The sequence below is a fragment of the Manis pentadactyla genome, chromosome 15 (assembly GCF_030020395.1).
Source record: "Manis pentadactyla isolate mManPen7 chromosome 15, mManPen7.hap1, whole genome shotgun sequence".
Lineage (NCBI taxonomy): Eukaryota > Metazoa > Chordata > Mammalia > Pholidota > Manidae > Manis > Manis pentadactyla.
This window is the reverse complement of record NC_080033.1, coordinates 75,888,855-75,960,943: the sequence shown is the minus strand read 5'-3', so window position 1 is coordinate 75,960,943 and position 72,089 is coordinate 75,888,855.

Below are 72,089 nucleotides of genomic sequence, written 5' to 3'. Positions count from 1 at the left end.
CTCTCTCTCTGAGTCTCTCAACGGAGCCTTGCATGTATCCCTTTATCTCTCTCATTCAAAGGAGCCGAGCATGTCTCTCTCTCTCGAAGGAGCCTAGCATATCTCTGTTACTGTATATCTCTCTTTCTCTCAAAGTAGCCTAGAATATCTCTCCCTCTCTCTCTCAAAGAAGCCAATCATCTCTCTCTCTGTCTCTCCCAAAGGAGCCTAGCAACTCCCTGTCTTTCTATCTCTCCTTCTCACAAAGGGGCCTATCATCTCTCAGTGTCTCTCTGTCTATCTCTCTCTCTAAGTTGTCTAGCATGTATCTCCCTCTATCTCTCTCAAATGAGTCTAGTATCTCTCTCTCTTTCTCAAATGATCCTAGCATCTATCTCTTTCTCACAAAGGTGTCTAGCATCTCTCTCTCTTTCTCACAGTAGTCTAGAATCTCTCTCTAAGAGTTGCATAGCATCTCTGTCTGTCTCTCTCTCTAAAATAAGCCAAGCTTTTCTCTCTCTCTCTCAAATTAGTCTAGATACTCTCTCTTCACTGCCCGCTGTCTCTCTCTGTAATGAGCCTAGCATCTCTCTCAAAGGAGCCTAGCATCTCTCTGTCTCTGTATATCTCTCTTACTCTCTAAGGAACCTAGAATCTCTCAACCCCCCTCTCTCTCTCTCAGAGTGGCCTATTATCCCTCTCTCTCTCTCACAATAGAGCCTATCATCTCTCTCTGTGCATCTCTCTCTGTTTCTCTCTCTGTGAAAGGAGACTAGCATGTAACTCCCTCTCTCTTTCAAAAGAGACTAGCATCCCTCTCTCTCTCGAAGCATAGCATCTCTCTGTCTCTGTATATCTCTCTTTTCTCAAAGGAGCCTAGATTCTCTCTCTCTCTCACTCTCTCTCTCTCAAAGGAACCAACCATTACCCCCTCTCTCTCTCAAAGTAGACCAGCATCTCTCTACCCCATCTCTCTCTAAAAGAAGCCTAGCATATCTCTCTCTCTCCAAGGATTCTAGCATCTCACCCTTTATCTCTCTCCCTACGAAGCCTAGACTCACACTCTCCCTCTTTCAAAGGAGCCTAACATCTCTCTCTCTCTCTTTCTCTCAAAGGAGACTATAATCTCCCTGTATTTCTATCTCTCTCACTTTACCTATTATCCCAGGTTCCTGGGAATATGTCCCCATGGGACCGTCTATGGGATGTCCAGATAGAAGGAATATTGGAAAAGCTTCCCACATACACCCAGAGAAATCTACCACTTCTCCCCAGAGTGGAGCTAAATCCCCTGTGAGGAAGGAGCTATGGGGGAACACAAGGAGGGTAAAAATATCCAATCCACACTTTGGTTGGACGCCCAGGTTCTAAGACTGTTCAAACTCACATTCGAATGTGGGGCTTGGTGTCATCCTTGATAACATAGCTGCCAGAAGAGTCATCCAGTTGATCTAGAAAACGCACAACAGAAAGCATCAAGAACACTGACTGGAAGTGATGCAGGATCCCCTTTTAACTGCTTTTGTAGAGCAGCTGAAAGCAGGGTTTCCTAGCTTGCAAGGACGGGAGCTCCCTCAGAACACTAACAGCAGAACTACCGTATGATCCAGCAACCACACTTGTGGGTATTGACCCAAAAGGACTAAAATCGGGCTCTCAACGAGACACCTGCACTCCATTGTTCACTGCAACGTGATTCTGAATAGATAAGAGGTGGTAACAACCAAGATGCCCATCGACATATGAATGGGGAAAGAATATGTGGTTTATACATACAATGGAATCCAATTTATCCTTGAGAAAAGGAAATTTTGCAATATTCAACAACATGGATGAACCCCTTGAGAACATTAAATGAAACAAGCCAGTCACAGAAAGAGAAATACTGCATGAATACACTTAACATGTAGTATCTAAAGTAGTCAAATTCATATAACCAAATGGTGGAATGGTGTTGGCCAGGGTTAGGGTCATGGGAAATGCCGAGTTACTAAACAAGGAGTGTAAAGTCTCAGTTAAGGAAGATGAATAATCTCTGGAGATCTGCTGTACGGCACTGCCAACAATACTACATTAAACACTAAAAAAAACATCTGGTAGACGGTAGGTCTTATGTTAACTCTTCTAGCCACAACAAATATTGTTTTAAAATCATGTGGAAGAGGACTGGGACTTCTAGAAAGACAAATTGTAAATCAACAAAGTAACATTTAAAAATTATTTTTAAAGCAGTTAAAGTCTCTAGAAATTATCCTAAAGGTATACAGCATTTTAAGAAATATTCATTCAGGACAACTGAGTATTTGTCGGTAAGAATAGTGAGTTTGTGGCATCTGAGGCATGACTTGCAACCTTACCTACCAAACCCATGCACTGTGTATCAGAAGCTCTACTTGGAGTGCTCTACTCCTGGGAGGTGCAGGCAGGGACAAAGTGGGTACCTTTCCTCACAGCTCTCATACGTAAAGAGCTAAAGGAAGGTACAGTGAAAAAAGCTCATCAAAGAGAGAATACTATTGAGAGGTAGAAATTGTATTTTTTTAGAACCAAATGGAAATCTTGGAGTTAAGAACCATAACCAAAATGTTGATTTGAGCTGGCAGAAGTAACCAGCAGCCAACTTAAAGCGAGATCCATGGAGACTATGGAATTTGCAGAACAGAGAGAAAAATTAATGAGTGAAGCAAAACGAAGAGCCACAGAGAAATGTGGGGCATCAATAAGTGCAGCCACACGTGCAATGCGAATACAAGCAGGATTGGAGGAAGGAACAGAAAAATATTTAAAGTATTTAATAGCAGAAAATTCCCAAAATGTGACCAAAAAGCAATACATACATCCAAGAAACTCTATAAATTCCAAGTAGCATACACACAAAGAGCACTCCATCTGGGCACATCATAGGCAAAATACCGAAAGCCAAAGATAAAGATCTTATAGGCAAAAAGAGAAAAATAACGTGATATACATGTACACTCCAGTAAGCTTAACAGCTGACTTCTCATCAGACATGATAGCAGTTGGAAGGCAGTGGGGACAACATGTTCTCATTGCTGGAAGTAAAAACTCAAACAAGAATCTTATATCCAGCAAATTACCTTTCACAGATGAAGGTGAAAAAAGACATCCTTAGGTAAACAAAAACTGAGGAAACTTGTTGCTAGCTGACATGTCTTACAAGGAACATTAAAGGGAGAGAATTATTCAGCCATGAGAAATATGAAGTTCTGATACACACAACAAGGGTGAAACCCTAAGTTTTCATGCTAACTGGAGGAAAACACAAAGATTCACACATTGTATGATTCTCACTTATAGGAAATGTCCAGAAGAGCCGAGCCTACAGGACAGAAAGTAGATTCGTGATTACCTACGGCTAGGGACAGTTCTCCCTTGTGTCATAATAAAAATATCTGAAAATTGATGGTAGCAATGGTGGCACAGCTCTGCGAATATACCAGCCACCACTCTATTGTGTATTTTAAGTGGATGAACTGTATGACATGTGAATTACACCTACACAAGGAATATAAATGCTACAGGAATTTCTTCAGACTGAATAATTAAATTAAATGAGACAGCTATCTGAATCCAAACAAACAGAAAACACTGGTAAATGTACTTCTATAGGTAATTATAAAAGTCAGTATAATTGCATACTTTTTCTCTTTACTTAATTCTCTCAAAGAATCCTAGCATCTCTCTCTCAAAGGAGCCTATATCCTCTCTGTCTCTCTCTGTTTATCTCTCTCTCAAAGAGCCAGCATGTATTGCTCTCTCTCTCTCAAAGGAACCCAGAATCTCTATCTCTCTGCCTCACTCTGTCTCTCTCTCAGAGAAGCCTAGCATCTCTCTCTCTCTCTCTCTCTAAGATTCTAGCATCTCTCAAATTCTCTCTCTCCCTAAGAAGCCTAGCACCACACTCTCCCTCTTTCAAAGGAGCATAACATCTCTCTATCTCTCCCTCTTTCTCTCAAATAGACTAGAATCTCAGTCTTTCTATCTCTCTCTATTTCTCTCAAAGGTGCCTAGCATCCCTCAACCTCTCTCTCTCTCTAAGGAGCCTATCTTCTCTCTCCCTCTCTCTCTGTCTCTCTGTTTATCTCTCTCTCAAGGAGCCAGAGTGTATTGCTCTCACTCTCTCAAAGGAACTTAGAATCTCTATCTCTCTGTCTCACTCTGACTCTCTCTCTCAAAGAAGCCTAGCATCTCTCTCTCTCTCTCAAAGGATTCTAGCATCGCTCTCTTTCTCTCTCTCCCTAAGAAGCCTAGCATCACACTGTCTGTCTTTCAAAGGAGCCTAATATCTATCCGTCTACATTTCTCTCTACCTCCCAAAGCAGACTAGACACTCTCTCTCTCACTCTCTCTCTCAAAGAAGCCTACCATCTCTCTCTCTCTATCTCAAAGGAGCCTACCAGCCCTCTCTCTCTCTCTCTCTTAAAGTAGAATAGCATCTCTCTCCCTCTCTCTCTCTCTCTCAAAGAAGTATAGTATATATACATATATATACATATATATATATATATCAAAGGATATTAGCATCTCACTTTCTCTGTCTCCGTAAGAGACCTTGCATCACACTCTTTCTCTTTCAAATCTGCCCAGCATCTCTCTTTCTACCTTTTTCTCTTTCTCTCAAAGGAGACTAGAATCACTCTCCCTCACTCTGCCTCTCTCAAAGAATCCTTGCATATATAACTCTCTCTCTCTGAAAGGAGTCTAGCATCCCTATGTCTCTCACTCTCAAAGTAGAGTAGCATCTCTCTCTCTCTGTCTCTCAAAGGAGCTCAGCATCTCTCTCTCTCAATGGAGCCAAGCATCTCTCTCTCTTCCTCTCTCTCAAGAAGATTTGCATCTCTCTCTCTCTCTCTCTCTCTCTCAAAGGAGCCTACAATCTCCCTGTCTTTCTATCTCCCTCTTTCTATCAAAAGAGCCGAGCATCCCTCACTCTCTCTCCCTCTCTCTAACGAGTCTTTCATCTCTCTGTCTGTCTCTCTCTCTCGCAACGGAACCTAGCATGTATCTCTCTCTGTCTCTCTTTCAAAGGAGTCTAGCATCACTCTCTCTATCAAAGTAGCCTGGAGTCTCTCTGTCTCTCTATATCTTTCTTTCTCTAAAAGGAGCCTAGCATCTCTCTCTCTGTCTCTCCCGGGCTCTCTCTCTCTCTCTCAAAGAAGCCTAGCAAATCTATCCCGCTTTCTCTCTCTAAGGAGCCTAGCATATCTCTCCCTCCCTCTCTCTCAAAGTAGCCTAGCATATCTCTATCTCTCCCTCTCTCTTTGTCTCGAAGCAGCTTAGCATTTCTCTCCCTCTCTCTCTCTCGCTCTCAACAGTGTCAACCTTCTCACTCTTTCTCTCTCCAAGGAGTAAATCGTCTCTCCCTCTCCCTCCCTCCCCGTCAAAGTGTACTAGCATCCCTTTCTCTCTAACTCTAAAGGGATTCTAGGATCTCTATCTTTCTCCATCTCGATAAGATACCTACCATCACACTCGCTCTCTTTCAAAGGAGACTAGCATCTCTCTCTCTCTCTCAAAGGATTCTAGCATCTCTCTCTTTCTCACTCTCACTAAGAAGACTAGCATCACACTCTCTCTTTCAAAAGAGCTTACCATCTCTCTGTCTAACTATCTCTCTTTTTCTCAAAGGAGACTAGAATCTCCGTCTTTTTTCTCTCTTTCTCTCAAAGGAGCCTAGCATCCCTCACTCTCTCTCTGAGTCTCTCAACGGAGCCTTGCATGTATCCCTTTATCTCTCTCATTCAAAGGAGACGAGCATGTCTCTCTCTCTCGAAGGAGCCTAGCATATCTCTGTTACTGTATATCTCTCTTTCTCTCAAAGTAGCCTAGAATATCTCTCCCTCTCTCTCTCAAAGAAGCCAATCATCTCTCTCTCTGTCTCTCCCAAAGGAGCCTAGCAACTCCCTGTCTTTCTATCTCTCCTTCTCACAAATTGGCCTATCATCTCTCAGTGTCTCTCTGTCTATCTCTCTCTCTAAGTTGTCTAGCATGTATCTCCCTCTATCTCTCTCAAATGAGTCTAGTATCTCTCTCTCTTTCTCAAATGATCCTAGCATCTATCTCTTTCTCTCAAAGGTGTCTAGCATCTCTCTCTCTTTCTCACAGTAGTCTAGAATCTCTCTCTAAGAGTTGCATAGCATCTCTGTCTGTCTCTCTCTCTATAATAAGCCAAGCTTTTCTCTCTCTCTCTCAAATTAGTCTAGATACTCTCTCTTCACTGTCCCGCTGTCTCTCTCTGTAATGAGCCTAGCATCTCTCTCAAAGGAGCCTAGCATCTCTCTGTCTCTGTATATCTCTCTTACTCTCTAAGGAACCTAGAATCTCTCAACCCCCCTCTCTCTCTCTCAGAGTGGCCTATTATCCCTCTCTCTCTCACAGAAAAGAGCCTATCATCTCTCTCTGTGCATCTCTCTCTGTTTCTCTCTCTGTGAAAGGAGACTAGCATGTAACTCTCTCTCTCTTTCAAAAGAGACTAGCATCCCTCTCTCTCTCGAAGCATAGCATCTCTCTGTCTCTGTATATCTCTCTTTTCTCAAAGGAGCCTAGATTCTCTCTCTCTCTCACTCTCTCTCTCTCAAAGGAGCCAACCATTACCCCCTCTCTCTCTCAAAGTAGACCAGCATCTCTCTTCCCCATCTCTCTCTAAAAGAAGCCTAGCATATCTCTCTCTCTCCAAGGATTCTAGCATCTCACCCTTTATCTCTCTCCCTACGAAGCCTAGACTCACACTCTCCCTCTTTCAAAGGAGCCTAACATCTCTCTCTCTCTTTCTCTCAAAGGAGACTATAATCTCCCTGTATTTCTATCTCTCTCACTTTACCTATTATCCCAGGTTCCTGGGAATATGTCCCCATGGGACCGTCTATGGGATGTCCAGATAGAAGGAATATTGGAAAAGCTTCCCACATACACCCAGAGAAATCTACCACTTCTCCCCAGAGTGGAGCTAAAGCCCCTGTGAGGAAGGAGCTATGGGGGAACACAAGGAGGGTAAAAATATCCACACTTTGGTTGGACGCCCAGGTTCTAAGTCTGTTCAAACTCACATTCGAATGTGGGGCTTGGTGTCATCCTTGATAACATAGCTGCCAGAAGAGTCATCCAGTTGATCTAGAAAACGCACAACAGAAAGCATCAAGAACACTGACTGGAAGTGATGCAGGATCCCCCTTTACCTGCTTTTGTAGAGCAGCTGAAAGCAGGGTTTCCAAGCTTGCAAGGACGGGAGCTCCCTCAGAACACTAACAGCAGAACTACCGTATGATCCAGCAACCACACTTGTGGGTATTGAACCAAAAGGACTAAAATCGGGCTCTCAACGAGACACCTGCACTCCATTGTTCACTGCAACGTGATTCTGAATAGCTAAGAGGTGGTAACAACCAAGATGCCCATCGACATATGAATGGGGAAAGAATATGTGGTTTATACATACAATGGAATCCAATTTATCCTTGAGAAAAGGAAATTTTGCAATATTCAACAACATGGATGAACCCCTTGAGAACATTAAATGAAACAAGCCAGTCACAGAAAGAGAAATACTGCATGAATACACTTAACATGTTGTATCTAAAGTAGTCAAATTCATATAACCAAATGGTGGAATGGTGTTGGCCAGGGTTAGGGTCATGGGAAATGCGGAGTTACTAAACAAGGAGTGTAAAGTCTCAGTTAAGGAAGATGAATAAACTCTGGAGATCTGCTGTACGGCACTGCCAACAATACTACATTAAACACTAAAAAAAACATCTGGTAGACGGTAGGTCTTATGTTAACTCTTCTAGCCACAACAAATATTGTTTAAAAATCATGTGGAAGAGGACTGGGACTTCTAGAAAGACAAATTGTAAATCAACAAAGTAATAGGTAAAAATTATTTTTAAAGCAGTTAAAGTCTCTAGAAGTTATCCTAAAGGTATACAGCATTTTAAGAAATATTCATTCAGGACAACTGAGTATTTGTCGGTAAGAATAGTGAGTTTGTGGCATCTGAGGCATGACTTGTAACCTTACCTACCAAACCCATGCACTGTGTATCAGAAGCTCTACTTGGAGTGCTCTACTCCTGGGAGGTGCAGGCAGGGACAAAGTGGGTACCTTTCCTCACAGCTCTCATACGTAAAGAGCTAAAGGAAGGTACAGTGAAAAAAGCTCATCAAAGAGAGAATACTATTGAGATATAGAAATTGTATTTTTTTAGAACCAAATGGAAATCTTGGAGTTAAGAACCATAACCAAATTGTAGATTTGAGCTGGCAGAAGTAACCAGCAGCCAACTTAAAGCGAGATCCATGGAGACTATGGATTTTGCAGAACAGAGAGAAAAATTAATGAGTGAAGCAAAACGAAGAGCCACAGAGAAATGTGGGGCATCAATAAGTGCAGCCACAAGTGCAATGCGAATACAAGCAGGATTGGAGGAAGGAACAGAAAAATATTTAAAGTATTTAAAGGCAGAAAATTCCCAAAATGTGACCAAAAAGCAATACATACATCCAAGAAACTCTATAAATTCCAAGTAGCATACACACAAAGAGCACTCCATCTGGGCACATAATAGGCAAAATACCGAAAGCCAAAGATAAAGATCTTATAGGCAAAAAGAGAAAAATAACGTGATATACATGAACACTCCAGTAAGCTTAACAGCTGACTTCTCATCAGACATGATAGCAGTTGGAAGGCAGTGGGGACAACATGTTCTCATTGCTGGAAGTAAAAACTCAAACAAGAATCTTATATCCAGCAAATTACCTTTCACAGATGAAGGTGAAAAAAGACATCCTTAGGTAAACAAAAACTGAGGAAACTTGTTGCTAGCTGACATGTCTTACAAGGAACATTAAAGGGAGAGAATTATTCAGCCATGAGAAATATGAAGTTCTGATACACACAACATGGGTGAAACCCTAAGTTTTCATGCTAACTGGAGGAAAACACAAAGATTCACACATTGTATGATTCTCACTTATAGGAAATGTCCAGAAGAGCCGAGCCTACAGGACAGAAAGTAGATTCGTGATTACCTACGGCTAGGGACAGTTCTCCCTTGTGTCATAATGAAAATATCTGAAAATTGATGGTAGCAATGGTGGCACAGCTCTGCGAATATACCAGCCACCACTCTATTGTGTATTTTAAGTGGATGAACTGTATGACATGTGAATTACACCTACACAAGGAATATAAATGCTACAGGAATTTCTTCAGACTGAATAATTAAATTAAATGAGACAGCTATCTGAATCCAAACAAACAGAAAACACTGGTAAATGTACTTCTATAGGTAATTATAAAAGTCAGTATAATTGCAAACTTTTTCTCTTTACTTAATTCTCTCAAAGAATCCTAGCATCTCTCTCTCAAAGGAGCGTATATCCTCTCTGTCTCTCTCTGTTTATCTCTCTCTCAAAGAGCCAGCATGTATTGCTCTCTCTCTCTCAAAGGAACCCAGAATCTCTATCTCTCTGTCTCACTCTGTCTCTCTCTCAGAGAAGCCTAGCATCTCTCTCTCTCTCTCTCTCTCTCTCTCTCTCTAAGATTCTAGCATCTCTCAAATTCTCTCTCTCCCTAAGAAGCCTAGCACCACACTCTCCCTCTTTCAAAGGAGCATAACATCTCTCTATCTCTCCCTCTTTCCTCAGACTAGAATCTCAGTCTTTCTATCTCTCTCTATTTCTCTCAAAGGTGCCTAGCATCCCTCAACCTCTCTCTCTCTCTAAGGAGCCTATCTTCTCTCTCCCTCTCTCTCTGTCTCTCTGTTTATCTCTCTCTCAAGGAGCCAGCGTGTATTGCTCTCACTCTCTCAAAGGAACTTAGAATCTCTATCTCTCTGTCTCACTCTGACTCTCTCTCTCTCAAAGAAGCCTAGCATCTCTCTCTCTCTCTCAAAGGATTCTAGCATCGCTCTCTTTCTCTCTCTCCCTAAGAAGCCTAGCATCACACTGTCTGTCTTTCAAAGGAGCCTAATATCTATCCGTCTACATTTCTCTCTACCTCCCAAAGCAGACTAGACACTCTCTCTCTCACTCTCTCTCTCAAAGAAGCCTACCATCTCTCTCTCTCTATCTCAAAGGAGCCTACCAGCCCTCTCTCTCTCTCTCTCTTAAAGTAGAATAGCATCTCTCTCCCTCTCTCTCTCTCTCTCTCAAAGAAGTATAGTATATATACATATATATACATATATATATATATCAAAGGATATTAGCATCTCACTTTCTCTGTCTCCGTAAGAGACCTTGCATCACACTCTTTCTCTTTCAAATCTGCCCAGCATCTCTCTTTCTACCTTTCTCTCTTTCTCTCAAAGGAGACTAGAATCACTCTCCCTCACTCTGCCTTTCTCAAAAAATCCTTGCATATATAACTCTCTCTCTCTGAAAGGAGTCTAGCATCCCTATGTCTCTCACTCTCAAAGTAGAGTAGCATCTCTCTCTCTGTCTCTCAAAGGAGCTCAGCATCTCTCTCTCTCAATGGAGCCAAGCATCTCTCTCTCTTCCTCTCTCTCAAGAAGATTTGCATCTCTCTCTCTCTCTCTCTCTCTCTCAAAGGAGCCTACAATCTCCCTGTCTTTCTATCTCCCTCTTTCTATCAAAAGAGCCGAGCATCCCTCACTCTCTCTCCCTCTCTCTAACGAGTCTTTCATCTCTCTGTCTGTCTCTCTCTCTCGCAACGGAACCTAGCATGTATCTCTCTCTGTCTCTCTTTCAAAGGAGTCTAGCATCACTCTCTCTATCAAAGTAGCCTGGAGTCTCTCTGTCTCTCTATATCTTTCTTTCTCTAAAAGGAGCCTAGCATCTCTCTCTCTGTCTCTCCCGGGCTCTCTCTCTCTCTCTCAAAGAAGCCTAGCAAATCTATCCCGCTTTCTCTCTCTAAGGAGCCTAGCATATCTCTCCCTCCCTCTCTCTCAAAGTAGCCTAGCATATCTCTATCTCTCCCTCTCTCTTTGTCTCGAAGCAGCTTAGCATTTCTCTCCCTCTCTCTCTCTCGCTCTCAACAGTGTCAACCTTCTCACTCTTTCTCTCTCCAAGGAGTAAATCGTCTCTCCCTCTCCCTCCCTCCCCGTCAAAGTGTACTAGCATCCCTTTCTCTCTAACTCTAAAGGGATTCTAGGATCTCTATCTTTCTCCATCTCGATAAGATACCTACCATCACACTCGCTCTCTTTCAAAGGAGACTAGCATCTCTCTCTCTCTCTCAAAGGATTCTAGCATCTCTCTCTTTCTCACTCTCACTAAGAAGACTAGCATCACACTCTCTCTTTCAAAAGAGCTTACCATCTCTCTGTCTAACTATCTCTCTTTTTCTCAAAGGAGACTAGAATCTCCGTCTTTTTTCTCTCTTTCTCTCAAAGCAGCCTAGCATCCCTCACTCTCTCTCTGAGTCTCTCAACGGAGCCTTGCATGTATCCCTTTATCTCTCTCATTCAAAGGAGCCGAGCATGTCTCTCTCTCTCGAAGGAGCCTAGCATATCTCTGTTACTGTATATCTCTCTTTCTCTCAAAGTAGCCTAGAATATCTCTCCCTCTCTCTCTCAAAGAAGCCAATCATCTCTCTCTCTGTCTCTCCCAAAGGAGCCTAGCAACTCCCTGTCTTTCTATCTCTCCTTCTCACAAAGGGGCCTATCATCTCTCAGTGTCTCTCTGTCTATCTCTCTCTCTAAGTTGTCTAGCATGTATCTCCCTCTATCTCTCTCAAATGAGTCTAGTATCTCTCTCTCTTTCTCAAATGATCCTAGCATCTATCTCTTTCTCACAAAGGTGTCTAGCATCTCTCTCTCTTTCTCACAGTAGTCTAGAATCTCTCTCTAAGAGTTGCATAGCATCTCTGTCTGTCTCTCTCTCTAAAATAAGCCAAGCTTTTCTCTCTCTCTCTCAAATTAGTCTAGATACTCTCTCTTCACTGCCCGCTGTCTCTCTCTGTAATGAGCCTAGCATCTCTCTGTCTCTGTATATCTCTCTTACTCTCTAAGGAACCTAGAATCTCTCAACCCCCCTCTCTCTCTCTCAGAGTGGCCTATTATCCCTCTCTCTCTCTCACAATAGAGCCTATCATCTCTCTCTGTGCATCTCTCTCTGTTTCTCTCTCTGTGAAAGGAGACTAGCATGTAACTCCCTCTCTCTTTCAAAAGAGACTAGCATCCCTCTCTCTCTCGAAGCATAGCATCTCTCTGTCTCTGTATATCTCTCTTTTCTCAAAGGAGCCTAGATTCTCTCTCTCTCTCACTCTCTCTCTCTCAAAGGAGCCAACCATTACCCCCTCTCTCTCTCAAAGTAGACCAGCATCTCTCTACCCCATCTCTCTCTAAAAGAAGCCTAGCATATCTCTCTCTCTCCAAGGATTCTAGCATCTCACCCTTTATCTCTCTCCCTACGAAGCCTAGACTCACACTCTCCCTCTTTCAAAGGAGCCTAACATCTCTCTCTCTCTCTTTCTCTCAAAGGAGACTATAATCTCCCTGTATTTCTATCTCTCTCACTTTACCTATTATCCCAGGTTCCTGGGAATATGTCCCCATGGGACCGTCTATGGGATGTCCAGATAGAAGGAATATTGGAAAAGCTTCCCACATACACCCAGAGAAATCTACCACTTCTCCCCAGAGTGGAGCTAAAGCCCCTGTGAGGAAGGAGCTATGGGGGAACACAAGGAGGGTAAAAATATCCACACTTTGGTTGGACGCCCAGGTTCTAAGTCTGTTCAAACTCACATTCGAATGTGGGGCTTGGTGTCATCCTTGATAACATAGCTGCCAGAAGAGTCATCCAGTTGATCTAGAAAACGCACAACAGAAAGCATCAAGAACACTGACTGGAAGTGATGCAGGATCCCCTTTTAACTGCTTTTGTAGAGCAGCTGAAAGCAGGGTTTCCTAGCTTGCAAGGACGGGAGCTCCCTCAGAACACTAACAGCAGAACTACCGTATGATCCAGCAACCACACTTGTGGGTATTGACCCAAAAGGACTAAAATCGGGCTCTCAACGAGACACCTGCACTCCATTGTTCACTGCAACGTGATTCTGAATAGATAAGAGGTGGTAACAACCAAGATGCCCATCGACATATGAATGGGGAAAGAATATGTGGTTTATACATACAATGGAATCCAATTTATCCTTGAAAAAAGGAAATTTTGCAATATTCAACAACGTGGATGAACCCATTGAGAACATTAAATGAAACAAGCCAGTCACAGAAAGAGAAATACTGCATGAATACACTTAACATGTTGTATCTAAAGTAGTCAAATTCATATAACCAAATGGTGGAATGGTGTTGGCCAGGGTTAGGGTCATGGGAAATGCGGAGTTACTAAACAAGGAGTGTAAAGTCTCAGTTAAGGAAGATGAATAAACTCTGGAGATCTGCTGTACGGCACTGCCAACAATACTACATTAAACACTAAAAAAAACATCTGGTAGACGGTAGGTCTTATGTTAACTCTTCTAGCCACAACAAATATTGTTTAAAAATCATGTGGAAGAGGACTGGGACTTCTAGAAAGACAAATTGTAAATCAACAAAGTAACAATTAAAAATTATTTTTAAAGCAGTTAAAGTCTCTAGAAGTTATCCTAAAGGTATACAGCATTTTAAGAAATATTCATTCAGGACAACTGAGTATTTGTCGGTAAGAATAGTGAATTTGTGGCATCTGAGGCATGACTTGTAACCTTACCTACCAAACCCATGCACTGTGTATCAGAAGCTCTACTTGGAGTGCTCTACTCCTGGGAGGTGCAGGCAGGGACAAAGTGGGTACCTTTCCTCACAGCTCTCATACGTAAAGAGCTAAAGGAAGGTACAGTGAAAAAATCTCATCAAAGAGAGAATACTATTGAGAGGTAGAAATTGTATTTTTTTAGAAGCAAATGGAAATCTTGGAGTTAAGAACCATAACCAAAATGTAGATTTGAGCTGGCAGAAGTAACCAGCAGCCAACTTAAAGCGAGATCCATGGACACTATGGATTTTGCAGAACAGAGAGAAAAATTAATGAGTGAAGCAAAACGAAGAGCCACAGAGAAATGTGGGGCATCAATAAGTGCAGCCACACGTGCAATGCGAATACAAGCAGGATTGGAGAAAGGAACAGAAAAATATTTAAAGTATTTCATGGCAGAAAATTCCCAAAATGTGACCAAAAAGCAATACATACATCCAAGAAACTCTATAAATTCCAAGTAGCATACACACAAAGAGCACTCCATCTGGGCACATCATAGGCAAAATACCGAAAGCCAAAGATAAAGATCTTATAGGCAAAAAGAGAAAAATAACGTGATATACATGTACACTCTAGTAAGCTTAACAGCTGACTTCTCATCAGACATGATAGCAGTTGGAAGGCAGTGGGGACAACATGTTCTCATTGCTGGAAGTAAAAACTCAAACAAGAATCTTATATCCAGCAAATTACCTTTCACAGATGAAGGTGAGAAAAGACATCCTTAGGTAAATAAAAACTGAGGAAACTTGTTGCTAGCTGACATGTCTTACAAGGAACATTAAAGGGAGAGAATTATTCAGCCATGAGAAATATGAAGTTCTGATACACACAACATGGGTGAAACCCTAAGTTTTCATGCTAACTGGAGGAAAACACAAAGATTCACACATTGTATGATTCTCACTTATAGGAAATGTCCAGAAGAGCCGAGCCTACAGGACAGAAAGTAGATTCGTGATTACCTATGGCTAGGGACAGTTCTCCCTTGTGTCATAATGAAAATATCTGAAAATTGATGGTAGCAATGGTGGCACAGCTCTGCGAATATACCAGCCACCACTCTATTGTGTATTTTAAGGGGATGAACTGTATGACATGTGAATTACACCTACACAAGGAATATAAATGCTACAGGAATTTCTTCAGACTGAATAATTAAATTAAATGAGACAGCTATCTGAATCCAAACAAACAGAAAACACTGGTAAATGTACTTCTATAGGTAATTATAAAAGTCAGTATAATTGCATACTTTTTCTCTTTACTTAATTCTCTCAAAGAATCCTAGCATCTCTCTCTCAAAGGAGCCTATATCCTCTCTGTCTCTCTCTGTTTATCTCTCTCTCAAATAGCCAGCATGTATTGCTCTCTCTCTCTCAAAGGAACCCAGAATCTCTATCTCTCTGTCTCACTCTGTCTCTCTCTCAGAGAAGCCTAGCATCTCTCTCTCTCTCTCTCTCTCTAAGATTCTAGCATCTCTCAAATTCTCTCTCTCCCTAAGAAGCCTAGCACCACACTCTCTCTCTTTCAAAGGAGCATAACGTCTCTCTATCTCTCCCTCTTTCCTCAAATAGACTAGAATCTCAGTCTTTCTATCTCTCTCTGTTTCTCTCAAAGGAGCCTAGCATCACTCAACCTCTCTCTCTCTCTAAGGAGCCTATCTTCTCTCTCCCTCTCTCTCTGTCTCTCTATTTATCTCTCTCTCAAGGAGCCAGCGTGTATTGCTCTCACTCTCAAAGGAACTTAGAATCTCTATCTCTCTGTCTCACTCTGACTCTCTCTCTCTCAAAGAAGCCTAGCATCTCTCTCTCTCTCTCAAAGGATTCTAGCATCGCTCTCTTTCTCTCCCTCCCTAAGAAGCCTAGCATCACACTGTCTGTCTTTCAAAGGAGCCTATTATCTATCCGTCTACATTTCTCTCTTCCTCCCAAAGCAGACTAGACACTCTCTCTCTCACTCTCTCTCTCAAAGAAGCCTACCATCTCTCTCTATCTCTATCTCAACGGAGCCTACAAGCCCTCTCTCTCTCTCTTAACGTAGAATAGCATCTCTCTCCCTCTCTCTCTGTCTCTCTCAAAGAAGTATAGTATATATACATATATATACATATATATATATATCAAAGGATATTAGCATCTCACTTTCTCTGTCTCTGTAAGAGACCTAGCATCACACTCTTTCTCTTTCAAATCTGCCCAGCATCTCTCTTTCTACCTTTCTCTCTTTCTCTCAAAGGAGACTAGAATCACTCTCCCTCACTCTGCCTCTCTCAAAGAATCCTTGCATATATAACTCTCTCTCTCTGAAAGGAGTCTAGCATCCCTATGTCTCTCACTCTCAAAGTAGAGTAGCATCTCTCTCTCTGTCTCTCAAAGGAGCTCAGCATCTCTCTCTCTCAATGGAGCCAAGCATCTCTCTCTCTTCCTCTCTCTCAAGAAGATTTGCATCTCTCTCTCTCTCTCTCTCACTCTCTCTCAAAGGAGCCTACAATCACCCTGTCTTTCTATCTCCCTCTTTCTCTCAAAAGCGCCGAGCATCCCTCACTCTCTCTCCCTCTCTCTAACGAGTCTTTCATCTCTCTCTGTCTGTCTCTCTCTCTCGCAACGGAACCTAGCATGTATCTCTCTCTGTCTCTCTTTCAAAGGAGTCTAGCATCACTCTCTCTATCAAAGTAGCCTGGAGTCTCTCTGTCTCTCTATATCTTTCTTTCTCTAAAAGGAGCCAGCATCTCTCTCTCTCTCTCTCTCTCAAAGAAGCCTAGCAAATCTATCCCGCTTTCTCTCTCTAATGAGCCTAGCATATCTCTCCCTCCCTCTCTCTCAAAGTAGCCTAGCATATCTCTATCTCTCCCTCTCTCTTTGTCTCGAAGCAGCTTAGCATTTCTCTCCCTCTCTCTCTCTCGCTCTCAACAGTGTCAACCTTCTCACTCTTTCTCTCTCCAAGGAGTAAATCGTCTCTCCCTCTCCCTCCCTCCCCATCAAAGTGTACTAGCATCCCTTTCTCTCTCTCTCTAAAGGGATTCTAGGATCTCTATCTTTCTCTATCTCGATAAGATACCTACCATCACACTCGCTCTCTTTCAAAGGAGACTAGCATCTCTCTCTCTCTCTCAAAGGATTCTAGCATCTCTCTCTTTCTCACTCTCACTAAGAAGACTAGCATCACATTCTCTCTCTTTCAAAAGAGCTTACCATCTCTCTGTCTAACTATATCTCTTTTTCTCAAAGGAGACTAGAATCTCCGTCTTTTTTCTCTCTTTCTCTCCAAGGAGCCTAGCATCCCTCACTCTCTCTCTGGGTCTCTCAACGGAGCCTTGCATGTATACCTTTATCTCTTTCATTCAAAGGAGCCGAGCATGTCTCTCTCTCTCGAAGGAGCCTAGCATATCTCTGTTACTGTATATCTCTCTTTCTCTCAAAGTAGCCTAGACTATCTCTCCCTCTCTCTCTCAAAGAAGCCAATCATCTCTCTCTCTGTCTCTCCCAAAGGAGCCTAGCAACTCCCTGTCTTTCTATCTCTCCTTCTCACAAAGGGGCCTATCATCTCTCAGTGTCTCTCTGTCTATCTCTCTCTCTAAGTTGTCTAGCATGTATCTCCCTCTATCTCTCTCAAATGAGTCTAGTATCTCTCTCTTTCTCAAATGATCCTAGCATCTATCTCTTTCTCTCAAAGGTGTCTAGCATCTCTCTCTCTCTTTCTCACAGTAGTCTAGAATCTCTCTCTAAGAGTTGCATAGCATCTCTGTCTGTCTCTCTCTCTATAATAAGCCAAGCTTTTCTCTCTCTCTCTCAAATTAGTCTAGATACTCTCTCTTCACTGTCCCGCTGTCTCTCTCTGTAATGAGCCTAGCATCTCTCTCAAAGGAGCCTAGCATCTCTCTGTCTCTGTATATCTCTCTTACTCTCTAAGGAACCTAGAATCTCTCAACCCCCCTCTCTCTCTCTCAGAGTGGCCTATTATCCCTCTCTCTCTCTCACAAAAGAGCCTATCATCTCTCTCTGTGCATCTCTCTCTGTTTCTCTCTCTGTGAAAGGAGACTAGCATGTAACTCTCTCTCTCTTTCAAAAGAGACTAGCATCCCTCTCTCTCTCGAAGCATAGCATCTCTCTGTCTCTGTATATCTCTCTTTTCTCAAAGGAGCCTAGATTCTCTCTCTCTCTCACTCTCTCTCTCAAAGGAGCCAACCATTACCCCCTCTCTCTCTCAAAGTAGACCAGCATCTCTCTCCACCCTCTCTCTCTCAAAGAAGCCTAGCATATCTCTCTCTCTGTCCAAGGATTCTAGCATCTCACCCTTTATCTCTCTCCCTACGAAGCCTAGACTCACACTCTCCCTCTTTCAAAGGAGCCTAACATCTCTCTCTCTCTCTTTCTCTCAAAGGAGACTATAATCTCCCTGTATTTCTATCTCTCTCACTTTACCTATTATCCCAGGTTCCTGGGAATATGTCCCCATGGGACCATCTATGGGATGTCCAGATAGAAGGAATATTGGAAAAGCTTCCCACATACACCCAGAGAAATCTACCACTTCTCCCCAGAGTGGAGCTAAAGCCCCTGTGAGGAAGGAGCTACGGGGGAACACAAGGAGGGTAAAAATATCCACACTTTGGTTGGACGCCCAGGTTCTAAGTCTGTTCAAACTCACATTCGAATGTGGGGCTTGGTGTCATCCTTGATAACATAGCTGCCAGAAGAGTCATCCAGTTGATCTAGAAAACGCACAACAGAAAGCATCAAGAACACTGACTGGAAGTGATGCAGGATCCCCTTTTACCTGCTTTTGTAGAGCAGCTGAAAGCAGGGTTTCCAAGCTTGCAAGGACGGGAGCTCCCTCAGAACACTAACAGCAGAACTACCGTATGATCCAGCAACCACACTTGTGGGTATTGAACCAAAAGGACTAAAATCGGGCTCTCAACGAGACACCTGCACTCCATTGTTCACTGCAACGTGATTCTGAAGAGCTAAGAGGTGGTAACAACCAAGATGCCCATCGACATATGAATGGGGAAAGAATATGTGGTTTATACATAAAATGGAATCCAATTTATCCTTGAAAAAAGGAAATTTTGCAATATGCAACAACATGGATGAACCCCTTGAGAACATTAAATGAAACAAGCCAGTCACAGAAAGAGAAATACTGCATGAATACACTTAACATGTAGTATCTAAAGTAGTCAAATTCATATAACCAAATGGTGGAATGGTGTTGGCCAGGGTTAGGTCATGGGAAATGCGGAGTTACTAAACAAGGAGTGTAAAGTCTCAGTTAAGGAAGATGAATAAGCTCTGGAGATCTGCTGTACAGCACTGCCAACAATACTACATTAAACACTAAAAAAAACATCTGGTAGACGGTAGGTCTTATGTTAACTCTTCTAGCCACAACAAATATTGTTTTAAAAATCATGTGGAAGAGGACTAGGACTTATAGAAAGACAAATTGTAAATCAACAAAGTAATAGGTAAAAATTATTTTTAAAGCAGTTAAAGTCTCTAGAAGTTATCCTAAAGGTATACAGCATTTTAAGAAATATTCATTCAGGACAACTGAGTATTTGTCGGTAAGAATAGTGAGTTTGTGGCATCTGAGGCATGACTTGTAACCTTACCTACCAAACCCATGCACTGTGTATCAGAAGCTCTACTTGGAGTGCTCTACTCCTGGGAGGTGCAGGCAGGGACAAAGTGGGTACCTTTCCTCACAGCTCTCATACGTAAAGAGCTAAAGGAAGGTACAGTGAAAAAAGCTCATCAAAGAGAGAATACTATTGAGAGGTAGAAATTGTAATTTTTTAGAACCAAATGGAAATCTTGGAGTTAAGAACCATAACCAAAATGTGGATTTGAGCTGGCAGAAGTAACCAGCAGCCAACTTAAAGAGAGATCCATGGAGACTATGGATTTTGCAGAACAGAGAGAAAAATTAATGAGTGAAGCAAAACGAAGAGCCACAGAGAAATGTGGGGCATCAATAAGTGCAGCCACACGTGCATTGCGAATACAAGCAGGGTTGGAGAAAGGAACAGAAAAATATTTAAAGTATTTCATGGCAGAAAATTCCCAAAATGTGACCAAAAAGCAATACATACATCCAAGAAACTCTATAAATTCCAAGTAGCATACACACAAAGAGCACTCCATCTGGGCACATCATAGGCAAAATACCGAAAGCCAAAGATAAAGATCTTATAGGCAAAAAGAGAAAAATAAAGTGATATACATGTACACTCCAGTAAGCTTAACAGCTGACTTCTCATCAGACATGATAGCAGTTGGAAGGCAGTGGGGACAACATGTTCTCATTGCTGGAAGTAAAAACTCAAACAAGAATCTTATATCCAGCAAATTACCTTTCACAGATGAAGGTGAGAAAAGACATCCTTAGGTAAATAAAAACTGAGGAAACTTGTTGCTAGCTGACATGTCTTACAAGGAACATTAAAGGGAGAGAATTATTCAGCCATGAGAAATATGAAGTTCTGATACACACAACATGGGTGAAACCCTAAGTTTTCATGCTAACTGGAGGAAAACACAAAGATTCACACATTGTATGATTCTCACTTATAGGAAATGTCCAGAAGAGCCGAGCCTACAGGACAGAAAGTAGATTCGTGATTACCTACGGCTAGGGACAGTTCTCCCTTGTGTCATAATGAACATATCTGAAAATTGATGGTAGCAATGGTGGCACAGCTCTGCGAATATACCAGCCACCACTCTATTGTGTATTTTAAGGGGATGAACTGTATGACATGTGAATTACACCTACACAAGGAATATAAATGCTACAGGAATTTCTTCAGACTGAATAATTAAATTAAATGAGACAGCTATCTGAATCCAAACAAACAGAAAACACTGGGAAATGTACTTCTATAGGTAATTATAAAAGTCAGTATAATTGCATACTTTTTCTCTTTACTTAATTCTCTCAAAGAATCCTAGCATCTCTCTCTCAAAGGAGCCTATAACCTCTCTGTCTCTCTCTGTTTATCTCTCTCTCAAATAGCCAGCATGTATTTCTCTCTCTCTCTCAAAAGAAGCCAGAATCTCTATCTCTCTGTCTCACTCTGTCTCTCTCTCAGAGAAGCCTAGCATCTCTCTCTCTCTCTCTTTCTCTCTAAGATTCTAGCATCTCTCAAATTCTCTCTTTCCCTAAGAAGCCTAGCACCACACTCTCCCTCTTTCAAAGGAGCATAACATCTCTCTATCTCTCCCTCTTTCCTCAAATAGACTAGAATCTCAGTCTTTCTATCTCTCTCTATTTCTCTCAAAGGAGCCTAGCATCCCTCAACCTCTCTCTCTCTCTAAGGAGCCTATCTTCTCTCTCCCTCTCTCTCTGTCTCTCTGTTTATCTCTCTCTCAAGGAGCCAGCGTGTATTGCTCTCACTCTCTCAAAGGAACTTAGAATCTCTATCTCTCTGTCTCACTCTGACTCTCTCTCTCTCAAAGAAGCCTAGCATCTCTCTCTCTCTCTCAAAGGATTCTAGCATCGCTCTCTTTCTCTCTCTCCCTAAGAAGCCTAGCATCACACTGTCTGTCTTTCAAAGGAGCCTATTATCTATCCGTCTACATTTCTCTCTTCCTCCCAAAGCAGACTAGACACTCTCTCTCTCACTCTCTCTCTCAAAGAAGCCTACCATCTCTCTCTATCTCTATCTCAACGGAGCCTACCAGCCCTCTCTCTCTCTCTTAAAGTAGAATAGCATCTCTCTCCCTCTCTCTCTGTCTCTCTCAAAGAAGTATAGTATATATACATATATATACATATATATATATCAAAGGATATTAGCATCTCACTTTCTCTGTCTCCGTAAGAGACCTTGCATCACACTCTTTCTCTTTCAAATCTGCCCAGCATCTCTCTTTCTACCTTTCTCTCTTTCTCTCAAAGGAGACTAGAATCACTCTCCCTCACTCTGCCTCTCTCAAAGAATCCTTGCATATATAACTCTCTCTCTCTGAAAGGAGTCTAGCATCCCTATGTCTCTCACTCTCAAAGTAGAGTAGCATCTCTCTCTCTCTGTCTCTCAAAGGAGCTCAGCATCTCTCTCTCTCAATGGAGCCAAGCATCTCTCTCTCTTCCTCTCTCTCAAGAAGATTTGCATCTCTCTCTCTCTCTCTCTCACTCTCTCTCAAAGGAGCCTACAATCACCCTGTCTTTCCATCTCCCTCTTTCTCTCAAAAGCGCTGAGCATCCCTCACTCTCTCTCCCTCTCTCTAACGAGTCTTTCATCTCTCTCTGTCTGTCTCTCTCTCTCGCAACGGAACCTAGCATGTATCTCTCTCTGTCTCTCTTTCAAAGGAGTCTAGCATCACTCTCTCTATCAAAGTAGCCTGGAGTCTCTCTGTCTCTCTATATCTTTCTTTCTCTAAAAGGAGCCTAGCATCTCTCTCTCTCTCTCTCTCTCAAAGAAGCCTAGCAAATCTATCCCGCTTTCTCTATCTAAGGAGCCTAGCATATCTCTCCCTCCCTCTCTCTCAAAGTAGCCTAGCATATCTCTATCTCTCCCTCTCTCTTTGTCTCGAAGCAGCTTAGCATTTCTCTCCCTCTCTCTCTCTCGCTCTCAACAGTGTCAACCTTCTCACTCTTTCTCTCTCCAAGGAGTAAATCGTCTCTCCCTCTCCCTCCCTCCCCATCAAAGTGTACTAGCATCCCTTTCTCTCTCTCTCTAAAGGGATTCTAGGATCTCTATCTTTCTCTATCTCGATAAGATACCTACCATCACACTCGCTCTCTTTCAAAGGAGACTAGCATCTCTCTCTCTCTCTCAAAGGATTCTAGCATCTCTCTCTTTCTCACTCTCACTAAGAAGACTAGCATCACATTCTCTCTCTTTCAAAAGAGCTTACCATCTCTCTGTCTAACTATATCTCTTTTTCTCAAAGGAGACTAGAATCTCCGTCTTTTTTCTCTCTTTCTCTCCAAGGAGCCTAGCATCCCTCACTCTCTCTCTGTGTCTCTCAACGGAGCCTTGCATGTATACCTTTATCTCTCTCATTCAAAGGAGCCGAGCATGTCTCTCTCTCTCGAAGGAGCCTAGCATATCTCTGTTACTGTATATCTCTCTTTCTCTCAAAGTAGCCTAGACTATCTCTCCCTCTCTCTCTCAAAGAAGCCAATCATCTCTCTCTCTGTCTCTCCCAAAGGAGCCTAGCAACTCCCTGTCTTTCTATCTCTCCTTCTCACAAAGGGGCCTATCATCTCTCAGTGTCTCTCTGTCTATCTCTCTCTCTAAGTTGTCTAGCATGTATCTCCCTCTATCTCTCTCAAATGAGTCTAGTATCTCTCTCTCTTTCTCAAATGATCCTAGCATCTATCTCTTTCTCTCAAAGGTGTCTAGCATCTCTCTCTCTCTTTCTCACAGTAGTCTAGAATCTCTCTCTAAGAGTTGCATAGCATCTCTGTCTGTCTCTCTCTCTATAATAAGCCAAGCTTTTCTCTCTCTCTCTCAAATTAGTCTAGATACTCTCTCTTCACTGTCCCGCTGTCTCTCTCTGTAATGAGCCTAGCAACTCTCTCAAAGGAGCCTAGCATCTCTCTGTCTCTGTATATCTCTCTTACTCTCTAAGGAACCTAGAATCTCTCAACCCCCCTCTCTCTCTCTCAGAGTGGCCTATTATCCCTCTCTCTCTCTCACAAAAGAGCCTATCATCTCTCTCTGTGCATCTCTCTCTGTTTCTCTCTCTGTGAAAGGAGACTAGCATGTAACTCTCTCTCTCTTTCAAAAGAGACTAGCATCCCTCTCTCTCTCGAAGCATAGCATCTCTCTGTCTCTGTATATCTCTCTTTTCTCAAAGGAGCCTAGATTCTCTCTCTCTCTCACTCTCTCTCTCAAAGGAGCCAACCATTACCCCCTCTCTCTCTCAAAGTAGACCAGCATCTCTCTCCCCCCTCTCTCTCTCAAAGAAGCCTAGCATATCTCTCTCTCTGTCCAAGGATTCTAGCATCTCACCCTTTATCTCTCTCCCTACGAAGCCTAGACTCACACTCTCCCTCTTTCAAAGGAGCCTAACATCTCTCTCTCTCTCTTTCTCTCAAAGGAGACTATAATCTCCCTGTATTTCTATCTCTCTCACTTTACCTATTATCCCAGGTTCCTGGGAATATGTCCCCATGGGACCATCTATGGGATGTCCAGATAGAAGGAATATTGGAAAAGCTTCACACATACACCCAGAGAAATCTACCACTTCTCCGCAGAGTGGAGCTAAAGCCCCTGTGAGGAAGGAGCTATGGGGGAACACAAGGAGGGTAAAAATATCCACACTTTGGTTGGACGCCCAGGTTCTAAGTCTGTTCAAACTCACATTCGAATGTGGGGCTTGGTGTCATCCTTGATAACATAGCTGCCAGAAGAGTCATCCAGTTGATCTAGAAAACGCACAACAGAAAGCATCAAGAACACTGACTGGAAGTGATGCAGGATCCCCTTTTACCTGCTTTTGTAGAGCAGCTGAAAGCAGGGTTTCCAAGCTTGCAAGGACGGGAGCTCCCTCAGAACACTAACAGCAGAACTACCGTATGATCCAGCAACCACACTTGTGGGTATTGACCCAAAAGGACTAAAATCGGGCACTCAACGAGACACCTGCACTCCATTGTTCACTGCAACGTGATTCTGAATAGCTAAGAGGTGGTAACAACCAAGATGCCCATCGACATATGAATGGGGAAAGAATATGTGGTTTATACATACAATGGAATCCAATTTATCCTTGAAAAAAGGAAATTTTGCGATATGCAACAACATGGATGAACCCCTTGAGAACATTAAATGAAACAAGCCAGTCACAGAAAGAGAAATACTGCATGAATACACTTAACATGTAGTATCTAAAGTAGTCAAATTCATATAACCAAATGGTGGAATGGTGTTGGCAAGGGTTAGGTCATGGGAAATGCGGAGTTACTAAACAAGGAGTGTAAAGTCTCAGTTAAGGAAGATGAATAAGCTCTGGAGATCTGCTGTACAGCACTGCCAACAATACTACATTAAACACTAAAAAAAACATCTGGTAGACGGTAAGTCTTATGTTAACTCTTCTAGCCACAACAAATACTGTTTTAAAAATCATGGGGAAGAGGACTGGGACTTATAGAAAGACAAATTGTAAATCAACTAAGTAATAGGTAAAAATTATTTTTAAAGCAGTTAAAGTCTCTAGAAGTTATCCTAAAGGTATACAGCATTTTAAGAAATATTCATTCAGGACAACTGAGTATTTGTCGGTAAGAATAGTGAGTTTGTGGCATCTGAGGCATGACTTGTAAACTTACCTACCAAACCCATGCACTGTGTATCAGAAGCTCTACTTGGAGTGCTCTACTCCTGGGAGGTGCAGGCAGGGACAAAGTGGGTACCTTTCCTCACAGCTCTCATACGTAGAGAGCTAAAGGAAGGTACAGTGAAAAAAGCTCATCAAAGAGAGAATACTATTGAGAGGTAGAAATTGAATTTTTTTAGAACCAAATGGAAATCTTGGAGTTAAGAACCATAACCAAAATGTAGATTTGAGCTGGCAGAAGTAACCAGCAGCCAACTTAAAGAGAGATCCATGGAGACTATGGATTTTGCAGAACAGAGAGAAAAATTAATGAGTGAAGCAAAACGAAGAGCCACAGAGAAATGTGGGGCATCAATAAGTGCAGCCACACGTGCAATGCGAATACAAGCAGGATTGGAGGAAGGAACAGAAAAATATTTAAAGTATTTAATGGCAGAAAATTCCCAAAATGTGACCAAAAAGCAATACATACATCCAAGAAACTCTATAAATTCCAAGTAGCATACACACAAAGAGCACTCCATCTGGGCACATCATAGGCAAAATACCGAAAGCCAAAGATAAAGATCTTATAGGCAAAAAGAGAAAAATAACGTGATATACATGTACACTCCAGTAAGCTTAACAGCTGACTTCTCATCAGACATGATAGCAGTTGGAAGGCAGTGGGGACAACATGTTCTCATTGCTGGAAGTAAAACTCAAACAAGAATCTTATATCCAGCAAATTACCTTTCACAGATGAAGGTGAAAAAAGACATCCTTAGGTAAATAAAAACTGAGGAAACTTGTTGCTAGCTGACATGTCTTACAAGGAACATTAAAGGGAGAGAATTATTCAGCCATGAGAAATATGAAGTTCTGATACACACAACATGGGTGAAACCCTAAGTTTTCATGCTAACTGGAGGAAAACACAAAGATTCACACATTGTATGATTCTCACTTATAGGAAATGTCCAGAAGAGCCGAGCCTACAGGACAGAAAGTAGATTCGTGATTACCTACGGCTAGGGACAGTTCTCCCTTGTGTCATAATGAAAATATCTGAAAATTGATGGTAGCAATGGTGGCACAGCTCTGCGAATATACCAGCCACCACTCTTTTGTGTATTTTAAGGGGATGAACTGTATGACATGTGAATTACACCTACACAAGGAATATAAATGCTACAGGAATTTCTTCAGACTGAATAATTAAATTAAATGAGACAGCTATCTGAATCCAAACAAACAGAAAACACTGGTAAATGTACTTCTATAGGTAATTATAAAAGTCAGTATAATTGCATACTATTTCTCTTTACTTAATTCTCTCAAAGAATCCTAGCATCTCTCTCTCAAAGGAGCCTATATCCTCTCTGTCTCTCTCTGTTTATCTCTCTCTCAAAGAGCCAGCATGTATTGCTCTCTCTCTCTCAAAGGAACCCAGAATCTCTATCTCTCTGTCTCACTCAGTCTCTCTCTCATTGAAGCCTAGCATCTCTCTCTCTCTCTCTAAGATTCTAGCATCTCTCAAATTCTCTCTCTCCCTAAGAAGCCTAGCACCGCACTCTCCCTCTTTCAAAGGAGCATAACATCTCTCTATCTCTCCCTCTTTCTCTCAAATAGACTAGAATCTCAGTCTTTCTATCTCTCTCTATTTCTCTCAAAGGAGCCTAGCATCCCTCAACCTCTCTCTCTCTCTAAGGAGCCTATCTTCTCTCTCCCTCTCTCTCTGTCTCTCTGTTTATCTCTCTCTCAAGGAGCCAGCGTGTATTGCTCTCACTCTCTCAAAGGAACTTAGAATCTCTATCTCTCTGTCTCACTCTGACTCTCTCTCTCTCAAAGAAGCCTAGCATCTCTCTCTCTCTCTCAAAGGATTCTAACATCGCTCTCTTTCTCTCTCTCCCTAAGAAGCCTAGCATCACACTGTCTGTCTTTCAAAGGAGCCTATTATCTATCCGTCTACATTTCTCTCTTCCTCCCAAAGCAGACTAGACACTCTCTCTCTCACTCTCTCTCTCAAAGAAGCCTACCATATCTCTCTATCTCTATCTCAACGGAGCCTACCAGCCCTCTCTCTCTCTCTTAAAGTAGAATAGCATCTCTCTCCCTCTCTCTCTGTCTCTCTCAAAAAAGTATAGTATATATACATATATATATATATATATATATATCAAAGGATATTAACATCTCACTTTCTCTGTCTCCGTAAGAGACCTTGCATCACACTCTTTCTCTTTCAAATCTGCCCAGCATCTCTCTTTCTACCTTTCTCTCTTTCTCTCAAAGGAGACTAGAATCACTCTCCCTCACTCTGCCTCTCTCAAAGAATCCTTGCATATATAACTCTCTCTCTCTGAAAGGAGTCTAGCATCCCTATGTCTCTCACTCTCAAAGTAGAGTAGCATCTCTCTCTCTGTCTCTCAAAGGAGCTCAGCATCTCTCTCTCTCAATGGAGCCAAGCATCTCTCTCTCTTCCTCTCTCTCAAGAAGATTTGCATCTCTCTCTCTCTCTCTCTCTCTCAAAGGAGCCTACAATCACCCTGTCTTTCTATCTCCCTCTTTCTCTCAAAAGAGCCGAGCATCCCTCACTCTCTCTCCCTCTCTCTAACGAGTCTTTCATCTCTCTCTGTCTGTCTCTCTCTCTCGCAACGGAACCTAGCATGTATCTCTCTCTGTCTCTCTTTCAAAGGAGTCTAGCATCACTCTCTCTATCAAAGTAGCCTGGAGTCTCTCTGTCTCTCTATATCTTTCTTTCTCTAAAAGGAGCCTAGCATCTCTCTCTCTGTCTCTCCCGGGCTCTCTCTCTCTCTCTCAAAGAAGCCTAGCAAATCTATCCCGCTTTCTCTCTCTAAGGAGCCTAGCATATCTCTCCATCCCTCTCTCTCAAAGTAGCCTAGCATATCTCTATCTCTCTCTCTCTCTTTGTCTCGAAGCAGCTTAGCATTTCTCTCCCTCTCTCTCTCTCGCTCTCAACAGTGTCAAACTTCTCACTCTTTCTCTCTCCAAGGAGTAAATCGTCTCTCCCTCTCCCTCCCTCCCCGTCAAAGTGTACTAGCATCCCTTTCTCTCTCTCTCTAAAGGGATTCTAGGATCTCTATCTTTCTCTATCTCGATAAGATACCTACCATCACACTCGCTCTCTTTCAAAGGAGACTAGCATCTCTCTCTCTCTCTCAAAGGATTCTAGCATCTCTCTATTTCTCACTCTCACTAAGAAGACTAGCATCACACTCTTTCTCTTTCAAAAGAGCTTACCATCTCTCTGTCTAACTATCTCTCTTTCTCTCAAAGGAGCCTAGCACCCCTCACTCTCTCTCTGTGTTTCTCTACGGAGCCTTGCATGTATCCCTTTATCTCTCTCATTCAAAGGAGCCGACCATGTCTCTCTCACTCGAAGGAGTCTAGCATATCTCTGTTACTGTATATCTCTCTTTCTCTCAAATTAGCCTAGACTATCTCTCCCTCAAAGAAGCCAATCATCTCTCTCTCTGTCTCTCCCAAAGGAGCCTAGCAACTCCCTGTCTTTCTATCTCTCCTTCTCACAAAGGGGCCTATCATCTCTCAGTGTCTCTCTGTCTATCTCTCTCTCTAAGTTGTCTAGCATGTATCTCCCTCTCTCTCTCTCAAATGAGTCTAGTATCTCTCTCTCTTTCTCAAATGATCCTAGCATCTATCTCTTTCTCTCAAAGGTGTCTAGCATCTCTCTCTCTTTCTCACAGTAGTCTAGAATCTCTCTCTAAGAGTTGCATAGCATCTCTGTCTGTCTCTCTCTCTATAATAAGCCAAGCTTTTCTCTCTCTCTCTCAAATTAGTCTAGATACTCTCTCTTCACTGTCCCGCTGTCTCTCTCTGTAATGAGCCTAGCATCTCTCTCAAAGGAGCCTAGCATCTCTCTGTCTCTGTATATCTCTCTTACTCTCTAAGGAACCTAGAATCTCTCAACCCCCCTCTCTCTCTCTCAGAGTGGCCTATTATCCCTCTCTCTCTCACAGAAAAGAGCCTATCATCTCTCTCTGTGCATCTCTCTCTGTTTCTCTCTCTGTGAAAGGAGACTAGCATGTAACTCTCTCTCTCTTTCAAAAGAGACTAGCATCCCTCTCTCTCTCGAAGCATAGCATCTCTCTGTCTCTGTATATCTCTCTTTTCTCAAAGGAGCCTAGATTCTCTCTCTCTCTCACTCTCTCTCTCAAAGGAGCCAAACATTACCCCCTCTCTCTCTCAAAGTAGACCAGCATCTCTCTCCCCCCTCTCTCTCTCAAAGAAGCCTAGCATATCTCTCTCTCTGTCCAAGGATTCTAGCATCTCACCCTTTATCTCTCTCCCTACGAAGCCTAGACTCACACTCTCCCTCTTTCAAAGGAGCCTAACATCTCTCTCTCTCTCTTTCTCTCAAAGGAGACTATAATCTCCCTGTATTTCTGTCTCTCTCACTTTACCTATTATCCCAGGTTCCTGGGAATATGTCCCCATGGGACCGTCTATGGGATGTCCAGATAGAAGGAATATTGGAAAAGCTTCCCACATACACCCAGAGAAATCTACCTGTTCTCCCCAGAGTGAAGCTAAAGCCCCTGTGAGGAAGGAGCTATGGGGGAACACAAGGAGGGTAAAAATATCCACACTTTGGTTGGACGCCCAGGTTCTAAGTCTGTTCAAACTCACATTCGAATGTGGGGCTTGGTGTCATCCTTGATAACATAGCTGCCAGAAGAGTCATCCAGTTGATCTAGAAAACGCACAACAGAAAGCATCAAGAACACTGACTGGAAGTGATGCAGGATCCCCTTTTACCTGCTTTTGTAGAGCAGCTGAAAGCAGGGTTTCCAAGCTTGCAAGGACGGGAGCTCCCTCAGAACACTAACAGCAGAACTACCGTATGATCCAGCAACCACACATGTGGGTATTGACCCAAAAGTACTAAAATCGGGCTCTCAACGAGACACCTGCACTCCATTGTTCACTGCAACGTGATTCTGAACAGCTAAGAGGTTTTAACAACCAAGATGCTCATCGACATATGAATGGGGAAAGAATATGTGGTTTATACATACAATGGAATCCAATTCATCCTTGAAAAAAGGAAATTTTGCAATATGCAACAACATGGATGAACCCCTTGAGAACATTAAATGAAACAAGCCAGTCACAGAAAGAGAAATACTGCATGAATACACTTAACATGTTGTATCTAAAGTAGTCAAATTCATATAAACAAATGGTGGAATGGTGTTGGCCAGGGTTAGGTCATGGGAAATGCGGAGTTACTAAACAAGGAGTGTAAAGTCTCAGTTAAGGAAGATGAATAAGCTCTGGAGATCTGCTGTACAGCACTGCCAACAATACTACATTAAACACTAAAAAAAACATCTGGTAGACGGTAGGTCTTATGTTAACTCTTCTAGCCACAACAAATATTGTTTTAAAAATCATGTGGAAGAGGACTAGGACTTATAGAAAGACAAATTGTAAATCAACAAAGTAATAGGTAAAAATTATTTTTAAAGCAGTTAAAGTCTCTAGAAGTTATCCTAAAGGTATACAGCATTTTAAGAAATATTCATTCAGGACAACTGAGTATTTGTCGGTAAGAATAGTGAGTTTGTGGCATCTGAGGCATGACTTGTAACCTTACCTACCAAACCCATGCACTGTGTATCAGAAGCTCTACTTGGAGTGCTCTACTCCTGGGAGGTGCAGGCAGGGACAAAGTGGGTACCTTTCCTCACAGCTCTCATACGTAAAGAGCTAAAGGAAGGTACAGTGAAAAAAGCTCATCAAAGAGAGAATACTATTGAGAGGTAGAAATTGTAATTTTTTAGAACCAAATGGAAATCTTGGAGTTAAGAACCATAACCAAAATGTGGATTTGAGCTGGCAGAAGTAACCAGCAGCCAACTTAAAGAGAGATCCATGGAGACTATGGATTTTGCAGAACAGAGAGAAAAATTAATGAGTGAAGCAAAACGAAGAGCCACAGAGAAATGTGGGGCATCAATAAGTGCAGCCACACGTGCATTGCGAATACAAGCAGGGTTGGAGAAAGGAACAGAAAAATATTTAAAGTATTTCATGGCAGAAAATTCCCAAAATGTGACCAAAAAGCAATACATACATCCAAGAAACTCTATAAATTCCAAGTAGCATACACACAAAGAGCACTCCATCTGGGCACATCATAGGCAAAATACCGAAAGCCAAAGATAAAGATCTTATAGGCAAAAAGAGAAAAATAAAGTGATATACATGTACACTCCAGTAAGCTTAACAGCTGACTTCTCATCAGACATGATAGCAGTTGGAAGGCAGTGGGGACAACATGTTCTCATTGCTGGAAGTAAAAACTCAAACAAGAATCTTATATCCAGCAAATTACCTTTCACAGATGAAGGTGAGAAAAGACATCCTTAGGTAAATAAAAACTGAGGAAACTTGTTGCTAGCTGACATGTCTTACAAGGAACATTAAAGGGAGAGAATTATTCAGCCATGAGAAATATGAAGTTCTGATACACACAACATGGGTGAAACCCTAAGTTTTCATGCTAACTGGAGGAAAACACAAAGATTCACACATTGTATGATTCTCACTTATAGGAAATGTCCAGAAGAGCCGAGCCTACAGGACAGAAAGTAGATTCGTGATTACCTACGGCTAGGGACAGTTCTCCCTTGTGTCATAATGAACATATCTGAAAATTGATGGTAGCAATGGTGGCACAGCTCTGCGAATATACCAGCCACCACTCTATTGTGTATTTTAAGGGGATGAACTGTATGACATGTGAATTACACCTACACAAGGAATATAAATGCTACAGGAATTTCTTCAGACTGAATAATTAAATTAAATGAGACAGCTATCTGAATCCAAACAAACAGAAAACACTGGGAAATGTACTTCTATAGGTAATTATAAAAGTCAGTATAATTGCATACTTTTTCTCTTTACTTAATTCTCTCAAAGAATCCTAGCATCTCTCTCTCAAAGGAGCCTATAACCTCTCTGTCTCTCTCTGTTTATCTCTCTCTCAAATAGCCAGCATGTATTTCTCTCTCTCTCTCAAAAGAAGCCAGAATCTCTATCTCTCTGTCTCACTCTGTCTCTCTCTCAGAGAAGCCTAGCATCTCTCTCTCTCTCTCTCTCTCTCTAAGATTCTAGCATCTCTCAAATTCTCTCTCTCCCTAAGAAGCCTAGCACCGCACTCTCCCTCTTTCAAAGGAGCATAACATCTCTCTATCTCTCCCTCTTTCTCTCAAATAGACTAGAATCTCAGTCTTTCTATCTCTCTCTATTTCTCTCAAAGGAGCCTAGCATCCCTCAACCTCTCTCTCTCTCTAAGGAGCCTATCTTCTCTCTCCCTCTCTCTCTGTCTCTCTGTTTATCTCTCTCTCAAGGAGCCAGCGTGTATTGCTCTCACTCTCTCAAAGGAACTTAGAATCTCTATCTCTCTGTCTCACTCTGACTCTCTCTCTCTCAAAGAAGCCTAGCATCTCTCTCTCTCTCTCAAAGGATTCTAACATCGCTCTCTTTCTCTCTCTCCCTAAGAAGCCTAGCATCACACTGTCTGTCTTTCAAAGGAGCCTATTATCTATCCGTCTACATTTCTCTCTTCCTCCCAAAGCAGACTAGACACTCTCTCTCTCACTCTCTCTCTCAAAGAAGCCTACCATATCTCTCTATCTCTATCTCAACGGAGCCTACCAGCCCTCTCTCTCTCTCTTAAAGTAGAATAGCATCTCTCTCCCTCTCTCTCTGTCTCTCTCAAAAAAGTATAGTATATATACATATATATACATATATATATATATCAAAGGATATTAACATCTCACTTTCTCTGTCTCCGTAAGAGACCTTGCATCACACTCTTTCTCTTTCAAATCTGCCCAGCATCTCTCTTTCTACCTTTCTCTCTTTCTCTCAAAGGAGACTAGAATCACTCTCCCTCACTCTGCCTCTCTCAAAGAATCCTTGCATATATAACTCTCTCTCTCTGAAAGGAGTCTAGCATCCCTATGTCTCTCACTCTCAAAGTAGAGTAGCATCTCTCTCTCTGTCTCTCAAAGGAGCTCAGCATCTCTCTCTCTCAATGGAGCCAAGCATCTCTCTCTCTTCCTCTCTCTCAAGAAGATTTGCATCTCTCTCTCTCTCTCTCTCTCTCTCAAAGGAGCCTACAATCACCCTGTCTTTCTATCTCCCTCTTTCTCTCAAAAGAGCCGAGCATCCCTCACTCTCTCTCCCTCTCTCTAACGAGTCTTTCATCTCTCTCTGTCTGTCTCTCTCTCTCGCAACGGAACCTAGCATGTATCTCTCTCTGTCTCTCTTTCAAAGGAGTCTAGCATCACTCTCTCTATCAAAGTAGCCTGGAGTCTCTCTGTCTCTCTATATCTTTCTTTCTCTAAAAGGAGCCTAGCATCTCTCTCTCTGTCTCTCCCGGGCTCTCTCTCTCTCTCTCAAAGAAGCCTAGCAAATCTATCCCGCTTTCTCTCTCTAAGGAGCCTAGCATATCTCTCCATCCCTCTCTCTCAAAGTAGCCTAGCATATCTCTATCTCTCTCTCTCTCTTTGTCTCGAAGCAGCTTAGCATTTCTCTCCCTCTCTCTCTCTCGCTCTCAACAGTGTCAAACTTCTCACTCTTTCTCTCTCCAAGGAGTAAATCGTCTCTCCCTCTCCCTCCCTCCCCGTCAAAGTGTACTAGCATCCCTTTCTCTCTCTCTCTAAAGGGATTCTAGGATCTCTATCTTTCTCTATCTCGATAAGATACCTACCATCACACTCGCTCTCTTTCAAAGGAGACTAGCATCTCTCTCTCTCTCTCAAAGGATTCTAGCATCTCTCTATTTCTCACTCTCACTAAGAAGACTAGCATCACACTCTTTCTCTTTCAAAAGAGCTTACCATCTCTCTGTCTAACTATCTCTCTTTCTCTCAAAGGAGCCTAGCACCCCTCACTCTCTCTCTGTGTTTCTCTACGGAGCCTTGCATGTATCCCTTTATCTCTCTCATTCAAAGGAGCCGACCATGTCTCTCTCACTCGAAGGAGTCTAGCATATCTCTGTTACTGTATATCTCTCTTTCTCTCAAATTAGCCTAGACTATCTCTCCCTCAAAGAAGCCAATCATCTCTCTCTCTGTCTCTCCCAAAGGAGCCTAGCAACTCCCTGTCTTTCTATCTCTCCTTCTCACAAAGGGGCCTATCATCTCTCAGTGTCTCTCTGTCTATCTCTCTCTCTAAGTTGTCTAGCATGTATCTCCCTCTCTCTCTCTCAAATGAGTCTAGTATCTCTCTCTCTTTCTCAAATGATCCTAGCATCTATCTCTTTCTCTCAAAGGTGTCTAGCATCTCTCTCTCTTTCTCACAGTAGTCTAGAATCTCTCTCTAAGAGTTGCATAGCATCTCTGTCTGTCTCTCTCTCTATAATAAGCCAAGCTTTTCTCTCTCTCTCTCAAATTAGTCTAGATACTCTCTCTTCACTGTCCCGCTGTCTCTCTCTGTAATGAGCCTAGCATCTCTCTCAAAGGAGCCTAGCATCTCTCTGTCTCTGTATATCTCTCTTACTCTCTAAGGAACCTAGAATCTCTCAACCCCCCTCTCTCTCTCTCAGAGTGGCCTATTATCCCTCTCTCTCTCACAGAAAAGAGCCTATCATCTCTCTCTGTGCATCTCTCTCTGTTTCTCTCTCTGTGAAAGGAGACTAGCATGTAACTCTCTCTCTCTTTCAAAAGAGACTAGCATCCCTCTCTCTCTCGAAGCATAGCATCTCTCTGTCTCTGTATATCTCTCTTTTCTCAAAGGAGCCTAGATTCTCTCTCTCTCTCACTCTCTCTCTCAAAGGAGCCAAACATTACCCCCTCTCTCTCTCAAAGTAGACCAGCATCTCTCTCCCCCCTCTCTCTCTCAAAGAAGCCTAGCATATCTCTCTCTCTGTCCAAGGATTCTAGCATCTCACCCTTTATCTCTCTCCCTACGAAGCCTAGACTCACACTCTCCCTCTTTCAAAGGAGCCTAACATCTCTCTCTCTCTCTTTCTCTCAAAGGAGACTATAATCTCCCTGTATTTCTGTCTCTCTCACTTTACCTATTATCCCAGGTTCCTGGGAATATGTCCCCATGGGACCGTCTATGGGATGTCCAGATAGAAGGAATATTGGAAAAGCTTCCCACATACACCCAGAGAAATCTACCTGTTCTCCCCAGAGTGAAGCTAAAGCCCCTGTGAGGAAGGAGCTATGGGGGAACACAAGGAGGGTAAAAATATCCACACTTTGGTTGGACGCCCAGGTTCTAAGTCTGTTCAAACTCACATTCGAATGTGGGGCTTGGTGTCATCCTTGATAACATAGCTGCCAGAAGAGTCATCCAGTTGATCTAGAAAACGCACAACAGAAAGCATCAAGAACACTGACTGGAAGTGATGCAGGATCCCCTTTTACCTGCTTTTGTAGAGCAGCTGAAAGCAGGGTTTCCAAGCTTGCAAGGACGGGAGCTCCCTCAGAACACTAACAGCAGAACTACCGTATGATCCAGCAACCACACATGTGGGTATTGACCCAAAAGTACTAAAATCGGGCTCTCAACGAGACACCTGCACTCCATTGTTCACTGCAACGTGATTCTGAACAGCTAAGAGGTTTTAACAACCAAGATGCTCATCGACATATGAATGGGGAAAGAATATGTGGTTTATACATACAATGGAATCCAATTCATCCTTGAAAAAAGGAAATTTTGCAATATGCAACAACATGGATGAACCCCTTGAGAACATTAAATGAAACAAGCCAGTCACAGAAAGAGAAATACTGCATGAATACACTTAACATGTTGTATCTAAAGTAGTCAAATTCATATAAACAAATGGTGGAATGGTGTTGGCCAGGGTTAGGTCATGGGAAATGCGGAGTTACTAAACAAGGAGTGTAAAGTCTCAGTTAAGGAAGATGAATAAGCTCTGGAGATCTGCTGTACAGCACTGCCAACAATACTACATTAAACACTAAAAAAAACATCTGGTAGACGGTAGGTCTTATGTTAACTCTTCTAGCCACAACAAATATTGTTTTAAAAATCATGTGGAAGAGGACTAGGACTTATAGAAAGACAAATTGTAAATCAACAAAGTAATAGGTAAAAATTATTTTTAAAGCAGTTAAAGTCTCTAGAAGTTATCCTAAAGGTATACAGCATTTTAAGAAATATTCATTCAGGACAACTGAGTATTTGTCGGTAAGAATAGTGAGTTTGTGGCATCTGAGGCATGACTTGTAACCTTACCTACCAAACCCATGCACTGTGTATCAGAAGCTCTACTTGGAGTGCTCTACTCCTGGGAGGTGCAGGCAGGGACAAAGTGGGTACCTTTCCTCACAGCTCTCATACGTAAAGAGCTAAAGGAAGGTACAGTGAAAAAAGCTCATCAAAGAGAGAATACTATTGAGAGGTAGAAATTGTAATTTTTTAGAACCAAATGGAAATCTTGGAGTTAAGAACCATAACCAAAATGTGGATTTGAGCTGGCAGAAGTAACCAGCAGCCAACTTAAAGAGAGATCCATGGAGACTATGGATTTTGCAGAACAGAGAGAAAAATTAATGAGTGAAGCAAAACGAAGAGCCACAGAGAAATGTGGGGCATCAATAAGTGCAGCCACACGTGCATTGCGAATACAAGCAGGGTTGGAGAAAGGAACAGAAAAATATTTAAAGTATTTCATGGCAGAAAATTCCCAAAATGTGACCAAAAAGCAATACATACATCCAAGAAACTCTATAAATTCCAAGTAGCATACACACAAAGAGCACTCCATCTGGGCACATCATAGGCAAAATACCGAAAGCCAAAGATAAAGATCTTATAGGCAAAAAGAGAAAAATAAAGTGATATACATGTACACTCCAGTAAGCTTAACAGCTGACTTCTCATCAGACATGATAGCAGTTGGAAGGCAGTGGGGACAACATGTTCTCATTGCTGGAAGTAAAAACTCAAACAAGAATCTTATATCCAGCAAATTACCTTTCACAGATGAAGGTGAGAAAAGACATCCTTAGGTAAATAAAAACTGAGGAAACTTGTTGCTAGCTGACATGTCTTACAAGGAACATTAAAGGGAGAGAATTATTCAGCCATGAGAAATATGAAGTTCTGATACACACAACATGGGTGAAACCCTAAGTTTTCATGCTAACTGGAGGAAAACACAAAGATTCACACATTGTATGATTCTCACTTATAGGAAATGTCCAGAAGAGCCGAGCCTACAGGACAGAAAGTAGATTCGTGATTACCTACGGCTAGGGACAGTTCTCCCTTGTGTCATAATGAACATATCTGAAAATTGATGGTAGCAATGGTGGCACAGCTCTGCGAATATACCAGCCACCACTCTATTGTGTATTTTAAGGGGATGAACTGTATGACATGTGAATTACACCTACACAAGGAATATAAATGCTACAGGAATTTCTTCAGACTGAATAATTAAATTAAATGAGACAGCTATCTGAATCCAAACAAACAGAAAACACTGGGAAATGTACTTCTATAGGTAATTATAAAAGTCAGTATAATTGCATACTTTTTCTCTTTACTTAATTCTCTCAAAGAATCCTAGCATCTCTCTCTCAAAGGAGCCTATAACCTCTCTGTCTCTCTCTGTTTATCTCTCTCTCAAATAGCCAGCATGTATTTCTCTCTCTCTCTCAAAAGAAGCCAGAATCTCTATCTCTCTGTCTCACTCTGTCTCTCTCTCAGAGAAGCCTAGCATCTCTCTCTCTCTCTCTCTCTCTCTCTAAGATTCTAGCATCTCTCAAATTCTCTCTTTCCCTAAGAAGCCTAGCACCACACTCTCCCTCTTTCAAAGGAGCATAACATCTCTCTATCTCTCCCTCTTTCCTCAAATAGACTAGAATCTCAGTCTTTCTATCTCTCTCTATTTCTCTCAAAGGAGCCTAGCATCCCTCAACCTCTCTCTCTCTCTAAGGAGCCTATATTCTCTCTCCCTCTCTCTCTGTCTCTCTGTTTATCTCTCTCTCAAGGAGCCAGCGTGTATTGCTCTCACTCTCTCAAAGGAACTTAGAATCTCTATCTCTCTGTCTCACTCTGACTCTCTCTCTCTCAAAGAAGCCTAGCATCTCTCTCTCTCTCTCAAAGGATTCTAGCATCGCTCTCTTTCTCTCTCTCCCTAAGAAGCCTAGCATCACACTGTCTGTCTTTCAAAGGAGCCTATTATCTATCCGTCTACATTTCTCTCTTCCTCCCAAAGCAGACTAGACACTCTCTCTCTCACTCTCTCTCTCAAAGAAGCCTACCATCTCTCTCTATCTCTATCTCAACGGAGCCTACCAGCCCTCTCTCTCTCTCTTAAAGTAGAATAGCATCTCTCTCCCTCTCTCTCTGTCTCTCTCAAAGAAGTATAGTATATATACATATATATACATATATATATATCAAAGGATATTAGCATCTCACTTTCTCTGTCTCCGTAAGAGACCTTGCATCACACTCTTTCTCTTTCAAATCTGCCCAGCATCTCTCTTTCTACCTTTCTCTCTTTCTCTCAAAGGAGACTAGAATCACTCTCCCTCACTCTGCCTCTCTCAAAGAATCCTTGCATATATAACTCTCTCTCTCTGAAAGGAGTCTAGCATCCCTATGTCTCTCACTCTCAAAGTAGAGTAGCATCTCTCTCTCTCTGTCTCTCAAAGGAGCTCAGCATCTCTCTCTCTCAATGGAGCCAAGCATCTCTCTCTCTTCCTCTCTCTCAAGAAGATTTGCATCTCTCTCTCTCTCTCTCTCACTCTCTCTCAAAGGAGCCTACAATCACCCTGTCTTTCTATCTCCCTCTTTCTCTCAAAAGCGCTGAGCATCCCTCACTCTCTCTCCCTCTCTCTAACGAGTCTTTCATCTCTCTCTGTCTGTCTCTCTCTCTCGCAACGGAACCTAGCATGTATCTCTCTCTGTCTCTCTTTCAAAGGAGTCTAGCATCACTCTCTCTATCAAAGTAGCCTGGAGTCTCTCTGTCTCTCTATATCTTTCTTTCTCTAAAAGGAGCCTAGCATCTCTCTCTCTCTCTCTCTCTCTCTCTCAAAGAAGCCTAGCAAATCTATCCCGCTTTCTCTATCTAAGGAGCCTAGCATATCTCTCCCTCCCTCTCTCTCAAAGTAGCCTAGCATAACTCTATCTCTCCCTCTCTCTTTGTCTCGAAGCAGCTTAGCATTTCTCTCCCTCTCTCTCTCTCGCTCTCAACAGTGTCAACCTTCTCACTCTTTCTCTCTCCAAGGAGTAAATCGTCTCTCCCTCTCCCTCCCTCCCCATCAAAGTGTACTAGCATCCCTTTCTCTCTCTCTCTAAAGGGATTCTAGGATCTCTATCTTTCTCTATCTCGATAAGATACCTACCATCACACTCGCTCTCTTTCAAAGGAGACTAGCATCTCTCTCTCTCTCTCAAAGGATTCTAGCATCTCTCTCTTTCTCACTCTCACTAAGAAGACTAGCATCACATTCTCTCTCTTTCAAAAGAGCTTACCATCTCTCTGTCTAACTATATCTCTTTTTCTCAAAGGAGACTAGAATCTCCGTCTTTTTTCTCTCTTTCTCTCCAAGGAGCCTAGCATCCCTCACTCTCTCTCTGTGTCTCTCAACGGAGCCTTGCATGTATACCTTTATCTCTCTCATTCAAAGGAGCCGAGCATGTCTCTCTCTCTCGAAGGAGCCTAGCATATCTCTGTTACTGTATATCTCTCTTTCTCTCAAAGTAGCCTAGACTATCTCTCCCTCTCTCTCTCAAAGAAGCCAATCATCTCTCTCTCTGTCTCTCCCAAAGGAGCCTAGCAACTCCCTGTCTTTCTATCTCTCCTTCTCACAAAGGGGCCTATCATCTCTCAGTGTCTCTCTGTCTATCTCTCTCTCTAAGTTGTCTAGCATGTATCTCCCTCTATCTCTCTCAAATGAGTCTAGTATCTCTCTCTCTTTCTCAAATGATCCTAGCATCTATCTCTTTCTCTCAAAGGTGTCTAGCATCTCTCTCTCTCTTTCTCACAGTAGTCTAGAATCTCTCTCTAAGAGTTGCATAGCATCTCTGTCTGTCTCTCTCTCTATAATAAGCCAAGCTTTTCTCTCTCTCTCTCAAATTAGTCTAGATACTCTCTCTTCACTGTCCCGCTGTCTCTCTCTGTAATGAGCCTAGCATCTCTCTCAAAGGAGCCTAGCATCTCTCTGTCTCTGTATATCTCTCTTACTCTCTAAGGAACCTAGAATCTCTCAACCCCCCTCTCTCTCTCTCAGAGTGGCCTATTATCCCTCTCTCTCTCTCACAAAAGAGCCTATCATCTCTCTCTGTGCATCTCTCTCTGTTTCTCTCTCTGTGAAAGGAGACTAGCATGTAACTCTCTCTCTCTTTCAAAAGAGACTAGCATCCCTCTCTCTCTCGAAGCATAGCATCTCTCTGTCTCTGTATATCTCTCTTTTCTCAAAGGAGCCTAGATTCTCTCTCTCTCTCACTCTCTCTCTCAAAGGAGCCAACCATTACCCCCTCTCTCTCTCAAAGTAGACCAGCATCTCTCTCCCCCCTCTCTCTCTCAAAGAAGCCTAGCATATCTCTCTCTCTGTCCAAGGATTCTAGCATCTCACCCTTTATCTCTCTCCCTACGAAGCCTAGACTCACACTCTCCCTCTTTCAAAGGAGCCTAACATCTCTCTCTCTCTCTTTCTCTCAAAGGAGACTATAATCTCCCTGTATTTCTATCTCTCTCACTTTACCTATTATCCCAGGTTCCTGGGAATATGTCCCCATGGGACCATCTATGGGATGTCCAGATAGAAGGAATATTGGAAAAGCTTCCCACATACACCCAGAGAAATCTACCACTTCTCCGCAGAGTGGAGCTAAAGCCCCTGTGAGGAAGGAGCTATGGGGGAACACAAGGAGGGTAAAAATATCCACACTTTGGTTGGACGCCCAGGTTCTAAGTCTGTTCAAACTCACATTCGAATGTGGGGCTTGGTGTCATCCTTGATAACATAGCTGCCAGAAGAGTCATCCAGTTGATCTAGAAAACGCACAACAGAAAGCATCAAGAACACTGACTGGAAGTGATGCAGGATCCCCTTTTACCTGCTTTTGTAGAGCAGCTGAAAGCAGGGTTTCCAAGCTTGCAAGGACGGGAGCTCCCTCAGAACACTAACAGCAGAACTACCGTATGATCCAGCAACCACACTTGTGGGTATTGACCCAAAAGGACTAAAATCGGGCACTCAACGAGACACCTGCACTCCATTGTTCACTGCAACGTGATTCTGAATAGCTAAGAGGTGGTAACAACCAAGATGCCCATCGACATATGAATGGGGAAAGAATATGTGGTTTATACATACAATGGAATCCAATTTATCCTTGAAACAAGGAAATTTTGCGATATGCAACAACATGGATGAACCCCTTGAGAACATTAAATGAAACAAGCCAGTCACAGAAAGAGAAATACTGCATGAATACACTTAACATGTAGTATCTAAAGTAGTCAAATTCATATAACCAAATGGTGGAATGGTGTTGGCAAGGGTTAGGTCATGGGAAATGCGGAGTTACTAAACAAGGAGTGTAAAGTCTCAGTTAAGGAAGATGAATAAGCTCTGGAGATCTGCTGTACAGCACTGCCAACAATACTACATTAAACACTAAAAAAAACATCTGGTAGACGGTAAGTCTTATGTTAACTCTTCTAGCCACAACAAATACTGTTTTAAAAATCATGGGGAAGAGGACTGGGACTTATAGAAAGACAAATTGTAAATCAACTAAGTAATAGGTAAAAATTATTTTTAAAGCAGTTAAAGTCTCTAGAAGTTATCCTAAAGGTATACAGCATTTTAAGAAATATTCATTCAGGACAACTGAGTATTTGTCGGTAAGAATAGTGAGTTTGTGGCATCTGAGGCATGACTTGTAAACTTACCTACCAAACCCATGCACTGTGTATCAGAAGCTCTACTTGGAGTGCTCTACTCCTGGGAGGTGCAGGCAGGGACAAAGTGGGTACCTTTCCTCACAGCTCTCATACGTAGAGAGCTAAAGGAAGGTACAGTGAAAAAAGCTCATCAAAGAGAGAATACTATTGAGAGGTAGAAATTGAATTTTTTTAGAACCAAATGGAAATCTTGGAGTTAAGAACCATAACCAAAATGTAGATTTGAGCTGGCAGAAGTAACCAGCAGCCAACTTAAAGCGAGATCCATGGAGACTATGGATTTTGCAGAACAGAGAGAAAAATTAATGAGTGAAGCAAAACGAAGAGCCACAGAGAAATGTGGGGCATCAATAAGTGCAGCCACACGTGCAATGCGAATACAAGCAGGATTGGAGGAAGGAACAGAAAAATATTTAAAGTATTTAATGGCAGAAAATTCCCAAAATGTGACCAAAAAGCAATACATACATCCAAGAAACTCTATAAATTCCAAGTAGCATACACACAAAGAGCACTCCATCTGGGCACATCATAGGCAAAATACCGAAAGCCAAAGATAAAGATCTTATAGGCAAAAAGAGAAAAATAACGTGATATACATGTACACTCCAGTAAGCTTAACAGCTGACTTCTCATCAGACATGATAGCAGTTGGAAGGCAGTGGGGACAACATGTTCTCATTGCTGGAAGTAAAACTCAAACAAGAATCTTATATCCAGCAAATTACCTTTCACAGATGAAGGTGAAAAAAGACATCCTTAGGTAAATAAAAACTGAGGAAACTTGTTGCTAGCTGACATGTCTTACAAGGAACATTAAAGGGAGAGAATTATTCAGCCATGAGAAATATGAAGTTCTGATACACACAACATGGGTGAAACCCTAAGTTTTCATGCTAACTGGAGGAAAACACAAAGATTCACACATTGTATGATTCTCACTTATAGGAAATGTCCAGAAGAGCCGAGCCTACAGGACAGAAAGTAGATTCGTGATTACCTACGGCTAGGGACAGTTCTCCCTTGTGTCATAATGAAAATATCTGAAAATTGATGGTAGCAATGGTGGCACAGCTCTGCGAATATACCAGCCACCACTCTTTTGTGTATTTTAAGGGGATGAACTGTATGACATGTGAATTACACCTACACAAGGAATATAAATGCTACAGGAATTTCTTCAGACTGAATAATTAAATTAAATGAGACAGCTATCTGAATCCAAACAAACAGAAAACACTGGTAAATGTACTTCTATAGGTATTTATAAAAGTCAGTATAATTGCATACTATTTCTCTTTACTTAATTCTCTCAAAGAATCCTAGCATCTCTCTCTCAAAGGAGCCTATATCCTCTCTGTCTCTCTCTGTTTATCTCTCTCTCAAAGAGCCAGCATGTATTGCTCTCTCTCTCTCAAAGGAACCCAGAATCTCTATCTCTCTGTCTCACTCAGTCTCTCTCTCATTGAAGCCTAGCATCTCTCTCTCTCTCTCTAAGATTCTAGCATCTCTCAAATTCTCTCTCTCCCTAAGAAGCCTAGCACCGCACTCTCCCTCTTTCAAAGGAGCATAACATCTCTCTATCTCTCCCTCTTTCTCTCAAATAGACTAGAATCTCAGTCTTTCTATCTCTCTCTATTTCTCTCAAAGGAGCCTAGCATCCCTCAACCTCTCTCTCTCTCTAAGGAGCCTATCTTCTCTCTCCCTCTCTCTCTGTCTCTCTGTTTATCTCTCTCTCAAGGAGCCAGCGTGTATTGCTCTCACTCTCTCAAAGGAACTTAGAATCTCTATCTCTCTGTCTCACTCTGACTCTCTCTCTCTCAAAGAAGCCTAGCATCTCTCTCTCTCTCTCAAAGGATTCTAACATCGCTCTCTTTCTCTCTCTCCCTAAGAAGCCTAGCATCACACTGTCTGTCTTTCAAAGGAGCCTATTATCTATCCGTCTACATTTCTCTCTTCCTCCCAAAGCAGACTAGACACTCTCTCTCTCACTCTCTCTCTCAAAGAAGCCTACCATATCTCTCTATCTCTATCTCAACGGAGCCTACCAGCCCTCTCTCTCTCTCTTAAAGTAGAATAGCATCTCTCTCCCTCTCTCTCTGTCTCTCTCAAAAAAGTATAGTATATATACATATATATACATATATATATATATCAAAGGATATTAACATCTCACTTTCTCTGTCTCCGTAAGAGACCTTGCATCACACTCTTTCTCTTTCAAATCTGCCCAGCATCTCTCTTTCTACCTTTCTCTCTTTCTCTCAAAGGAGACTAGAATCACTCTCCCTCACTCTGCCTCTCTCAAAGAATCCTTGCATATATAACTCTCTCTCTCTGAAAGGAGTCTAGCATCCCTATGTCTCTCACTCTCAAAGTAGAGTAGCATCTCTCTCTCTGTCTCTCAAAGGAGCTCAGCATCTCTCTCTCTCAATGGAGCCAAGCATCTCTCTCTCTTCCTCTCTCTCAAGAAGATTTGCATCTCTCTCTCTCTCTCTCTCTCTCAAAGGAGCCTACAATCACCCTGTCTTTCTATCTCCCTCTTTCTCTCAAAAGAGCCGAGCATCCCTCACTCTCTCTCCCTCTCTCTAACGAGTCTTTCATCTCTCTCTGTCTGTCTCTCTCTCTCGCAACGGAACCTAGCATGTATCTCTCTCTGTCTCTCTTTCAAAGGAGTCTAGCATCACTCTCTCTATCAAAGTAGCCTGGAGTCTCTCTGTCTCTCTATATCTTTCTTTCTCTAAAAGGAGCCTAGCATCTCTCTCTCTGTCTCTCCCGGGCTCTCTCTCTCTCTCTCAAAGAAGCCTAGCAAATCTATCCCGCTTTCTCTCTCTAAGGAGCCTAGCATATCTCTCCATCCCTCTCTCTCAAAGTAGCCTAGCATATCTCTATCTCTCTCTCTCTCTTTGTCTCGAAGCAGCTTAGCATTTCTCTCCCTCTCTCTCTCTCGCTCTCAACAGTGTCAAACTTCTCACTCTTTCTCTCTCCAAGGAGTAAATCGTCTCTCCCTCTCCCTCCCTCCCCGTCAAAGTGTACTAGCATCCCTTTCTCTCTCTCTCTAAAGGGATTCTAGGATCTCTATCTTTCTCTATCTCGATAAGATACCTACCATCACACTCGCTCTCTTTCAAAGGAGACTAGCATCTCTCTCTCTCTCTCAAAGGATTCTAGCATCTCTCTATTTCTCACTCTCACTAAGAAGACTAGCATCACACTCTTTCTCTTTCAAAAGAGCTTACCATCTCTCTGTCTAACTATCTCTCTTTCTCTCAAAGGAGCCTAGCACCCCTCACTCTCTCTCTGTGTTTCTCTACGGAGCCTTGCATGTATCCCTTTATCTCTCTCATTCAAAGGAGCCGACCATGTCTCTCTCACTCGAAGGAGTCTAGCATATCTCTGTTACTGTATATCTCTCTTTCTCTCAAATTAGCCTAGACTATCTCTCCCTCAAAGAAGCCAATCATCTCTCTCTCTGTCTCTCCCAAAGGAGCCTAGCAACTCCCTGTCTTTCTATCTCTCCTTCTCACAAAGGGGCCTATCATCTCTCAGTGTCTCTCTGTCTATCTCTCTCTCTAAGTTGTCTAGCATGTATCTCCCTCTCTCTCTCTCAAATGAGTCTAGTATCTCTCTCTCTTTCTCAAATGATCCTAGCATCTATCTCTTTCTCTCAAAGGTGTCTAGCATCTCTCTCTCTTTCTCACAGTAGTCTAGAATCTCTCTCTAAGAGTTGCATAGCATCTCTGTCTGTCTCTCTCTCTATAATAAGCCAAGCTTTTCTCTCTCTCTCTCAAATTAGTCTAGATACTCTCTCTTCACTGTCCCGCTGTCTCTCTCTGTAATGAGCCTAGCATCTCTCTCAAAGGAGCCTAGCATCTCTCTGTCTCTGTATATCTCTCTTACTCTCTAAGGAACCTAGAATCTCTCAACCCCCCTCTCTCTCTCTCAGAGTGGCCTATTATCCCTCTCTCTCTCACAGAAAAGAGCCTATCATCTCTCTCTGTGCATCTCTCTCTGTTTCTCTCTCTGTGAAAGGAGACTAGCATGTAACTCTCTCTCTCTTTCAAAAGAGACTAGCATCCCTCTCTCTCTCGAAGCATAGCATCTCTCTGTCTCTGTATATCTCTCTTTTCTCAAAGGAGCCTAGATTCTCTCTCTCTCTCACTCTCTCTCTCAAAGGAGCCAAACATTACCCCCTCTCTCTCTCAAAGTAGACCAGCATCTCTCTCCCCCCTCTCTCTCTCAAAGAAGCCTAGCATATCTCTCTCTCTGTCCAAGGATTCTAGCATCTCACCCTTTATCTCTCTCCCTACGAAGCCTAGACTCACACTCTCCCTCTTTCAAAGGAGCCTAACATCTCTCTCTCTCTCTTTCTCTCAAAGGAGACTATAATCTCCCTGTATTTCTGTCTCTCTCACTTTACCTATTATCCCAGGTTCCTGGGAATATGTCCCCATGGGACCGTCTATGGGATGTCCAGATAGAAGGAATATTGGAAAAGCTTCCCACATACACCCAGAGAAATCTACCTGTTCTCCCCAGAGTGAAGCTAAAGCCCCTGTGAGGAAGGAGCTATGGGGGAACACAAGGAGGGTAAAAATATCCACACTTTGGTTGGACGCCCAGGTTCTAAGTCTGTTCAAACTCACATTCGAATGTGGGGCTTGGTGTCATCCTTGATAACATAGCTGCCAGAAGAGTCATCCAGTTGATCTAGAAAACGCACAACAGAAAGCATCAAGAACACTGACTGGAAGTGATGCAGGATCCCCTTTTACCTGCTTTTGTAGAGCAGCTGAAAGCAGGGTTTCCAAGCTTGCAAGGACGGGAGCTCCCTCAGAACACTAACAGCAGAACTACCGTATGATCCAGCAACCACACATGTGGGTATTGACCCAAAAGTACTAAAATCGGGCTCTCAACGAGACACCTGCACTCCATTGTTCACTGCAACGTGATTCTGAACAGCTAAGAGGTTTTAACAACCAAGATGCTCATCGACATATGAATGGGGAAAGAATATGTGGTTTATACATACAATGGAATCCAATTCATCCTTGAAAAAAGGAAATTTTGCAATATGCAACAACATGGATGAACCCCTTGAGAACATTAAATGAAACAAGCCAGTCACAGAAAGAGAAATACTGCATGAATACACTTAACATGTTGTATCTAAAGTAGTCAAATTCATATAAACAAATGGTGGAATGGTGTTGGCCAGGGTTAGGTCATGGGAAATGCGGAGTTACTAAACAAGGAGTGTAAAGTCTCAGTTAAGGAAGATGAATAAGCTCTGGAGATCTGCTGTACAGCACTGCCAACAATACTACATTAAACACTAAAAAAAACATCTGGTAGACGGTAGGTCTTATGTTAACTCTTCTAGCCACAACAAATATTGTTTTAAAAATCATGTGGAAGAGGACTAGGACTTATAGAAAGACAAATTGTAAATCAACAAAGTAATAGGTAAAAATTATTTTTAAAGCAGTTAAAGTCTCTAGAAGTTATCCTAAAGGTATACAGCATTTTAAGAAATATTCATTCAGGACAACTGAGTATTTGTCGGTAAGAATAGTGAGTTTGTGGCATCTGAGGCATGACTTGTAACCTTACCTACCAAACCCATGCACTGTGTATCAGAAGCTCTACTTGGAGTGCTCTACTCCTGGGAGGTGCAGGCAGGGACAAAGTGGGTACCTTTCCTCACAGCTCTCATACGTAAAGAGCTAAAGGAAGGTACAGTGAAAAAAGCTCATCAAAGAGAGAATACTATTGAGAGGTAGAAATTGTAATTTTTTAGAACCAAATGGAAATCTTGGAGTTAAGAACCATAACCAAAATGTGGATTTGAGCTGGCAGAAGTAACCAGCAGCCAACTTAAAGAGAGATCCATGGAGACTATGGATTTTGCAGAACAGAGAGAAAAATTAATGAGTGAAGCAAAACGAAGAGCCACAGAGAAATGTGGGGCATCAATAAGTGCAGCCACACGTGCATTGCGAATACAAGCAGGGTTGGAGAAAGGAACAGAAAAATATTTAAAGTATTTCATGGCAGAAAATTCCCAAAATGTGACCAAAAAGCAATACATACATCCAAGAAACTCTATAAATTCCAAGTAGCATACACACAAAGAGCACTCCATCTGGGCACATCATAGGCAAAATACCGAAAGCCAAAGATAAAGATCTTATAGGCAAAAAGAGAAAAATAAAGTGATATACATGTACACTCCAGTAAGCTTAACAGCTGACTTCTCATCAGACATGATAGCAGTTGGAAGGCAGTGGGGACAACATGTTCTCATTGCTGGAAGTAAAAACTCAAACAAGAATCTTATATCCAGCAAATTACCTTTCACAGATGAAGGTGAGAAAAGACATCCTTAGGTAAATAAAAACTGAGGAAACTTGTTGCTAGCTGACATGTCTTACAAGGAACATTAAAGGGAGAGAATTATTCAGCCATGAGAAATATGAAGTTCTGATACACACAACATGGGTGAAACCCTAAGTTTTCATGCTAACTGGAGGAAAACACAAAGATTCACACATTGTATGATTCTCACTTATAGGAAATGTCCAGAAGAGCCGAGCCTACAGGACAGAAAGTAGATTCGTGATTACCTACGGCTAGGGACAGTTCTCCCTTGTGTCATAATGAACATATCTGAAAATTGATGGTAGCAATGGTGGCACAGCTCTGCGAATATACCAGCCACCACTCTATTGTGTATTTTAAGGGGATGAACTGTATGACATGTGAATTACACCTACACAAGGAATATAAATGCTACAGGAATTTCTTCAGACTGAATAATTAAATTAAATGAGACAGCTATCTGAATCCAAACAAACAGAAAACACTGGGAAATGTACTTCTATAGGTAATTATAAAAGTCAGTATAATTGCATACTTTTTCTCTTTACTTAATTCTCTCAAAGAATCCTAGCATCTCTCTCTCAAAGGAGCCTATAACCTCTCTGTCTCTCTCTGTTTATCTCTCTCTCAAATAGCCAGCATGTATTTCTCTCTCTCTCTCAAAAGAAGCCAGAATCTCTATCTCTCTGTCTCACTCTGTCTCTCTCTCAGAGAAGCCTAGCATCTCTCTCTCTCTCTCTCTCTCTCTCTAAGATTCTAGCATCTCTCAAATTCTCTCTCTCCCTAAGAAGCCTAGCACCGCACTCTCCCTCTTTCAAAGGAGCATAACATCTCTCTATCTCTCCCTCTTTCTCTCAAATAGACTAGAATCTCAGTCTTTCTATCTCTCTCTATTTCTCTCAAAGGAGCCTAGCATCCCTCAACCTCTCTCTCTCTCTAAGGAGCCTATCTTCTCTCTCCCTCTCTCTCTGTCTCTCTGTTTATCTCTCTCTCAAGGAGCCAGCGTGTATTGCTCTCACTCTCTCAAAGGAACTTAGAATCTCTATCTCTCTGTCTCACTCTGACTCTCTCTCTCTCAAAGAAGCCTAGCATCTCTCTCTCTCTCTCAAAGGATTCTAACATCGCTCTCTTTCTCTCTCTCCCTAAGAAGCCTAGCATCACACTGTCTGTCTTTCAAAGGAGCCTATTATCTATCCGTCTACATTTCTCTCTTCCTCCCAAAGCAGACTAGACACTCTCTCTCTCACTCTCTCTCTCAAAGAAGCCTACCATATCTCTCTATCTCTATCTCAACGGAGCCTACCAGCCCTCTCTCTCTCTCTTAAAGTAGAATAGCATCTCTCTCCCTCTCTCTCTGTCTCTCTCAAAAAAGTATAGTATATATACATATATATACATATATATATATATCAAAGGATATTAACATCTCACTTTCTCTGTCTCCGTAAGAGACCTTGCATCACACTCTTTCTCTTTCAAATCTGCCCAGCATCTCTCTTTCTACCTTTCTCTCTTTCTCTCAAAGGAGACTAGAATCACTCTCCCTCACTCTGCCTCTCTCAAAGAATCCTTGCATATATAACTCTCTCTCTCTGAAAGGAGTCTAGCATCCCTATGTCTCTCACTCTCAAAGTAGAGTAGCATCTCTCTCTCTGTCTCTCAAAGGAGCTCAGCATCTCTCTCTCTCAATGGAGCCAAGCATCTCTCTCTCTTCCTCTCTCTCAAGAAGATTTGCATCTCTCTCTCTCTCTCTCTCTCTCAAAGGAGCCTACAATCACCCTGTCTTTCTATCTCCCTCTTTCTCTCAAAAGAGCCGAGCATCCCTCACTCTCTCTCCCTCTCTCTAACGAGTCTTTCATCTCTCTCTGTCTGTCTCTCTCTCTCGCAACGGAACCTAGCATGTATCTCTCTCTGTCTCTCTTTCAAAGGAGTCTAGCATCACTCTCTCTATCAAAGTAGCCTGGAGTCTCTCTGTCTCTCTATATCTTTCTTTCTCTAAAAGGAGCCTAGCATCTCTCTCTCTGTCTCTCCCGGGCTCTCTCTCTCTCTCTCAAAGAAGCCTAGCAAATCTATCCCGCTTTCTCTCTCTAAGGAGCCTAGCATATCTCTCCATCCCTCTCTCTCAAAGTAGCCTAGCATATCTCTCTCTCTCTCTCTCTCTTTGTCTCGAAGCAGCTTAGCATTTCTCTCCCTCTCTCTCTCTCGCTCTCAACAGTGTCAAACTTCTCACTCTTTCTCTCTCCAAGGAGTAAATCGTCTCTCCCTCTCCCTCCCTCCCCGTCAAAGTGTACTAGCATCCCTTTCTCTCTCTCTCTAAAGGGATTCTAGGATCTCTATCTTTCTCTATCTCGATAAGATACCTACCATCACACTCGCTCTCTTTCAAAGGAGACTAGCATCTCTCTCTCTCTCTCAAAGGATTCTAGCATCTCTCTATTTCTCACTCTCACTAAGAAGACTAGCATCACACTCTTTCTCTTTCAAAAGAGCTTACCATCTCTCTGTCTAACTATCTCTCTTTCTCTCAAAGGAGCCTAGCACCCCTCACTCTCTCTCTGTGTTTCTCTACGGAGCCTTGCATGTATCCCTTTATCTCTCTCATTCAAAGGAGCCGACCATGTCTCTCTCACTCGAAGGAGTCTAGCATATCTCTGTTACTGTATATCTCTCTTTCTCTCAAATTAGCCTAGACTATCTCTCCCTCAAAGAAGCCAATCATCTCTCTCTCTGTCTCTCCCAAAGGAGCCTAGCAACTCCCTGTCTTTCTATCTCTCCTTCTCACAAAGGGGCCTATCATCTCTCAGTGTCTCTCTGTCTATCTCTCTCTCTAAGTTGTCTAGCATGTATCTCCCTCTCTCTCTCTCAAATGAGTCTAGTATCTCTCTCTCTTTCTCAAATGATCCTAGCATCTATCTCTTTCTCTCAAAGGTGTCTAGCATCTCTCTCTCTTTCTCACAGTAGTCTAGAATCTCTCTCTAAGAGTTGCATAGCATCTCTGTCTGTCTCTCTCTCTATAATAAGCCAAGCTTTTCTCTCTCTCTCTCAAATTAGTCTAGATACTCTCTCTTCACTGTCCCGCTGTCTCTCTCTGTAATGAGCCTAGCATCTCTCTCAAAGGAGCCTAGCATCTCTCTGTCTCTGTATATCTCTCTTACTCTCTAAGGAACCTAGAATCTCTCAACCCCCCTCTCTCTCTCTCAGAGTGGCCTATTATCCCTCTCTCTCTCACAGAAAAGAGCCTATCATCTCTCTCTGTGCATCTCTCTCTGTTTCTCTCTCTGTGAAAGGAGACTAGCATGTAACTCTCTCTCTCTTTCAAAAGAGACTAGCATCCCTCTCTCTCTCGAAGCATAGCATCTCTCTGTCTCTGTATATCTCTCTTTTCTCAAAGGAGCCTAGATTCTCTCTCTCTCTCACTCTCTCTCTCAAAGGAGCCAAACATTACCCCCTCTCTCTCTCAAAGTAGACCAGCATCTCTCTCCCCCCTCTCTCTCTCAAAGAAGCCTAGCATATCTCTCTCTCTGTCCAAGGATTCTAGCATCTCACCCTTTATCTCTCTCCCTACGAAGCCTAGACTCACACTCTCCCTCTTTCAAAGGAGCCTAACATCTCTCTCTCTCTCTTTCTCTCAAAGGAGACTATAATCTCCCTGTATTTCTGTCTCTCTCACTTTACCTATTATCCCAGGTTCCTGGGAATATGTCCCCATGGGACCGTCTATGGGATGTCCAGATAGAAGGAATATTGGAAAAGCTTACCACATACACCCAGAGAAATCTACCTGTTCTCCCCAGAGTGAAGCTAAAGCCCCTGTGAGGAAGGAGCTATGGGGGAACACAAGGAGGGTAAAAATATCCACACTTTGGTTGGACGCCCAGGTTCTAAGTCTGTTCAAACTCACATTCGAATGTGGGGCTTGGTGTCATCCTTGATAACATAGCTGCCAGAAGAGTCATCCAGTTGATCTAGAAAACGCACAACAGAAAGCATCAAGAACACTGACTGGAAGTGATGCAGGATCCCCTTTTACCTGCTTTTGTAGAGCAGCTGAAAGCAGGGTTTCCAAGCTTGCAAGGACGGGAGCTCCCTCAGAACACTAACAGCAGAACTACCGTATGATCCAGCAACCACACATGTGGGTATTGACCCAAAAGTACTAAAATCGGGCTCTCAACGAGACACCTGCACTCCATTGTTCACTGCAACGTGATTCTGAACAGCTAAGAGGTTTTAACAACCAAGATGCTCATCGACATATGAATGGGGAAAGAATATGTGGTTTATACATACAATGGAATCCAATTCATCCTTGAAAAAAGGAAATTTTGCAATATGCAACAACATGGATGAACCCCTTGAGAACATTAAATGAAACAAGCCAGTCACAGAAAGAGAAATACTGCATGAATACACTTAACATGTAGTATCTAAAGTAGTCAAATTCATATAAACAAATGGTGGAATGGTGTTGGCCAGGGTTAGGTCATGGGAAATGCGGAGTTACTAAACAAGGAGTGTAAAGTCTCAGTTAAGGAAGATGAATAAGCTCTGGAGATCTGCTGTACAGCACTGCCAACAATACTACATTAAACACTAAAAAAAACATCTGGTAGACGGTAGGTCTTATGTTAACTCTTCTAGCCACAACAAATATTGTTTTAAAAATCATGTGGAAGAGGACTAGGACTTATAGAAAGACAAATTGTAAATCAACAAAGTAATAGGTAAAAATTATTTTTAAAGCAGTTAAAGTCTCTAGAAGTTATCCTAAAGGTATACAGCATTTTAAGAAATATTCATTCAGGACAACTGAGTATTTGTCGGTAAGAATAGTGAGTTTGTGGCATCTGAGGCATGACTTGTAACCTTACCTACCAAACCCATGCACTGTGTATCAGAAGCTCTACTTGGAGTGCTCTACTCCTGGGAGGTGCAGGCAGGGACAAAGTGGGTACCTTTCCTCACAGCTCTCATACGTAAAGAGCTAAAGGAAGGTACAGTGAAAAAAGCTCATCAAAGAGAGAATACTATTGAGAGGTAGAAATTGTAATTTTTTAGAACCAAATGGAAATCTTGGAGTTAAGAACCATAACCAAAATGTGGATTTGAGCTGGCAGAAGTAACCAGCAGCCAACTTAAAGAGAGATCCATGGAGACTATGGATTTTGCAGAACAGAGAGAAAAATTAATGAGTGAAGCAAAACGAAGAGCCACAGAGAAATGTGGGGCAACAATAAGTGCAGCCACACGTGCATTGCGAATACAAGCAGGGTTGGAGAAAGGAACAGAAAAATATTTAAAGTATTTCATGGCAGAAAATTCCCAAAATGTGACCAAAAAGCAATACATACATCCAAGAAACTCTATAAATTCCAAGTAGCATACACACAAAGAGCACTCCATCTGGGCACATCATAGGCAAAATACCGAAAGCCAAAGATAAAGATCTTATAGGCAAAAAGAGAAAAATAAAGTGATATACATGTACACTCCAGTAAGCTTAACAGCTGACTTCTCATCAGACATGATAGCAGTTGGAAGGCAGTGGGGACAACATGTTCTCATTGCTGGAAGTAAAAACTCAAACAAGAATCTTATATCCAGCAAATTACCTTTCACAGATGAAGGTGAGAAAAGACATCCTTAGGTAAATAAAAACTGAGGAAACTTGTTGCTAGCTGACATGTCTTACAAGGAACATTAAAGGGAGAGAATTATTCAGCCATGAGAAATATGAAGTTCTGATACACACAACATGGGTGAAACCCTAAGTTTTCATGCTAACTGGAGGAAAACACAAAGATTCACACATTGTATGATTCTCACTTATAGGAAATGTCCAGAAGAGCCGAGCCTACAGGACAGAAAGTAGATTCGTGATTACCTACGGCTAGGGACAGTTCTCCCTTGTGTCATAATGAACATATCTGAAAATTGATGGTAGCAATGGTGGCACAGCTCTGCGAATATACCAGCCACCACTCTATTGTGTATTTTAAGGGGATGAACTGTATGACATGTGAATTACACCTACACAAGGAATATAAATGCTACAGGAATTTCTTCAGACTGAATAATTAAATTAAATGAGACAGCTATCTGAATCCAAACAAACAGAAAACACAGGGAAATGTACTTCTATAGGTAATTATAAAAGTCAGTATAATTGCATACTTTTTCTCTTTACTTAATTCTCTCAAAGAATCCTAGCATCTCTCTCTCAAAGGAGCCTATAACCTCTCTGTCTCTCTCTGTTTATCTCTCTCAAATAGCCAGCATGTATTTCTCTCTCTCTCTCAAAAGAAGCCAGAATCTCTATCTCTCTGTCTCACTCTGTCTCTCTCTCAGAGAAGCCTAGCATCTCTCTCTCTCTCTCTCTCTCTCTCTAAGATTCTAGCATCTCTCAAATTCTCTCTTTCCCTAAGAAGCCTAGCACCACACTCTCCCTCTTTCAAAGGAGCATAACATCTCTCTATCTCTCCCTCTTTCCTCAAATAGACTAGAATCTCAGTCTTTCTATCTCTCTCTATTTCTCTCAAAGGAGCCTAGCATCCCTCAACCTCTCTCTCTCTCTAAGGAGCCTATATTCTCTCTCCCTCTCTCTCTGTCTCTCTGTTTATCTCTCTCTCAAGGAGCCAGCGTGTATTGCTCTCACTCTCTCAAAGGAACTTAGAATCTCTATCTCTCTGTCTCACTCTGACTCTCTCTCTCTCAAAGAAGCCTAGCATCTCTCTCTCTCTCTCAAAGGATTCTAGCATCGCTCTCTTTCTCTCTCTCCCTAAGAAGCCTAGCATCACACTGTCTGTCTTTCAAAGGAGCCTATTATCTATCCGTCTACATTTCTCTCTTCCTCCCAAAGCAGACTAGACACTCTCTCTCTCACTCTCTCTCTCAAAGAAGCCTACCATCTCTCTCTATCTCTATCTCAACGGAGCCTACCAGCCCTCTCTCTCTCTCTTAAAGTAGAATAGCATCTCTCTCCCTCTCTCTCTGTCTCTCTCAAAGAAGTATAGTATATATACATATATATACATATATATATATCAAAGGATATTAGCATCTCACTTTCTCTGTCTCCGTAAGAGACCTTGCATCACACTCTTTCTCTTTCAAATCTGCCCAGCATCTCTCTTTCTACCTTTCTCTCTTTCTCTCAAAGGAGACTAGAATCACTCTCCCTCACTCTGCCTCTCTCAAAGAATCCTTGCATATATAACTCTCTCTCTCTGAAAGGAGTCTAGCATCCCTATGTCTCTCACTCTCAAAGTAGAGTAGCATCTCTCTCTCTCTGTCTCTCAAAGGAGCTCAGCATCTCTCTCTCTCAATGGAGCCAAGCATCTCTCTCTCTTCCTCTCTCTCAAGAAGATTTGCATCTCTCTCTCTCTCTCTCTCACTCTCTCTCAAAGGAGCCTACAATCACCCTGTCTTTCTATCTCCCTCTTTCTCTCAAAAGCGCTGAGCATCCCTCACTCTCTCTCCCTCTCTCTAACGAGTCTTTCATCTCTCTCTGTCTGTCTCTCTCTCTCGCAACGGAACCTAGCATGTATCTCTCTCTGTCTCTCTTTCAAAGGAGTCTAGCATCACTCTCTCTATCAAAGTAGCCTGGAGTCTCTCTGTCTCTCTATATCTTTCTTTCTCTAAAAGGAGCCTAGCATCTCTCTCTCTCTCTCTCTCTCTCAAAGAATCCTAGCAAATCTATCCCGCTTTCTCTATCTAAGGAGCCTAGCATATCTCTCCCTCCCTCTCTCTCAAAGTAGCCTAGCATATCTCTATCTCTCCCTCTCTCTTTGTCTCGAAGCAGCTTAGCATTTCTCTCCCTCTCTCTCTCTCGCTCTCAACAGTGTCAACCTTCTCACTCTTTCTCTCTCCAAGGAGTAAATCGTCTCTCCCTCTCCCTCCCTCCCCATCAAAGTGTACTAGCATCCCTTTCTCTCTCTCTCTAAAGGGATTCTAGGATCTCTATCTTTCTCTATCTCGATAAGATACCTACCATCACACTCGCTCTCTTTCAAAGGAGACTAGCATCTCTCTCTCTCTCTCAAAGGATTCTAGCAACTCTCTCTTTCTCACTCTCACTAAGAAGACTAGCATCACATTCTCTCTCTTTCAAAAGAGCTTACCATCTCTCTGTCTAACTATATCTCTTTTTCTCAAAGGAGACTAGAATCTCCGTCTTTTTTCTCTCTTTCTCTCCAAGGAGACTAGCATCCCTCACTCTCTCTCTGTGTCTCTCAACGGAGCCTTGCATGTATACCTTTATCTCTCTCATTCAAAGGAGCCGAGCATGTCTCTCTCTCTCGAAGGAGCCTAGCATATCTCTGTTACTGTATATCTCTCTTTCTCTCAAAGTAGCCTAGACTATCTCTCCCTCTCTCTCTCAAAGAAGCCAATCATCTCTCTCTCTGTCTCTCCCAAAGGAGCCTAGCAACTCCCTGTCTTTCTATCTCTCCTTCTCACAAAGGGGCCTATCATCTCTCAGTGTCTCTCTGTCTATCTCTCTCTCTAAGTTGTCTAGCATGTATCTCCCTCTATCTCTCTCAAATGAGTCTAGTATCTCTCTCTCTTTCTCAAATGATCCTAGCATCTATCTCTTTCTCTCAAAGGTGTCTAGCATCTCTCTCTCTCTTTCTCACAGTAGTCTAGAATCTCTCTCTAAGAGTTGCATAGCATCTCTGTCTGTCTCTCTCTCTATAATAAGCCAAGCTTTTCTCTCTCTCTCTCAAATTAGTCTAGATACTCTCTCTTCACTGTCCCGCTGTCTCTCTCTGTAATGAGCCTAGCATCTCTCTCAAAGGAGCCTAGCATCTCTCTGTCTCTGTATATCTCTCTTACTCTCTAAGGAACCTAGAATCTCTCAACCCCCCTCTCTCTCTCTCAGAGTGGCCTATTATCCCTCTCTCTCTCTCACAAAAGAGCCTATCATCTCTCTCTGTGCATCTCTCTCTGTTTCTCTCTCTGTGAAAGGAGACTAGCATGTAACTCTCTCTCTCTTTCAAAAGAGACTAGCATCCCTCTCTCTCTCGAAGCATAGCATCTCTCTGTCTCTGTATATCTCTCTTTTCTCAAAGGAGCCTAGATTCTCTCTCTCTCTCACTCTCTCTCTCAAAGGAGCCAACCATTACCCCCTCTCTCTCTCAAAGTAGACCAGCATCTCTCTCCACCCTCTCTCTCTCAAAGAAGCCTAGCATATCTCTCTCTCTGTCCAAGGATTCTAGCATCTCACCCTTTATCTCTCTCCCTACGAAGCCTAGACTCACACTCTCCCTCTTTCAAAGGAGCCTAACATCTCTCTCTCTCTCTTTCTCTCAAAGGAGACTATAATCTCCCTGTATTTCTATCTCTCTCACTTTACCTATTATCCCAGGTTCCTGGGAATATGTCCCCATGGGACCATCTATGGGATGTCCAGATAGAAGGAATATTGGAAAAGCTTCCCACATACACCCAGAGAAATCTACCACTTCTCCCCAGAGTGGAGCTAAAGCCCCTGTGAGGAAGGAGCTATGGGGGAACACAAGGAGGGTAAAAATATCCACACTTTGGTTGGACGCCCAGGTTCTAAGTCTGTTCAAACTCACATTCGAATGTGGGGCTTGGTGTCATCCTTGATAACATAGCTGCCAGAAGAGTCATCCAGTTGATCTAGAAAACGCACAACAGAAAGCATCAAGAACACTGACTGGAAGTGATGCAGGATCCCCTTTTACCTGCTTTTGTAGAGCAGCTGAAAGCAGGGTTTCCAAGCTTGCAAGGACGGGAGCTCCCTCAGAACACTAACAGCAGAACTACCGTATGATCCAGCAACCACACTTGTGGGTATTGACCCAAAAGGACTAAAATCGGGCACTCAACGAGACACCTGCACTCCATTGTTCACTGCAACGTGATTCTGAATAGCTAAGAGGTGGTAACAACCAAGATGCCCATCGACATATGAATGGGGAAAGAATATGTGGTTTATACATACAATGGAATCCAATTTATCCTTGAAACAAGGAAATTTTGCGATATGCAACAACATGGATGAACCCCTTGAGAACATTAAATGAAACAAGCCAGTCACAGAAAGAGAAATACTGCATGAATACACTTAACATGTAGTATCTAAAGTAGTCAAATTCATATAACCAAATGGTGGAATGGTGTTGGCAAGGGTTAGGTCATGGGAAATGCGGAGTTACTAAACAAGGAGTGTAAAGTCTCAGTTAAGGAAGATGAATAAGCTCTGGAGATCTGCTGTACAGCACTGCCAACAATACTACATTAAACACTAAAAAAAACATCTGGTAGACGGTAAGTCTTATGTTAACTCTTCTAGCCACAACAAATACTGTTTTAAAAATCATGGGGAAGAGGACTGGGACTTATAGAAAGACAAATTGTAAATCAACTAAGTAATAGGTAAAAATTATTTTTAAAGCAGTTAAAGTCTCTAGAAGTTATCCTAAAGGTATACAGCATTTTAAGAAATATTCATTCAGGACAACTGAGTATTTGTCGGTAAGAATAGTGAGTTTGTGGCATCTGAGGCATGACTTGTAAACTTACCTACCAAACCCATGCACTGTGTATCAGAAGCTCTACTTGGAGTGCTCTACTCCTGGGAGGTGCAGGCAGGGACAAAGTGGGTACCTTTCCTCACAGCTCTCATACGTAGAGAGCTAAAGGAAGGTACAGTGAAAAAAGATCATCAAAGAGAGAATACTATTGAGAGGTAGAAATTGAATTTTTTTAGAACCAAATGGAAATCTTGGAGTTAAGAACCATAACCAAAATGTAGATTTGAGCTGGCAGAAGTAACCAGCAGCCAACTTAAAGCGAGATCCATGGAGACTATGGATTTTGCAGAACAGAGAGAAAAATTAATGAGTGAAGCAAAACGAAGAGCCACAGAGAAATGTGGGGCATCAATAAGTGCAGCCACACGTGCAATGCGAATACAAGCAGGATTGGAGGAAGGAACAGAAAAATATTTAAAGTATTTAATGGCAGAAAATTCCCAAAATGTGACCAAAAAGCAATACATACATCCAAGAAACTCTATAAATTCCAAGTAGCATACACACAAAGAGCACTCCATCTGGGCACATCATAGGCAAAATACCGAAAGCCAAAGATAAAGATCTTATAGGCAAAAAGAGAAAAATAACGTGATATACATGTACACTCTAGTAAGCTTAACAGCTGACTTCTCATCAGACATGATAGCAGTTGGAAGGCAGTGGGGACAACATGTTCTCATTGCTGGAAGTAAAAACTCAAACAAGAATCTTATATCCAGCAAATTACCTTTCACAGATGAAGGTGAGAAAAGACATCCTTAGGTAAATAAAAACTGAGGAAACTTGTTGCTAGCTGACATGTCTTACAAGGAACATTAAAGGGAGAGAATTATTCAGCCATGAGAAATATGAAGTTCTGATACACACAACATGGGTGAAACCCTAAGTTTTCATGCTAACTGGAGGAAAACACAAAGATTCACACATTGTATGATTCTCACTTATAGGAAATGTCCAGAAGAGCCGAGCCTACAGGACAGAAAGTAGATTTGTGATTACCTATGGCTAGGGACAGTTCTCCCTTGTGTCATAGTGAAAATATCTGAAAATTGATGGTAGCAATGGTGGCACAGCTCTGCGAATATACCAGCCACCACTCTATTGTGTATTTTAAGGGGATGAACTGTATGACATGTGAATTACACCTACACAAGGAATATAAATGCTACAGGAATTTCTTCAGACTGAATAATTAAATTAAATGAGACAGCTATCTGAATCCAAACAAACAGAAAACACTGGTAAATGTACTTCTATAGGTAATTATAAAAGTCAGTATAATTGCATACTTTTTCTCTTTACTTAATTCTCTCAAAGAATCCTAGTATCTCTCTCTCAAAGGAGCCTATATCCTCTCTGTCTCTCTCTGTTTATCTCTCTCTCAAATAGCCAGCATGTATTGCTCTCTCTCTCTCAAAGGAACCCAGAATCTCTATCTCTCTGTCTCACTCTGTCTCTCTCTCAGAGAAGCCTAGCATCTCTCTCTCTCTCTCTCTCTCTAAGATTCTAGCATCTCTCAAATTCTCTCTCTCCCTAAGAAGCCTAGCACCACACTCTCTCTCTTTCAAAGGAGCATAACGTCTCTCTATCTCTCCCTCTTTCCTCAAATAGACTAGAATCTCAGTCTTTCTATCTCTCTCTGTTTCTCTCAAAGGAGCCTAGCATCACTCAACCTCTCTCTCTCTCTAAGGAGCCTATCTTCTCTCTCCCTCTCTCTCTGTCTCTCTATTTATCTCTCTCTCAAGGAGCCAGCGTGTATTGCTCTCACTCTCAAAGGAACTTAGAATCTCTATCTCTCTGTCTCACTCTGACTCTCTCTCTCTCAAAGAAGCCTAGCATCTCTCTCTCTCTCTCAAAGGAATCCAGCATCGCTCTCTTTCTCTCCCTCCCTAAGAAGCCTAGCATCACACTGTCTGTCTTTCAAAGGAGCCTATTATCTATCCGTCTACATTTCTCTCTTCCTCCCAAAGCAGACTAGACACTCTCTCTCTCACTCTCTCTCTCAAAGAAGCCTACCATCTCTCTCTATCTCTATCTCAACGGAGCCTACCAGCCCTCTCTCTCTCTCTTAACGTAGAATAGCATCTCTCTCCCTCTCTCTCTGTCTCTCTCAAAGAAGTATAGTATATATACATATATATACATATATATATATATCAAAGGATATTAGCATCTCACTTTCTCTGTCTCTGTAAGAGACCTAGCATCACACTCTTTCTCTTTCAAATCTGCCCAGCATCTCTCTTTCTACCTTTCTCTCTTTCTCTCAAAGGAGACTAGAATCACTCTCCCTCACTCTGCCTCTCTCAAAGAATCCTTGCATATATAACTCTCTCTCTCTGAAAGGAGTCTAGCATCCCTATGTCTCTCACTCTCAAAGTAGAGTAGCATCTCTCTCTCTCTGTCTCTCAAAGGAGCTCAGCATCTCTCTCTCTCAATGGAGCCAAGCATCTCTCTCTCTTCCTCTCTCTCAAGAAGATTTGCATCTCTCTCTCTCTCTCTCTCACTCTCTCTCAAAGGAGCCTACAATCACCCTGTCTTTCTATCTCCCTCTTTCTCTCAAAAGCGCCGAGCATCCCTCACTCTCTCTCCCTCTCTCTAACGAGTCTTTCATCTCTCTCTGTCTGTCTCTCTCTCTCGCAACGGAACCTAGCATGTATCTCTCTCTGTCTCTCTTTCAAAGGAGTCTAGCATCACTCTCTCTATCAAAGTAGCCTGGAGTCTCTCTGTCTCTCTATATCTTTCTTTCTCTAAAAGGAGCCAGCATCTCTCTCTCTCTCTCTCTCTCAAAGAAGCCTAGCAAATCTATCCCGCTTTCTCTCTCTAATGAGCCTAGCATATCTCTCCCTCCCTCTCTCTCAAAGTAGCCTAGCATATCTCTATCTCTCCCTCTCTCTTTGTCTCGAAGCAGCTTAGCATTTCTCTCCCTCTCTCTCTCTCGCTCTCAACAGTGTCAACCTTCTCACTCTTTCTCTCTCCAAGGAGTAAATCGTCTCTCCCTCTCCCTCCCTCCCCATCAAAGTGTACTAGCATCCCTTTCTCTCTCTCTCTAAAGGGATTCTAGGATCTCTATCTTTCTCTATCTCGATAAGATACCTACCATCACCCTCGCTCTCTTTCAAAGGAGACTAGCATCTCTCTCTCTCTCTCAAAGGATTCTAGCATCTCTCTCTTTCTCACTCTCACTAAGAAGACTAGCATCACATTCTCTCTCTTTCAAAAGAGCTTACCATCTCTCTGTCTAACTATATCTCTTTTTCTCAAAGGAGACTAGAATCTCCGTCTTTTTTCTCTCTTTCTCTCCAAGGAGCCTAGCATCCCTCACTCTCTCTCTGGGTCTCTCAACGGAGCCTTGCATGTATACCTTTATCTCTTTCATTCAAAGGAGCCGAGCATGTCTCTCTCTCTCGAAGGAGCCTAGCATATCTCTGTTACTGTATATCTCTCTTTCTCTCAAAGTAGCCTAGACTATCTCTCCCTCTCTCTCTCAAAGAAGCCAATCATCTCTCTCTCTGTCTCTCCCAAAGGAGCCTAGCAACTCCCTGTCTTTCTATCTCTCCTTCTCACAAAGGGGCCTATCATCTCTCAGTGTCTCTCTGTCTATCTCTCTCTCTAAGTTGTCTAGCATGTATCTCCCTCTATCTCTCTCAAATGAGTCTAGTATCTCTCTCTTTCTCAAATGATCCTAGCATCTATCTCTTTCTCTCAAAGGTGTCTAGCATCTCTCTCTCTCTTTCTCACAGTAGTCTAGAATCTCTCTCTAAGAGTTGCATAGCATCTCTGTCTGTCTCTCTCTCTATAATAAGCCAAGCTTTTCTCTCTCTCTCTCAAATTAGTCTAGATACTCTCTCTTCACTGTCCCGCTGTCTCTCTCTGTAATGAGCCTAGCATCTCTCTCAAAGGAGCCTAGCATCTCTCTGTCTCTGTATATCTCTCTTACTCTCTAAGGAACCTAGAATCTCTCAACCCCCCTCTCTCTCTCTCAGAGTGGCCTATTATCCCTCTCTCTCTCTCACAAAAGAGCCTATCATCTCTCTGTGCATCTCTCTCTGTTTCTCTCTCTGTGAAAGGAGACTAGCATGTAACTCTCTCTCTCTTTCAAAAGAGACTAGCATCCCTCTCTCTCTCGAAGCATAGCATCTCTCTGTCTCTGTATATCTCTCTTTTCTCAAAGGAGCCTAGATTCTCTCTCTCTCTCACTCTCTCTCTCAAAGGAGCCAACCATTACCCCCTCTCTCTCTCAAAGTAGACCAGCATCTCTCTCCCCCCTCTCTCTCTCAAAGAAGCCTAGCATATCTCTCTCTCTGTCCAAGGATTCTAGCATCTCACCCTTTATCTCTCTCCCTACGAAGCCTAGACTCACACTCTCCCTCTTTCAAAGGAGCCTAACATCTCTCTCTCTCTCTTTCTCTCAAAGGAGACTATAATCTCCCTGTATTTCTATCTCTCTCACTTTACCTATTATCCCAGGTTCCTGGGAATATGTCCCCATGGGACCATCTATGGGATGTCCAGATAGAAGGAATATTGGAAAAGCTTCCCACATACACCCAGAGAAATCTACCACTTCTCCCCAGAGTGGAGCTAAAGCCCCTGTGAGGAAGGAGCTACGGGGGAACCCAAGGAGGGTAAAAATATCCACACTTTGGTTGGACGCCCAGGTTCTAAGTCTGTTCAAACTCACATTCGAATGTGGGGCTTGGTGTCATCCTTGATAACATAGCTGCCAGAAGAGTCATCCAGTTGATCTAGAAAACGCACAACAGAAAGCATCAAGAACACTGACTGGAAGTGATGCAGGATCCCCTTTTACCTGCTTTTGTAGAGCAGCTGAAAGCAGGGTTTCCAAGCTTGCAAGGACGGGAGCTCCCTCAGAACACTAACAGCAGAACTACCGTATGATCCAGCAACCACACTTTTGGGTATTGACCCAAAAGGACTAAAATCGGGCTCTCAACGATACACCTGCACTCCATTGTTCACTGCAACGTGATTCTGAAGAGCTAAGAGGTGGTAACAACCAAGATGCCCATCGACATATGAATGGGGAAAGAATATGTGGTTTATACATAAAATGGAATCCAATTTATCCTTGAAAAAAGGAAATTTTGCAATATGCAACAACATGGATGAACCCCTTGAGAACATTAAATGAAACAAGCCAGTCACAGAAAGAGAAATACTGCATGAATACACTTAACATGTAGTATCTAAAGTAGTCAAATTCATATAACCAAATGGTGGAATGGTGTTGGCCAGGGTTAGGTCTTGGGAAATGCGGAGTTACTAAACAAGGAGTGTAAAGTCTCAGTTAAGGAAGATGAATAAGCTCTGGAGATCTGCTGTACAGCACTGCCAACAATACTACATTAAACACTAAAAAAAACATCTGGTAGATGGTAGGTCTTATGTTAACTCTTCTAGCCACAACAAATATTGTTTTAAAAATCATGTGGAAGAGGACTAGGACTTATAGAAAGACAAATTGTAAATCAACAAAGTAATAGGTAAAAATTATTTTTAAAACAGTTAAAGTCTCTAGAAGTTATCCTAAAGGTATACAGCATTTTAAGAAATATTCATTCAGGACAACTGAGTATTTGTCGGTAAGAATAGTGAGTTTGTGGCATCTGAGGCATGACTTGTAACCTTACCTACCAAACCCATGCACTGTGTATCAGAAGCTCTACTTGGAGTGCTCTTCTCCTGGGACATGCAGGCAGGGACAAAGTGGGTACCTTTCCTCACAGCTCTCATACGTAAAGAGCTAAAGGAAGGTACAGTGAAAAAAGCTCATCAAAGAGAGAATACTATTGAGAGGTAGAAATTGTAATTTTTTAGAACCAAATGGAAATCTTGGAGTTAAGAACCATAACCAAAATGTGGATTTGAGCTGGCAGAAGTAACCAGCAGCCAACTTAAAGAGAGATCCATGGAGACTATGGATTTTGCAGAACAGAGAGAAAAATTAATGAGTGAAGCAAAACGAAGAGCCACAGAGAAATGTGGGGCATCAATAAGTGCAGCCACACGTGCATTGCGAATACAAGCAGGGTTGGAGAAAGGAACAGAAAAATATTTAAAGTATTTCATGGCAGAAAATTCCCAAAATGTGACCAAAAAGCAATACATACATCCAAGAAACTCTATAAATTCCAAGTAGCATACACACAAAGAGCACTCCATCTGGGCACATCATAGGCAAAATACCGAAAGCCAAAGATAAAGATCTTATAGGCAAAAAGAGAAAAATAAAGTGATATACATGTACACTCCAGTAAGCTTAACAGCTGACTTCTCATCAGACATGATAGCAGTTGGAAGGCAGTGGGGACAACATGTTCTCATTGCTGGAAGTAAAAACTCAAACAAGAATCTTATATCCAGCAAATTACCTTTCACAGATGAAGGTGAGAAAAGACATCCTTAGGTAAATAAAAACTGAGGAAACTTGTTGCTAGCTGACATGTCTTACAAGGAACATTAAAGGGAGAGAATTATTCAGCCATGAGAAATATGAAGTTCTGATACACACAACATGGGTGAAACCCTAAGTTTTCATGCTAACTGGAGGAAAACACAAAGATTCACACATAGTATGATTCTCACTTATAGGAAATGTCCAGAAGAGCCGAGCCTACAGGACAGAAAGTAGATTCGTGATTACCTACGGCTAGGGACAGTTCTCCCTTGTGTCATAATGAACATATCTGAAAATTGATGGTAGCAATGGTGGCACAGCTCTGCGAATATACCAGCCACCACTCTATTGTGTATTTTAAGGGGATGAACTGTATGACATGTGAATTACACCTACACAAGGAATATAAATGCTACAGGAATTTCTTCAGACTGAATAATTAAATTAAATGAGACAGCTATCTGAATCCAAACAAACAGAAAACACTGGGAAATGTACTTCTATAGGTAATTATAAAAGTCAGTATAATTGCATACTTTTTCTCTTTACTTAATTCTCTCAAAGAATCCTAGCATCTCTCTCTCAAAGGAGCCTATAACCTCTCTGTCTCTCTCTGTTTATCTCTCTCTCAAATAGCCAGCATGTATTTCTCTCTCTCTCTCAAAAGAAGCCAGAATCTCTATCTCTCTGTCTCACTCTGTCTCTCTCTCAGAGAAGCCTAGCATCTCTCTCTCTCTCTCTCTCTCTCTCTAAGATTCTAGCATCTCTCAAATTCTCTCTTTCCCTAAGAAGCCTAGCACCACACTCTCCCTCTTTCAAAGGAGCATAACATCTCTCTATCTCTCCCTCTTTCCTCAAATAAACTAGAATCTCAGTCTTTCTATCTCTCTCTATTTCTCTCAAAGGAGCCTAGCATCCCTCAACCTCTCTCTCTCTCTAAGGAGCCTATCTTCTCTCTCCCTCTCTCTCTGTCTCTCTGTTTATCTCTCTCTCAAGGAGCCAGCGTGTATTGCTCTCACTCTCTCAAAGGAACTTAGAATCTCTATCTCTCTGTCTCACTCTGACTCTCTCTCTCTCAAAGAAGCCTAGCATCTCTCTCTCTCTCTCAAAGGATTCTAGCATCGCTCTCTTTCTCTCTCTCCCTAAGAAGCCTAGCATCACACTGTCTGTCTTTCAAAGGAGCCTATTATCTATCCGTCTACATTTCTCTCTTCCTCCCAAAGCAGACTAGACACTCTCTCTCTCACTCTCTCTCTCAAAGAAGCCTACCATCTCTCTCTATCTCTATCTCAACGGAGCCTACCAGCCCTCTCTCTCTCTCTTAAAGTAGAATAGCATCTCTCTCCCTCTCTCTCTGTCTCTCTCAAAGAAGTATAGTATATATACATATATATACATATATATATATCAAAGGATATTAGCATCTCACTTTCTCTGTCTCCGTAAGAGACCTTGCATCACACTCTTTCTCTTTCAAATTTGCCCAGCATCTCTCTTTCTACCTTTCTCTCTTTCTCTCAAAGGAGACTAGAATCACTCTCCCTCACTCTGCCTCTCTCAAAGAATCCTTGCATATATAACTCTCTCTCTCTGAAAGGAGTCTAGCATCCCTATGTCTCTCACTCTCAAAGTAGAGTAGCATCTCTCTCTCTCTGTCTCTCAAAGGAGCTCAGCATCTCTCTCTCTCAATGGAGCCAAGCATCTCTCTCTCTTCCTCTCTCTCAAGAAGATTTGCATCTCTCTCTCTCTCTCTCTCACTCTCTCTCAAAGGAGCCTACAATCACCCTGTCTTTCCATCTCCCTCTTTCTCTCAAAAGCGCTGAGCATCCCTCACTCTCTCTCCCTCTCTCTAACGAGTCTTTCATCTCTCTCTGTCTGTCTCTCTCTCTCGCAACGGAACCTAGCATGTATCTCTCTCTGTCTCTCTTTCAAAGGAGTCTAGCATCACTCTCTCTATCAAAGTAGCCTGGAGTCTCTCTGTCTCTCTATATCTTTCTTTCTCTAAAAGGAGCCTAGCATCTCTCTCTCTCTCTCTCTCTCTCAAAGAAGCCTAGCAAATCTATCCCGCTTTCTCTATCTAAGGAGCCTAGCATATCTCTCCCTCCCTCTCTCTCAAAGTAGCCTAGCATATCTCTATCTCTCCCTCTCTCTTTGTCTCGAAGCAGCTTAGCATTTCTCTCCCTCTCTCTCTCTCGCTCTCAACAGTGTCAACCTTCTCACTCTTTCTCTCTCCAAGGAGTAAATCGTCTCTCCCTCTCCCTCCCTCCCCATCAAAGTGTACTAGCATCCCTTTCTCTCTCTCTCTAAAGGGATTCTAGGATCTCTATCTTTCTCTATCTCGATAAGATACCTACCATCACACTCGCTCTCTTTCAAAGGAGACTAGCATCTCTCTCTCTCTCTCAAAGGATTCTAGCATCTCTCTCTTTCTCACTCTCACTAAGAAGACTAGCATCACATTCTCTCTCTTTCAAAAGAGCTTACCATCTCTCTGTCTAACTATATCTCTTTTTCTCAAAGGAGACTAGAATCTCCGTCTTTTTTCTCTCTTTCTCTCCAAGGAGCCTAGCATCCCTCACTCTCTCTCTGTGTCTCTCAACGGAGCCTTGCATGTATACCTTTATCTCTCTCATTCAAAGGAGCCGAGCATGTCTCTCTCTCTCGAAGGAGCCTAGCATATCTCTGTTACTGTATATCTCTCTTTCTCTCAAAGTAGCCTAGACTATCTCTCCCTCTCTCTCTCAAAGAAGCCAATCATCTCTCTCTCTGTCTCTCCCAAAGGAGCCTAGCAACTCCCTGTCTTTCTATCTCTCCTTCTCACAAAGGGGCCTATCATCTCTCAGTGTCTCTCTGTCTATCTCTCTCTCTAAGTTGTCTAGCATGTATCTCCCTCTATCTCTCTCAAATGAGTCTAGTATCTCTCTCTCTTTCTCAAATGATCCTAGCATCTATCTCTTTCTCTCAAAGGTGTCTAGCATCTCTCTCTCTCTTTCTCACAGTAGTCTAGAATCTCTCTCTAAGAGTTGCATAGCATCTCTGTCTGTCTCTCTCTCTATAATAAGCCAAGCTTTTCTCTCTCTCTCTCAAATTAGTCTAGATACTCTCTCTTCACTGTCCCGCTGTCTCTCTCTGTAATGAGCCTAGCATCTCTCTCAAAGGAGCCTAGCATCTCTCTGTCTCTGTATATCTCTCTTACTCTCTAAGGAACCTAGAATCTCTCAACCCCCCTCTCTCTCTCTCAGAGTGGCCTATTATCCCTCTCTCTCTCTCACAAAAGAGCCTATCATCTCTCTCTGTGCATCTCTCTCTGTTTCTCTCTCTGTGAAAGGAGACTAGCATGTAACTCTCTCTCTCTTTCAAAAGAGACTAGCATCCCTCTCTCTCTCGAAGCATAGCATCTCTCTGTCTCTGTATATCTCTCTTTTCTCAAAGGAGCCTAGATTCTCTCTCTCTCTCACTCTCTCTCTCAAAGGAGCCAACCATTACCCCCTCTCTCTCTCAAAGTAGACCAGCATCTCTCTCCCCCCTCTCTCTCTCAAAGAAGCCTAGCATATCTCTCTCTCTGTCCAAGGATTCTAGCATCTCACCCTTTATCTCTCTCCCTACGAAGCCTAGACTCACACTCTCCCTCTTTCAAAGGAGCCTAACATCTCTCTCTCTCTCTTTCTCTCAAAGGAGACTATAATCTCCCTGTATTTCTATCTCTCTCACTTTACCTATTATCCCAGGTTCCTGGGAATATGTCCCCATGGGACCATCTATGGGATGTCCAGATAGAAGGAATATTGGAAAAGCTTCCCACATACACCCAGAGAAATCTACCACTTCTCCCCAGAGTGGAGCTAAAGCCCCTGTGAGGAAGGAGCTATGGGGGAACACAAGGAGGGTAAAAATATCCACACTTTGGTTGGACGCCCAGGTTCTAAGTCTGTTCAAACTCACATTCGAATGTGGGGCTTGGTGTCATCCTTGATAACATAGCTGCCAGAAGAGTCATCCAGTTGATCTAGAAAACGCACAACAGAAAGCATCAAGAACACTGACTGGAAGTGATGCAGGATCCCCTTTTACCTGCTTTTGTAGAGCAGCTGAAAGCAGGGTTTCCAAGCTTGCAAGGACGGGAGCTCCCTCAGAACACTAACAGCAGAACTACCGTATGATCCAGCAACCACACTTGTGGGTATTGACCCAAAAGGACTAAAATCGGGCACTCAACGAGACACCTGCACTCCATTGTTCACTGCAACGTGATTCTGAATAGCTAAGAGGTGGTAACAACCAAGATGCCCATCGACATATGAATGGGGAAAGAATATGTGGTTTATACATACAATGGAATCCAATTTATCCTTGAAAAAAGGAAATTTTGCGATATGCAACAACATGGATGAACCCCTTGAGAACATTAAATGAAACAAGCCAGTCACAGAAAGAGAAATACTGCATGAATACACTTAACATGTAGTATCTAAAGTAGTCAAATTCATATAACCAAATGGTCGAATGGTGTTGGCAAGGGTTAGGTCATGGGAAATGCGGAGTTACTAAACAAGGAGTGTAAAGTCTCAGTTAAGGAAGATGAATAAGCTCTGGAGATCTGCTGTACAGCACTGCCAACAATACTACATTAAACACTAAAAAAAACATCTGGTAGACGGTAAGTCTTATGTTAACTCTTCTAGCCACAACAAATACTGTTTTAAAAATCATGGGGAAGAGGACTGGGACTTATAGAAAGACAAATTGTAAATCAACTAAGTAATAGGTAAAAATTATTTTTAAAGCAGTTAAAGTCTCTAGAAGTTATCCTAAAGGTATACAGCATTTTAAGAAATATTCATTCAGGACAACTGAGTATTTGTCGGTAAGAATAGTGAGTTTGTGGCATCTGAGGCATGACTTGTAAACTTACCTACCAAACCCATGCACTGTGTATCAGAAGCTCTACTTGGAGTGCTCTACTCCTGGGAGGTGCAGGCAGGGACAAAGTGGGTACCTTTCCTCACAGCTCTCATACGTAGAGAGCTAAAGGAAGGTACAGTGAAAAAAGATCATCAAAGAGAGAATACTATTGAGAGGTAGAAATTGAATTTTTTTAGAACCAAATGGAAATCTTGGAGTTAAGAACCATAACCAAAATGTAGATTTGAGCTGGCAGAAGTAACCAGCAGCCAACTTAAAGCGAGATCCATGGAGACTATGGATTTTGCAGAACAGAGAGAAAAATTAATGAGTGAAGCAAAACGAAGAGCCACAGAGAAATGTGGGGCATCAATAAGTGCAGCCACACGTGCAATGCGAATACAAGCAGGATTGGAGGAAGGAACAGAAAAATATTTAAAGTATTTAATGGCAGAAAATTCCCAAAATGTGACCAAAAAGCAATACATACATCCAAGAAACTCTATAAATTCCAAGTAGCATACACACAAAGAGCACTCCATCTGGGCACATCATAGGCAAAATACCGAAAGCCAAAGATAAAGATCTTATAGGCAAAAAGAGAAAAATAACGTGATATACATGTACACTCCAGTAAGCTTAACAGCTGACTTCTCATCAGACATGATAGCAGTTGGAAGGCAGTGGGGACAACATGTTCTCATTGCTGGAAGTAAAACTCAAACAAGAATCTTATATCCAGCAAATTACCTTTCACAGATGAAGGTGAAAAAAGACATCCTTAGGTAAATAAAAACTGAGGAAACTTGTTGCTAGCTGACATGTCTTACAAGGAACATTAAAGGGAGAGAATTATTCAGCCATGAGAAAGATGAAGTTCTGATACACACAACATGGGTGAAACCCTAAGTTTTCATGCTAACTGGAGGAAAACACAAAGATTCACACATTGTATGATTCTCACTTATAGGAAATGTCCAGAAGAGCCGAGCCTACAGGACAGAAAGTAGATTCGTGATTACCTACGGCTAGGGACAGTTCTCCCTTGTGTCATAATGAAAATATCTGAAAATTGATGGTAGCAATGGTGGCACAGCTCTGCGAATATACCAGCCACCACTCTTTTGTGTATTTTAAGGGGATGAACTGTATGACATGTGAATTACACCTACACAAGGAATATAAATGCTACAGGAATTTCTTCAGACTGAATAATTAAATTAAATGAGACAGCTATCTGAATCCAAACAAACAGAAAACACTGGTAAATGTACTTCTATAGGTAATTATAAAAGTCAGTATAATTGCATACTATTTCTCTTTACTTAATTCTCTCAAAGAATCCTAGCATCTCTCTCTCAAAGGAGCCTATATCCTCTCTGTCTCTCTCTGTTTATCTCTCTCTCAAAGAGCCAGCATGTATTGCTCTCTCTCTCTCAAAGGAACCCAGAATCTCTATCTCTCTGTCTCACTCAGTCTCTCTCTCATTGAAGCCTAGCATCTCTCTAACTCTCTCTAAGATTCTAGCATCTCTCAAATTCTCTCTCTCCCTAAGAAGCCTAGCACCGCACTCTCCCTCTTTCAAAGGAGCATAACATCTCTCTATCTCTCCCTCTTTCTCTCAAATAGACTAGAATCTCAGTCTTTCTATCTCTCTCTATTTCTCTCAAAGGAGCCTAGCATCCCTCAACCTCTCTCTCTCTCTAAGGAGCCTATCTTCTCTCTCCCTCTCTCTCTGTCTCTCTGTTTATCTCTCTCTCAAGGAGCCAGCGTGTATTGCTCTCACTCTCTCAAAGGAACTTAGAATCTCTATCTCTCTGTCTCACTCTGACT